Here is a 72,089-nt window from a genome sequence, read left to right on the forward strand (position 1 = left end):
AGCCGGCCCTAGGCTAAACATCCCTATGTGTTCAACCCAAATTTGTAGGAGAAGTGGTGATTAGACTTCCAAACCAATTGATCTGAACCAAGAAAAGGGTGAAATGGAGATGTGGCATGGGGAAGAATAATTCCATGTAGTTGTGCTACTTCTATGAACCTATTTCCTAACACTTTCTTTAGGAAGCTAGCCTAATTAGGCCTATTAGGTATGTGAACCAAGTGGGAGTTAGGACATGTTAGAGTAGGTTCAGCCCAAGGTATTTTAGAGTCTTCAAGAACTTGGTAAAGGGTATTTAAAAAGGTAATTTTTTTGATACCTTAGTTTGAAGGTTTGGAAGTTAGCCATAGAAAACTGAAAATTGACCTACTAGGATTTCTAGGCCTAATTTTGGGAATTTGGTCTTTTGGAGGTTTTAGAACCATAAAAGTGCATGAATCTCTATGGTATGAGCCTAGTGATGTTGATTCTAGCCTAAGTTTGGATTTTGGAAACCAGATTTCACATTTTGCATTATTTGGCCTAGTTGAGGGCTAGTGTCCCAAAAACCTATAATTGACCCAAATTTGCTAAGAGCCCTAGAGAAGGGGAAAGACCTTATAAAAGTGGAGTCCACTTGGAGAGATAGTGGTCAGCATTGGGTAAAGGCTGGTAAGCCTGATTGGCATCTTGCAGTGGGTTGGGTGCTACTAGGCACTTAGGAAGCTTTTGGTGAAAGAAGGTTGTAAGCTCTGCATTAGAAACAATATGAAAATGACCATCTACAATACTTCATCTAAATAAATGAAAACTTCAATTTGGACCTAGGTGTGGTAGTATGGGTATTGGATGACATTTACTGTAAACTTGCAAACACAAAGAGTTTTATTGTTGCATTTCACTAATCTTAGTGTGTTCATGGTCATTGTTCTCTTTTCATTCATGTTTGGGGGTATGTTCCTGGTGTAGAGCACCAAGGTACTTGGTTTATATTTTTATTTTCATGTTTTTTTTAATCTACTTAGGCTAGAATAAACAACCCTTGGATGAGAAGTCCATGGTTGTCAAAGAAAGACACCATTTTGTATGCTTAAGGCACTTTCTGCAATTTAGAAGCAAAAGTTGCTCATTAGGAAAATTTAGGATTTTTAATGTTTTTGGTCAAGAAATCCTAGGACTAGGTTCTTTATAGTTGGTTTTAGGTATGTTGGAACCTTTTCCAAGTCCTAGAAGTGGAATCAAGTGAAAAATGTAAAAATTGCAGTTTTTGTGCAAAGTTGCATTGTTGAAAGTTTTAAAAGTTGCTCAAATTTGCATCTTAATGGGAAAAAATGTTATAACTATTAAAATATTGGTTCTAACCATTAAAATATACATAGGAGATATATATACCTCATTTTTGAGGTCTGGAGGGCATTAATATACAGATTGGAAGAAGTTGCAAAGAAAGAAAAATTTAGTTTTCAAGTCATTTTTACTGTTGTTTGCATGATGCACAAAATGTACAAAATTTTAGACAATATGTGATAAATTTTTGAGATAGAGCTCTGAATCAGCTTTCTTTTGCTTCTAGTTTCATCATTCTACCTATTTTCTAACTCAATTTATTGCATTTTTAGTGAAACTAGGTTTTTAGGACAACATTTTGGTGCACACAGCAAAAATGGACTTCTAACTGTAATTTCCTTTGTTGAAATTTCATGGCCATTTGGGGAATGGTACTTAGTAGTGTCCTTTTTAAGATTCCAAGGTTTCAAGAGAGGAGGATATGTTTTTTGATTTTTCCAATCAAGCCCTAGGTCAAGAACCATGAAAGATTTGACCTCTTGTAGCGTGTTGATTTGTGAATGCCAGGATTTTGGGAATTGGTGAAGGGCTGAGCATTTGGAGATAATTTATTTTAGTGTTTTCCACCTTCCTAAGCATTGAATTCATTTCCACGACCCTGTTTCCTACTAGTAGCTTTGTAAACTAGTCATCTACTTGACTAGGACATGTTTGGGAACTAACAATCTCCATTTAAGTTGAAGTCTCCATTTGAAGGTGGCAATGAGCTTTTTATTGTTATATTAAGATCATTAATATATTTTATGAGAAATTTAAGGGATCATGCCCAACTTGAGTATCCTGGCTTCCCAAGTCCTGCAAATGCAAAGTTGGAATATTGCTCAAAGAGTTGCTTAAGCAACTTTTTCAATTTTTGCAAAAGTGTTGCAAATAGAAGTTTGGGAAGTTGTAACTATCCATGCTTAGGTATATGAGCATGAGAAATTTTTTTTTGAATGTTAGAATTTTTCTAATCAAATTTTCATTTTAAAGCAACTTTTACAACTTTGGCAATTTTGCACAAAAAGTGCAACTAATGCAAAGTTCACTAGATTTTACTTCTAGGACTTGGAAAAGGTTCCAAACTATTAAAAAACAACTGAAAACACCTAATCCTAGGCTAACTTGACCAAAAAATCAAAAATACTCAATTTGGCCTAATTAGCAACTTTTTCTCATAGCTTGCACAAAGTGGCCTAGGCATACATATCTTGCTCATATCTATCTCACCATTCATCGTGGGATCAAACTATCTACTCCATTAGCTCTGAGTAGCTGAGTAAACCCTAGCCCCAAGCTCATTGAGTCATGTTGAGTGCTTGAACATTTTTAGGAACGTCAAACCAAAACGTCCCTAAGGGTCACTAAATGCCATAGGGAAGTGATCTTTGATGGGGCATATCTCAGAGCTCGTACTTGGTATGGATGTGATTCTAGGTCCTATAGGACTATGTTGTATAGACCTATAATAACCTCTCTTACTTTTTGGAGATCTTACTCTATTTTGATTTTGTGATGCCATCTTGGGTGATGTTAAAACTCATAGTGTTGGCTAGTACAAAGTTGCTAACTACCAAATCTCCCTCACCATTCATTGTGGGAATAAACTATCTATTATATTAGATTTGGGTGGTTGGATAAACCCTAGCCCCAAGCTCTTCCAATCTTGTTGAGCGCTTGAACATTCTCGGGCATGCTGAACTGAAACATCCCTAAGGGTCACTAAATGCCATAGGGTAGTGATCTTTGATGGGGTATATCTCAGAGCTCATATGAGGTATGGATGCAATCCTAGGTCCTGTAGGACCATGTTGTGGAGACTTACAATAACCTCTCTCACTTTTTGGAGATCTTACACCATTTTGATTTTGTGACACCATCTCAAGTGATGCTAAAACTCATAGTGTTGACTAGTACAAAGTTTCCAACTGTCAAATCTCCCTCACCATTTTTCATGGGATTGAACTTTCTATTCCATTAGCTTCAAGTGGCTAGGTAAACCCTAGCCCCAAGCTCATCTAGTCCCATTGAGAACTTAAACATTCTCAGGCATGCTGAACCGAAACGTCTCTAAGGGTTACTAAATGCCATAGGGATATGATCTTTGACAGGGCATATCTTGGAGCTTGGGCAAGGTATAGATGCGATTCTAGGTCATATAGAACTATGTTGTGGAGAACTACAATAACCTCTCTTTCTCTTTGGAGATCTTACTCTATTTTGATTTTGCGATGCCATCTCGAGTGATGTTGAAACTCGTAGTATCAGCCTTTATAGTGTTGCCAATTGCCAAATCTTCCTCGTCATTCATCATGGGATCAAACTGTCTATTCCATTAGCTTTGGGTGTCCAGTTAAACCCTATCCCTAAGCTTGTCTAGTCCTAATGAGTACTCAAACATTCTTCGGCCATCAAATCAAAATATCCCCAAGGGTCACTAAATGCCATAAGGTGGTGATCTTTGATGGGGCATATCTTGGATCTTGTGCAAGGTATGGATGCAATTCTCGGTCCTATAGGACCATGTTTGTAGAGACCTACAATAAACTCTCTCACTTTTTGGAGATCTTACTCCATTTTTATTTTGGGATGCCATCTCAGGTGATGTTGAAACTCGTAGTGTTGGCCTGCACAAAGTCGCCAACTACCAAATCTCCCTCACCATTCATCATGGGATCAAATTGTCTATTTCATTAGCTCTAGGTGGCTAGGTAAACCTTAGTCCCAAGATCGTCTAGTCCTATTGAGTGCTTGAACATTCTCAAGCATGCTGAACTGAAATGTCCCTAAGGGTCACTAAATGCCATAGGGCAGCGATCTTTGATAGGGCATATCTTAAAGCTTGTGTGAGGTATGGATGTGATTCTAGATTCTATAGGAAAATGTTGTGGAGACCTACAATAACCTCTCTCACTTTTTGGATATCTTACTCTATTTTAATTTTGCGATGCCATCTCGGGTGATGCTAAACCTTGTAATGTTGGCCAGTACAAAGTTGCCAACTACCAAATCTCCTTCACCATTCATCGTGGGATTGAAATGTCTATTTCGTTAGCTCTAGGTGGTCGAGTAAACCTTAGCCCCAAGCTTGTCTATTCCCATTGAGTACTCAAACATTCTCAGGCATGCCAAACTGAAATGTCCCTAAGGGTCACTAAATGCCATAGGGCAGCGATCTTTGATGGGGCATATCTCAAAGTTTGTGCAAGGTATGAATGCAATTCTAAGTCCTATAGGACCATGTTGTAGAGGCCTACAATAATATCTCTTCATTTTTGGAGATCTTACTCCATTTTGATTTTGTGATGCCATCTTGGGTGATGCTGAAACTCGTACGTTGGCCAGTATAAAGTTGCCAACTACCCAATCTCCCTCGCCATTCGTTGCAGGACCAAACTATCTATTCTATTAGCTTTGAGTGGCCAGGTAAACCCTAGCCCTAAGCTTTTCTAGTCCCATTGAGCCCTCTAATGTTCTTGGGAATGTTGAACCAAAACATCCCTAAGGGTCACTAAATACTATAGGGCAGCGATCTTTGACGGGGCATATCTTGGAGCTTGTGTGAGGTATGGTTGTGATTCTAGGTCCTATAGGACCATGTTGTGGAGGCCTAAAATAACCTCTCTCACTTTTTGGAGATCTTACTCTATTTTTATTTTGTGATATCATATTGGGTGATGTTGAAACTTGTAATGTTGACCAGTACAAAGTTCCCAACTGCCAAATCTCCCTCACCGTTCATCGTGGGATCAAACTATCTATTATGTTAACTCTAGGTGGCCAAGTAAACCCTAGCCCCAAGCTTGCCCTATCCCATTGAGAACTCAAACATTCTTGGGCATGCCAAACTGAAATGTCCCTAAGTGTCACTAAATGCCATAGGGCAGAAATCTTTGACAGGGCATATCTTAGAGCTTGTACAAGGTATGAATGCGATTCTAGGTGCTATAGGACCATGTTGCAGAGACCTACAATAAAATCTCTCTCTTTTTGGTGATCTTACTCCATTTTGATTTTTTGGTGCCATCTTGGGTGATGTTGAAACTTGTAATGTTGGCTAGTACAAAGTTGCCAACTACCAAATCTCTCTCACCTTTCATTATGGGATCAAACTATCTATTCTGTTAGCTTTGTGTACTAAAAATTTAAACAATAAAAATAAGATATATATTATGATGTTGGTACCAAATATAGACACAGTTTTTTTTTTTTTTTTAATTATGATTTCAAACCATTTTGAACTAAGGTTCAAAGTATTTTGAAGTGGTTCAAAGAGACATCCTGTAGATTCAGTTCAAGCAAAGTTTAGAATCCACATTTGATTTAACACTAGAATTCAGTGGTTGTCAAGATTGAAGTTCAGCCTCTAGTTTTAGTCTGAATTAAAAAGGCTCAAGAGTCAATGTTCAAAAGATCAAATACACATTTTTTCTCAATTCCATGTGTCATGTCATTGAGGGAGATTCATGCTAAGTGTTAAGAAGAAGAAAGACATTAAATTTTTATATACAAAGCAATGGCAATTACAGATGTCTATCATGAGATGATTAGACATTGATATCTTATAGAGACTAAAAGTAGAAAGTCAATATCTTTTCTTAAGAACTGCCATGATTCAGAAGAAGAGAATAAAGTGCATTGGCTACCATTAATATCATGAGAGGCACCAAAATCATTTATATATTCACTCAACAAGTAGTGCAGTTTTAAATACAAAGTAGATGAATCTAAAAATGTGAGGAATGATGATGTCAGGTTGCAAAAAGAGACACTCATTATTCTGGGATGTATTGATTATTCCCCATTTTGTATTCCCATGGCCAGATACAATCATGCAGATACACTCTTTCTTCATTATAACTTGTTTGTTTGAATATTGGTGGAGATTCAATAGAATGAATAAAGAGACTCGAGTACATTATCTCATGGATGGAATCACTCAAGGGTGATTAGCATCCTGATCTCCACCAAGCCATTCACATGAAAGATGTAGGTTAGTTACCCCACCAAGTATGGGAAGATATAATAGAAAAAAAATCCATTCTACAATGACTAATCAAGACCCCCAATCCCCTCTAAGAGGCACAAATTGGTTTGGTGGTTTTGAACACCCAAATGAAAATCATAGTTTATAATTTAACATTAAAAGGTGAGATTCAATGCCATCATCTCCATGTTCAAAACATGCACAAGTAGAAACATGAGTGTGAAGAATTGTAAATTCATATTCACCATTCGGTTGGCTCATCTTAAGTTGAGAAGTTAGACTTAACATGAAACCTCAGTAAGGAGGAGTCTCATATTTCAATAAAAGAAAGAAGACTGATGTTCATCTTCTACAATGAAGAGGCAAAATTTTCTAGGGAAAATTCAAAAATATCACCATAGAATTGTCCCTCCTTGCTCTACACCAATCTAGTCATGGGTTTAAAAATAAAACCAGTGACCCGAGTGCAAAAATAGATCATTAGATCAAACTTATTATGATGACTCTTCATTCAAATACTGGTAGCATACACTCTCCATTAATGGGATTGGATCAAGCCTTGCATAGACAAATTAAAGTTTAACCTACATCCATCAAGTGTTGGTTAAAACACCTATGCACTTGTGTTGAACATGATCTAACCCTAGGAGAACCCAAAGGAAAAGTAAAAAGAATGTGTGTTGGATTTCATGGAAGTTCTCCAAGCCATAGAAGATAGCCACTATATAATAGACAAAGCACTTTATATCTTGAGGGAGATACGAGTGTACAAGAAATTTTGAACTAGCATCAACTAATGTATTTTCCTTTGTCTCAAGTTGGACCGGTGGTGAAAATGGTTTAGTCATTAATACAGATTTGGGAGGAGGAATGTTTGAGAATAGGCATAGACATGGCTATAGAGAAGGTCAATGATTAGAAGCCATCTTCAAAAAGAATATTAAAAACCTTCACATGGACAAGAATATCATAATTCATTGTCAAAATTTGTTAATATGGATAAGCAGAAAACAAATTATTTGAAATACTCACTCCTTCTGTTACAAGAAAATGACACAAAATACTAAGATGAAGGATGTAGATAAGGAAGTAATTGAGCTACTAAGATGGTTAGCATTGTCCCAAGCCAACACACGAAGACTCAAAGTTGTGGCATTTAGATAGAAGGTGGGAGTTTTTCATGAAAAGTAGAGTTATTAAAGATTTGAAGGAATCACAATTTATGGAGCACCCTCACCAAATTTGAGCCTTGTATTCCTCATCAAAAGATGATTGTCACAAATCAGAAGTTGTGGGAACCTGCAGAATGTGGTGAAAAGAAGATGTGGTGTTGGTAAACAATGACATGTGGAGGTTAATATACAAAGTATAGATATTCCTTTAAATAGCTATCATTACTTATTTCCTAACCAAATATAAATCTAAAGATGCTATCCATTCCATATGAAAGAAGCCAATGTAATGCTAAAAGTGAATCATAATAAAATGTTTAATTATGAATTAAACATTACACACATATAGAAGTATAAGAGAATAGAGGGAGGTGGTTTTATTTCAAGAATTAGTTATTATAACTAATAAGACCTATCAAAAAGATGAAAACTTATATGAAGGGAGAGAGCCCGAGGTAGAGGGTTCCACTTTTCTTTCTTGGAGGTAGACTAGAGTGCTACAACAGGAAAGAGAGACAACAAATTTTGGGACTGTAGGAGAGTTGATCTTTATTGTCTTTTCTAAACTTTGTGTTAGTAAGAATAGGAAATTTTGATTTTAGGTGTAATGAAGGGAGATTTTTTTTTTTTTCCAAATAGTGATTCTAATGCAATATGTGTTAAGGTCTGTGTAAATCTTATACATGTTAGGGAAGGGAGATTTGGAAGAAAATTGTATACAAACACTTTGAGTTTAGGCAGATTTCTTTCCACTAACTGTTATCTTGGTGTAACTTTCAGTTTTCTCTAAACGGATTTAGTATTGCTATTTCCCAAATATATTTTATTTCAAGATACCTTTAAAGTTCTAATTCTTTGCTTTCTTAGGATTTTCATTCATTTTTTAATGCAACATCTAGGCAAATAGACTTTGTGTTATTTCCTATTCTTTTCTTTCAGTCACTTAGTTTCCTCATCTATTTTGTGTTTACGAGTAGATATTTGTAAACCTTTTGTGCTTTCTGGTTAAAACAATCCATATTTAATTCATTGTAAATCATGTACAGGGAGTTGTACTCAATAAAATTCAAAGGAAGTTTATTAATTCAATGATAACCTATCTAACTGTTAGTGCTAATTCAATCTTCCCATTTGGGCATTTAGAGTTAATTTGTATTTATTTCTTTGAAGGATAATTTTTTCACTAACATATGATAACCAATAATTTCATGCATGAACAAACATATAATATACAAGGTTGCACAAGGACAAGGGTACTTGGGGTACTTAGGGTACAGGTACGGGTATAGTTATTTTTTATAATAGGGGATGGGGGTACTTGGGTATGTCAAACTTTATTTTTAATTATACTTTTATATTTATAGAAAACTTGAATTTATGAGTCGTCACAATGATTTTTCAAATCAAGAACAATGATAAAGTTTGCAAATGTAATCTATTATTTTGAATTTTAGATTTGTTATATGTTTGTAATAATTATTTATGATAAATATTTAGATGCATAATATAGAAAGTACACTTTAAACATGAACAAGAAGATCATAAATCATATGAAAATGACATATTGCAAATGATAAATTTCATGCTTTAACACTGACAAAGTTTATTGTTGATCAATATTGTATCAAATTTTCAAACTAATTAGGTATTGAATTAAGCTTGATAAACAAATAACAGAGAAGGAAAAATTTAAACATGAACAAGATCATAAATCATATGACGATGACATATTGGAAATGATAAACTTATGCTTGAACAATGATAAAGTTTATTGTTAATCAATATTCTATCAAAGTTTCGAACTGATTAAGTATTGAATTAAGCTTGATAAACAATGAGCTGATACACAAACAAAAAACCAAAAAGAATAATCAAAAATCTCAATCAAGGTCCTTAGCTATGATGCTCTCCATCGAGTACCTGGTACTTGGGATATGTGTACCTGGTACTTGGGTATGAGGGTATGAGTACTAGGGGTGTGGGTACAAGTACCCATGCAACCTCATAATATATTATGATAACCAATAATGTCATACATGAACAAACATATAATATATTATGATAACCAATAATGTCATACATGAATGAACATATAATATATTATGATAACCAATAATGTCATACATGAACAAACATATAATATATTATGATAACCAATAATGTCATACATGAACAAACATATAATATAAAATGATAACTAGTAATGTCATACATTAACAAACACATAATATATTATGATAACCAATTATGTCATACATGAGCAAACATATCATATATTAACCAATAATGTCATAAGTCTAATAATGTCATGCATCAAATATATGTCATACATCAAATATAAAATGTCATATATACATCAAATATATATCAAATATGTCCACTGACATAAAATCCAACATATATGTGCATTGATACACTTACATATGTTTCTATCAACTATATCTTCTCCTTCCCACAAGGGGAAGGAAACAAATCCCTGGAGGTCTTTGGTTGTCATGTGGATATGAGCTGATACAAACAAAGTAGATATGAATCAATAATTATTATACATTGAAATCAAATATATGTACACACAAAATTAATTATTTTCTTACCGCCATCAAATAATCACTCTGCAAATCCACCTCAAAGGATCGTAGATGATCAGGTGTAACAAGGCCCTACAACAATTCAATTAATATAATCACTTACAAATAACATTAGAAATTTCAATATTAACTATTATAAACAACAACTAAAACCAAGAAAAAAATTTCATACCTCAATCAATGGCTTTGAACTAGCCATCATTGTAGCAACTCCATGATCGATGGACTACTGAAGATGAGGAGTCTCAGATGTCAAGATTTGCATGTCATACAATACATGTTACATGTAACATGAAACATGAAACAAATATAATCAAATGAATTAAATTAACATGAAACAAATGTACCTCTATGAAGCTCATATCACACCTAGGCTCAGAGTCCCTAGTGAATGTCGATGGTCCAGTAGAGAATTGATGCACATGCATAATTTTTTTGTCAATCTTTCATATGATTACTTAATAAATATATCTATTGATTTAAATGATTAAACTGATACATACCTTTGGACTCATCAACAAGATGAAAAATGGGGCTAGGGGATCTCTACTAGTGCCACCAACACTCTAATCCTAAATTTTGAACAATGTCAATACATGTTAATTAATTAATCATTCACTATACATATGAAATGTGATCAAATTAGTTTATTATAATTGTAATTTACCTATGTGTCAATGCCAAATGCCTCATTCAGGAACTGATTAGTGACTAGCCCTCATCCATAAAATTTCTAGCATGACTACCAAATGTGCATAAGGATCCACATGATGTGCACATGTGATTGCGATGCACAGAAGGTTCCTCCTCAAATAATGGATTCATGCAATGAATGAGGGTTTGTGTCAAAGCATTAATAGTCCCTAGAGTGTTGGTCTCTACATGTTCCTTCATGACTAAAGGAATAATCACATGCTCACCATGTGGCTAGACAACAGGTGCCCTAACTACATTAGGGTTATGACATGCCCCCGACCTCTCAAATGATGACCCCCCACCTCTACCCTGAGATTCTAATATATCAAAATAATTTGGGATCTCCCAAAGGACAAATTCACAATAAAATTTCTATAAGAAATACATTGGGAACTCATGATTATTATAGGGAGGGGCATCAAAGACCATCCACCATCTATCCCAAAAATTATTTCTAATACCATTATGTATGTACCAATGGATCGGGAACCGTTTAGTTGTCTCTCTAATAGTGTTTTATTCACCAGGCTTTCTAAACAATGCACAAATGCTACCTTTTGGTTTTTCTTTTTATTTTTACATATTGATATGATAATTTGTTTGCATAATATCTTTTTTGTTCCTTCCTCATAATATTCCAAATATCTAGCTGACCATTAATAGAAACTATATGGGTCATAATGGACTCGAGGGAGGATGCCAATTGTGCTCTCATTGGATTGGTTTGTCCACAAGCTTTCAACCTACCAATGAGTTCTTCTAATTCATTTTTTCCTCTTTCTATTTCTTTTATGATGTTGTCTTGTGTCTTGGGAGGAGGTCTTCCAGTCAATGCAAGTTGCAAAATTTCTTGTTCTTGTTGTGTAGGGTTTTGATTCTCATCTTGTGGAGGGTTTTCATTTGGATCTTGTGGAGGGTTTTGGTTTTGATCTTGTTGGGATTTGCTTGTTCATTATTCACATTTCCTGATAAGAAACCAATTGCAATCTAAATAAATAAAAAAATTTAAAGAAAAATTGAAAAAAACCTACAAAACAATGCACAAACAAGGGTAGAAAATATATGGCGTGATCTTGATCTCAAAATTCGATAACGAGGAGGCATTTTGAGGAGGAAGGTGGTGAAAATTTTCAATTCCTTCAACTTGTGTACATGTTGTGAGGAGGTAATCTTGCAAAATGAAAGTAAAATTAAATGGGTTGCTGGTTTGTAGCCCATTTATAATTTTTTTTATTTACAAAGCGTGTATGTGCTATAACGTGTATGCACTATAGCATGTACACACTTTGTAAAAATAGAAAAAAAAAGGTTTCATCTTTTTGGCACCACAACTTGGTGCACTTTCCCATATAACACTTCTTTGAAGGAAACATAGGAGCTTAGAAGATTGATGCTTAGAGGGAGTTTAGAAATACATGTGTGTGACTACGTGATTTTGATGGGCAGACTCCTATGTATATCATGAGGAAGTAATGACTTACCACTAGAAATTTAGAAGATTGATATAAGAATTAGAGGGAGTTCGAAAGGCATCCTTGGGTGAAGATAGTTTCTATTGGAGTAACTAGAGGACCTCACTTCCCAGGATCATTATTCAAAGGAAGAATTTTGAGGTGCAATCTTTTTTTAGTAATATCTTCTCCATGAGGAGAAGTTATAAGTGAAATTCCTTATAATGCATTTTTTCCATGAGAGGATGAGTTGAAAGCCTTTGTACCACCCTTTGACTGGGTTCATGGTGGTTACTATTTTAGATATGATATGTAATGAAAGGTAACAATATTTCATTGACATATATAAATAGAAGGTAACTATTATAAGATGACAATCTTATAAATGGTAGAATTGTTATCATGGTTCTTTGGGCCGGATTTTGCTGGATACCATTATAATGGATAGTTAGAAGGTAACCATTGTAAGGTGGAAATCTTATAAATAGTAGACCTATTATCATAGTTCTTTGGGCTGGATTTTTCCAGACACCATGATAACAAACTTGTTATGGTTCTTTGGGTTGGATCTTGCTGAACACCATAGTTGCTACTATAGACTACACTTAAGGTGGTGTTTTTAAAAAAAGTAATGGAAATTATTTCAATTGTGTGTTATGAAAGGTGAGAAATTTAGTCTCATAGTGAATTGAATATCATGCTAAGATGATATGGTTAGAGAAATAAAGTATTTTCTTATTAATCAAATCATATTGATTTAATTATTAAAGCAATTATTATCTGTAGTTTACTTAAGCTAAACTTTAGGCATATAATAATTAATTCTTTTATTAATTATTATCATGCAACCTAGGTTAGATTCCTGTTAGGGTTTTGATCTCCTTTTATAACAATTGATCTCTTTGTAATTTATTCATTCACTTTGATAATAGCAATTTCTCTTTTTTCTCATCAAGAATGTCTTATCTATGGATCTAGCAATTCCAACCTCCATAGTTTATTGCTTCTCTCTTTTGTAATAGGTGTTTGCATGCAAGTGATTATTGGGAACTATGGGGTTGATCTTTCATCAACTTCAACATGGTATTAGAGCTTTAGATCTTCATGTTCTTGTTCTATTTATGAGAAAATTAGCTTGGCTTTTAGATCTGTATTTTTTCTTTCAGAGGGTTTCAGTTTTCAGAGTTTTTTTATATTGAATCTGGGGGGTCACCATTTTTCAGTGCACTTTGAGCCTAAATGTACATCACCGTTGAGCTTAGAGCACCCAAAAACCCCTATTTTCATATAAAATTTGTCCAATTTGGACACAATTGGAATTTGAGGCTAAAAATTTTGCTCCTAGATTGGGCACATTTCTCGAGGTGATGATTTTTAGATTTTTTGATACAAATCTAGATTTTTGACATGTTTCCCAAGGAAATAATTTTTTTATTTTTAGTACAAAAAATCAATATTTTTTTGGCACACAAATCGAGATTTTTGGGTATAAAAATCGTGATAGTTTTGGTACGAAACTGGCATGCTTCTTGAGGCAATTTTGTTTACTACTGGGTCCACTTTTCAAGGCATTTTCTCATGGATCTAGAGGTGGGAAAAAATATTTTTTTGGTTTTTCTAGCACTTTTTTGACCTACATGTGGTTTTTTGGCCATAACTTGCTCATTCAGACTCTATTTTTTGATCCAAAAGAAGCGTCAGAAAGTTGATTCTGAGCCCATCTTGATGGTGTAGTTTATTGGAATTTTTTATGCTGTTTGGTGGCCTATTTTGACTATCAAAGTTAGAAGTTCTATTTTTCACTCCAAGACATATATTTTGAGACATTTTATTTTTCAAATTTTTCTCCAGGCACATCCCATTTAGTTTTTTGGTCTTTTGAATAATGATAGATATCTTGGTTGTTTTAGGTGTAGGGATGAATTTTGTTGTTTTGGATGATTTTTCATAGGTTATACTATCTATTTTATCATCCTTATGTCTCTTTTTGATCTTTTTTGACATCCTTTTGTAGTATTTTTACAAATGCACTGAGATAAAGTGCCACTCTATTGCATTTTGGGATCTTGCACATCTCTGTGTTTTTTTTGTACTCGCACTACATTACAAAGTGCCCTATGGGGCTTCATATTGGATATATTCACTATCTTCCTTTTTCAAGTGAGTGTTCCTTCCATGACATTAGCCTCATGATGTGTCAATGACATGTGCCATTATAGGTGTTTGTACTTGTTTTGCACTCTCGATGTTCCTAGTTCTTCTTTCTACAAGAGATATTGCATTGAGTTTCAGTGTTTATGTCATACCTCTCAACATTATAGGGGGTTATGTTGGTTCTATTTGGTTTCTTGGTTTAATAAAGTGAGCTATGTATTCAGTATTTAATCCCATGTACTAGGCAATTTCAGTGGCTGGATACCTATGCATTTCGGTGAGATGGATCATTTACCATATAGACATTATTTCATTCCTATTTTTGGAGGCCATGAAGATACCTTCCATCCTCAATTGATCAACTCTTTAGACTTAGTTTTCTATACCTGGTCATGTTCTATACAATGGATGTTCTTCAGATCAATAGTTTGGCAATGTTTGTAGCTTCATGCTTTAGTGGTGTTCTTCATGATCCTCTTTTTTTCCTATCTTCTAGAACATTCTTTCCATTTCTTTTTGGAGTGGGGTTTTTCCCATGTGGTTTTCTCTATTTCTCCTCTTTGCAGAGATTTGGTTGTGTTTGGGTACCTCATCAGGCCTTGTTGTCATGACCCAAATTTCCTTTCAGCAGTAGTTTCTAGGTTTTTAGCTACTTCCTAAGTTTATCTTCAAGGGGGAGTTAGATTAATAAATTATTTTATTATTGATTAAATCATATTTATTTAATTATTAAGTCACTTATTATCTCTAGTTTACTTAAGCTAAACTTTAGGCATATAATAATTTATTATTATAATGCAACCTAGGTTAGATTCTTTTTAGGGTTTTGATCTCCTTTTATAAGGATTGATCTCTTTGTAATTTATTCATTCACTTTTGATAATAGCAATTTCTCTTTTTTCTCATCAAGAATGTCTCATCTATGGATCTAGCAATTCTAGCCTCCATAGTTTTTTCCTTCTCTCTTCAGTGATAGGTATTTGCATGAAGGTAATTCTTGGGAGCTGTGGGGTTGATCTTTCATCAACTTCAATAGATATCTCTTCTTATTCTTGAGAGCATAATGTGTTCTTTAAATCCTCCCTAGCTAAGAGGGAGTGTTAAGGTTGTAGCTACTATTAGATTGATTTTATCATGAGATACCTTGTTGATGGTAAATCATCTTTAAGATAAATATCTTATATATTATATATATTATATATTATACATTATTAATTATTACATAATAATATTATATTATATTACATATATGATTAATATATTAATATTATATATATGCTTAAAGATGAGTTATACCTATGGTAATTTATTAACTAACAATGATTAACTATAGAGACATGTCTCCTCCTCTCAATATCTACAAGTCTTCAAATCTGCATTTGGAAGACATCAATCATATTGGAAATGTTACTACATTTGCAAAAATTATCCTAGAAAAACAAAAAACTACACCTTCCTAGTCCATCTATATATATGAATTTTCCATATTGTGCTACAATTGGCTTAGATTTTGGCCTAGAAATGTCTCTTCTATCAAATTAAATTGGATTGGCCCCAAGAGAAAATGAGGTGTAGCCATGGATGTCTTTGATGGAGGAGAGATCCCTTGTCCTTGGTGTCTAAGCCAAAGATTATCTTTCATGTAAGGAATTCAATGATACAAAAATAGGGTTTTGTTTTCTACTAATAATTTACCACTTTTTTTAGTTCCTAAATTATTTTCTCATTTAAATACCTCTGATAGACTCCTTGACTACAAAATATTTCTTCTATGAAATTCAATTGTCAATTCAATTGTTATTATTTTTGTTGGACATACTGGACCTAGGATGTATGTGGTATTTCTCCTAAACTTTGATCATTTATATTAAGATCATATCTATGGACAACTACTTTCACTTTATACAATAAGATTGTAAATAAATGGAAAAAGGTAAAGATTTCAACATACATTTTAAAAATTCTTAATATTTTTAGGTTTGGTGGATCTACTTCGAACATTTGTGAATAATCAATCCATTAGAAAAATAGTTACCCATAAGGACCTTGTTGGTGTTTTGTATACTTTACATTGTGAATGATAACATGACAAAATAAATGCCTCTCGCTAGATAAATTTGTCTTAGAAAGGAAACCTTAATGCTCACAATAGGTAATTTACATGTGAACCTTTGGATAGGACCACATTATTTTTCCTAAAGTATGAAATCCATTTGTGTTGAATTTTATTTCTTTAAAAAATAAGTCCTAATTATTTATTATGTGATTAATAATATGTTTCTAGGGATGCCATATAATTCCTCATAAAACAAGTTAGTAAGGTCCTACTTTGCCTAGCCATTAAGTATTTCCATGTGCAATCTTTGCTACCAAAAAATAACTAAAGCCTAAAATTAATAGAGGATACTTAAATATTTTAAGTTTCAACAAACTACATTCATTTTTATATATTCATTCTTGGAATGATTGTGGGAAATCTCAATTGCACCATCTTTTAGGTTCTAAATTATTTATGATTCATTCTTAGGGAATGAAGAGCTATCATAGTTTGTTAAAGTAAGTAGGTGGTTTTTCATAGTGTATAATATTATGTGATGTTCTATTACAATTTACCCTTGTCATTTTTGAGATAAATTATGTTGCTCATATTCCATAAGTAGGAGTTCACAAAAACCCATTTCCTATGAGTGTGAATAATTAACTTAGGACTACTATTGTTCTTTTTTTCTCTGCAACTTTTCTCTCTTTCTTGCTCAATTGGTATTTTGAAATTTGGATGAGTGGGGTTGGCCCCAAGGGGCAAGGCTTGGTCTCAGATCCCTGCCTAGACCTACAATTGGTCTTGACTGTGACTAGGGCAACCTAGGGAAGTGTTGATGTTGTTCACCCTATTGGGGGGATATCAATGGAGTCAATGACTTTGATGGTGGGCTAGGAAATTTACTCAAGTCATACAATAGCTCTTGGTTGGAAGGAAGTGGTCCTTGGAGAGAACGCGACTCATATCTCATTGGAAGCTCCTAGAGTGATTAGCAGAGATGAGGGGGTGGAAATAGTTGTTTTGGATAGCTTGGTTGATAGTGTGTCTCCCAACTTGAAGCTCTACCTTATTGGTAGGTTTGTCTCCTTTCATCCATTGATTAAGATGGTCAAGAAGTGGGTAAGTCAAAGATGGAAGTTGAAGGGGTCTTTTTTGGTGTCAGCCATGTCCGGGGGTATGTTCTTCTTCAAATTCAAAGTAGTTGAAGATATGAATATGGTGATGGTAGGGTCTTGGTCATATGGAAAGCATAGTCTTGTAGTGATTAAGCAACACCCAACATTAGATTTGGTGAAAGAACTAAATAGGCTAGCTCCTATCTGGGTTAGGCTACCGGGACTTTCACTTGAGTTTTGGGATGAGAGCATCCTGAAATCCATTGGTAACACCTTTGGGCACTTTGTTGCTATAGATATGGTTACTTTACAGAGGTCCAGGTTGGTCTTTGCAAGGTTTAGTGTGAATGTGGTTGTGGGTACTTCCTTACCTGAGTCTATTACTCTAAGCTCGAAGTGGGATAAAAGAGTTCAACCCATCATTTATGAAAATGTAGGGTTGTTTTGAAAGAAATGCTCATCATTTGGAAATTTCATTTTAGATTGTAAGAAGTTGAATAAGATGGTTGAGGTGGAGATAGTGGGGAATAAGGAAGTAGGGGCTTCTCCTCTAGACTCAGGGGAGGAGGGAGCTGGATCTTTTGTCAAAGGGGATGGAGAACTTGATGGTAAGGAGGTGATCCCCTTACCTATGAAGAAGCTAGTAGATAAGAATGTTAACTCTCAAGCTGAGAGGGTGAAGGGGGTGGCATCCCACCCATAAAGGAGCAAGAAGAAAAGCTTGTTTCCCCTTGAGTTGAGGCAAGAAGGGTTAGGATGAAAGAGTTGGAGTCCTACTAGATTATGGGGAGGTCTTACTCAAAACGAGAACCTAAGAAGCATTGTGTGCTAGAAGGGGAGTTTGGGGGAGTGGTGGAAGGGGAAATTTCTTTAGTTGATGATTCCCTACCCTTTTTGCATGGTATTGAGGAGCTCCTTAGTACCCCTTCAAGGAACTTGGTGTTAGAGGAAGTTTTTAGAGAAGGCATTGATAAGGCCTTGGAGGAAGGGGAAGCAAAAGACTTGGTGGAGGGGGAGGTTGCTAGAGTTCTTTGCTAGAATGATGAGGAACCGTCAACTAATTTGGTGGATCCCCTAGCCCAGATGGAGGATAAGGAAGGGAAGTGTAAAAATCAAAGAAGATAGACAAGGGTATCGAGGAAATTTGAGATGGTTGTGGAATTAAAGATGGGTGTAGGGAAGTCAAGAAAGTAGAGTAGAAGAACAAAGTAGATGGCAAGGGAGTGGAAAGTGGCAAGCAGCCCACTTTGAAGTCCATGACAAAGCATAGAAAATGATTATTCTATCATGGAACTTGAGAGGGTTGAATAGCTCTCATAAGTAGTTTGCACTTAAACAATAGTTGTCTAACTAGAAAATTGATATCCTTCTCATCAAGGAGGTTAAAATGACTATGTTTAATTTGAAGAGTATAGCAAGTTATGTATGACCAGGGGCTAATTTTTGTTATAATGAAGCGAAGGGAGCTTTAGGAGGATTGGCTACCTTCTAGAACCCAAATGCTAGTAAAAGAAGCTTAATTCATAGCTCTAAAAACTATCTTATTACTGAACATGTGAAGAGTGATAAGATATGGAATATTGTTAATGTGTATGCTCTTAATATTAGACAAGGTAGACATAGTTTATGGGAAGAGCTTTATGTTTTCCTCTCATGAAATAGAAACACCTTTTGTATGGGAGATTTTAACTCACCTTTGTACCCTTCGGAGAAGGTTAGAGGAATGATTAATTTTAATGATAGTATGAAGGATTTGGCTAATTTTATCAATAACAATGATTTAATGGATATGGAGATTCATGATGTGAAGTTCACATGGTCAAAAAATAGGAAGGGTGTTGACCTTATCCAAGTCAAACTAGATAGACTTTTGGTCCCAGCTAGTTGGGATGGTTTAACCTCCTCCTCTCTTACAGGATTACCTAGGACAGTCTCAGATCATGCTCCCATCTTTTTTAATTTGAAAGAACATTCTCAAGGGGGCCCAAGACCTTTTAGATATGAAATTATGTGGCAATCCCATCCTGAATTTAGAACTAAGGTGGCAAAGTGGTGGGGGATTAGGGTAGAAGGGACCACTATGTATAGACTCTTTGTAAAACTAGACAATGTTAGAAGAAATGTGTTGCCCTGGAAAAAAATACATTTTGGTGATATCTTCAAGACTAAGGCAGAGGTGGAAGGTAAGTTAGAAGAACTTTAGAAAGTTATGGGGGAAGGCCTCACTACATATAATATTACCTAGGAGGAGGATAAATGTAGAAAGGTCTAAAAGGAAATGATGATTAGAGAGGAGACCTACTAGAAGCAGAGATCCAAGGTGTTATGGATCAAGGTGGGTGATAGGAACACTGTGTTTTTCTATAGATCAGCCTCAATTCATAAACAAAGAAATATTATTGATAATATCAAAGATGATAATGATGTGAAGCATACTAAACCTAAAGAAATAAGGAGTTGGGCGATGGCTTATTTTAAGAACTCTTATTTGGAGGAGCAAAGAAACTTTAGGGAGGAGGATAGAAAATGATTGATTAATTCCATGCTCATAGTGATCTCGGCTATGGAGAATGAGGAGCTAGCTCAAATGGTGACAAAGGAGGAAGTCCATAGAGCTATGTTCTCGATGAAAGCTTATAAATCCCCAAGACCTGATGGTTTCCCCTCAGAGTTCTTCCAACACTTCTGGGATGTTATCAAGTTGGATCTCCTTCGAGTGGCCTATGACTTTTTTAGAACTGGAAAACTTCTTAAACAACTTAACAAAACCTTTATTGCCTTAGTCCCAAAGGTGAAAGACCTGGAGATCCTCTCTGACTTTAGGCTGATCAGTCTATGTAACACTACTTACAAGATTTTCTCAAAAATTCTAGTTAATAGAGTTAAACCATTACTAAATAAATTCATTGGAAAAACCCAAAGTGGGTTTGTTCCAGGATGTCAAATTTTGGATGTTGCCATAACAATGCATGAGGTTTTGCACTCAATAGAGAAGAGTGGCAATTCAGGTATGGCCTTGAGACTCAACATCTCTAAAGCTTATGATAGAATTAATTGGGTTTTCTTGTATAAAGTTATGGATAAAATTGGCTTTAGTCAAAAAATTATTAGGATGGTACAATCAATGGTGGAAACTGTTAGCTATTCAGTGATGATGAATGAGTCATCTTGGGGGAATTTTGGTGGGGAGAGGGGGCTTAGGCAGGGTGACCATATCTTTCCGTACTTGTTTATCATGTTTGCTGAAGTCCTAGGGAGGGTGTTCTTGAGAAAATTGGAAGGGGAGTAATTAAAGGAATTTAACCTGCTTCGACACTTCCCCTTGAAGTGATACAATAGTTTGTGGATGACACTTTCCTAAGCAAGGAGTCCATGGTGGGAGAAGCCAAAGCTTGGAAGTCAATGTTGGAGATATATGCAGAGAATGCAAGACAAAAGATTAATTTTGATAAAAGTAAAGTTTTCTTCTTTAACACACCCCCTGATTTACAACAAAGGATTGTAAATATTTTAGGCTATAATATAGTTGAGTTACTTGATACTTATTTGGGCCTCCCCTTAACTATGAAAGATGTAAGTAACAACTTCTTGAATGACATTCTAGAGAGGATGGATAAAAAACTTATTGGGTGGAAAGGTAAAACTCTGAGCAGTGGAAAATTGCAACTTCTGATGTCCTCCCTTTAGGGATTACTAGTGTACTTCATGTTGCTATTCAAAATTACTTAGTGTATGGCTAATAAATTGGAGAAAATACAACGTAAATTCCTTTGGTCTGGGGGAAGCGAGAAGATCAGGCTATGTTTGGTTAGCTGGGAAACAGTTTGTAAACCCAAAAATAGAGGAGGATTGGGTGTAGTGCCTACCCCTAGTTTACATTTCTATTATCATTGCCAAACTCTTTTAGGCCAGTTTTATGTTTGATGACTAGTAGAATTATTTTAAGTTTATCAGATATTGTTACATATTTAGTTAATTTTATGATGAGATTAGTTGGTACTCTATACTTCATGTATGCATGACGATTATTATAGTGTTTTCAGTTATTGATGATGTCTAGTTAGATGGATTATCATATGTGTTTTCTTACTTACCCCATACTGCATGTGTATATTGTGCATGTATGTTTTCTTTATGTGGCATTTCTAATGTGGTTAAGGAAGGGAGTCATAGTCACCTGCTAGTCGGGATCTACATGATGCACCACTTCCTACCATTGTATGTTTGTACATTCATGGATCTTATGCAGGTTCTAGGTATCAAGTATCAACTTCCCTGAATTGCCAATATGAGCATACCCTATCACATTATCTCAATGGTAAGAGAGGGGAGATAAATTCTTAAGTCCAAGTCCTAAACTTTTAAGCCATTTGTCCTAGAAAATTAGGACAAGTATCTGAGTTGACTACCCTCTAAATGCGTCGAATGATGTTAATTCATGATTATAACCCTTTAGTTTGATTTTATATGTGTTTTGCTATGATGGGTTTTCGTATTTTGTTTTATGAGTCTTTGGTGATTTTTCTATTAATTAAGTCAAATTAAATAATTAAATTAATGGTTTAATTTAATGGAAAATTATTATGATATTTTAATATTTAATTATATTTACTTAATTGGAAAATTAATTAAGTAAAAAGAATTAAATTTGAAGATAAAAGTTATAAGTTTAATTTTAAAACATGATAATATTTATTTGATTTAATAATAATATATTTAGAGTTCATTTTTAAATAAATGTCAAATACTAGTATTATTTAAGTTAATAAATAATTTATCAATTAAATGTTCAAAAATAAGTTATGAAGTGGAAAAAAAGAGATTAATTTATTAAAAGTTTTTAGATTGCATGATGTATGCATGAGATGAAAATATAAGAAATTAACTAAAAAGATAAAACAAGTAAAATTAATAAAGATATTTTAATTGCATAATGCATACATGAGATTAAATTTAAAAGAGAAGTCAAGTGAAAAATAAATAAAGTTATTTTATAATTTAGTAAACATGCATGGAAAAGATAAAGAAAGATTAAGAAAAGTTAATAAAGAGTTGAAGTCCAATGAGCAGGGGGTTCTCTTCGGTGAACATACAATTAGTGCCTCGATTTTAGGAGAGAACTCCTTATCACCAATTGAGGGTTCATTTTCAAAGACCACAAATTTGTGAAGGGAAAAAGAATTTTGGAAAAGAGAAGGCTTGGAGAAGAGGGATTTCTCTACAATTGTCTTGAGCATAGGGATTAGCATCAGAGTCTAGGTAGATGGTCGTGACTTTTTGCATAGTTGATTATGCTCTTACTTTCTTATCTTCATCATGTCTATTGTATGGCTATCTGGATATTTCTTGTGATGGTTGCTTTCAATTCTGTGAATTTTCAATATGCATGTTAATTCCTCTATATACGTAGAGGTTGAAAATTCTTAGAAAACTTCATCCATTAATTTTGCAAATTAGATATTAAAAAGAAATGGGGAGGGTTTGAGATTCAAAAGAAAAATTAATTTAGAAATTCAAATGTTAATTGAATCTTCCTATCAGATAATTTGGGAAAGATTTGAATTTGAAGATTGGAAATTCTAGATTAGAAATTTGAATGGTTGTTTGTAATTTTTCTTGTCAAATTAATATGGCAATTGTTTATAAAAATATATATATTAAAAATATATATATAAAAGAAATATATACTTATATATATTTAAATTATATATGAAGGAGGGAATATTTTTTATACTAAATTTTATATAAAACAAAGTTTTATAATATATATATTTATATTAATAAAATTAATTATTTTTTTATTTTTTTAAATAACATTGTGCCCACCTTACCTGACTATCATATGTGTGCAGGCTAACTATTGCAGGTGGCAGTAGTTAATATATAGCTATCAGCGATAGCTATCGGCGATAGCAACCTAGTAGTTTAATTTTTATTTTAAAAGTTATATGTGATATGTAATATTAATTTTAAATATTATTTATTGAATTAAATTTTATTAACTATTTTAATAATTAATTAAAATATATTTGTTTTATATATGTATAATTATTAATTAGTTAAAGTAAGTAAAATTTCATTTATTTACTAATAATGGAAATTAGTTAATAGAGTTATAGAATTATTTAATTAGTAATGATTCTGAATTTAATGAAATTGATAATTATTTTATTTGAAATCAACAAGGATTATTTTAAATAAACGAATGTCCTTAGATTATTTTTAGGAAATTGAATTTAATAATGGGGGTAATTTTATATATTTGAGTTGAATAAATGAATGGGTTAATTGGTGGGAAAACTCTAAATCTTATCTACTTGAAAACTTACATTGAAAATGAAGACTAAAACCTTACTTTTAACTCAACCATGTGTTTTCAAATCAAACCAAAATTTTGATACCTACACTCTGTTTTATGTGTGTTGTTTGTGTTTTGGGTTTGGGTTGACCAGAGTGTTGACTAGTCTTACGATGTTACCAGAGGCTTGGGGGTTATGTGATTGTCATGTTATGATGTTTGATCTCGATCTTTTTTAAACCCAACCATGGTAATGTGTCTAGTATGCTCTATGATGTGTGATGATCTATTGATTGTTATTGCTTTCCAGTATTCTAGTGTGGCATTGAGGGAACGTATGACCTACTTGACTTAACCATTTTTTAGTTCTCGATTAGTTATATTTGAATTGTTTTCCAGTCGCTTTGATAGGACTGAGGTGTTTGTTTGCTTTGTTCTTGATGATGTCATGTTGTGACATGTTTGACTTAACCATTATGAGTCTTCGATCAGTATTATTTTTGGGATGCTTTCCAGTTGCTCATAGAGAATTGATGTGTTATTATGATTTATCTTTTGATGCTTTCATGTCACTTGTATAGGACTAAGATGATTTTACTATGATCCTTTGATTTTTGATTTTATGAGCCTAGGGTAGGTTATCTACTTGTAATGTCAAGAAGTGGCTTGCAATGGGGGTTGGGGCCCTAAGTTGTTCCCAGGGTAACCCATTGTAAGTTTTTTAATAAGTGAAAACATTACACTAAATGGGATTAAAATGAACCTAATAAGAGTCTTTGTATGTTCTCACCCATGCTTGGAGTGCTAATACAAACTAGGATGGGAGTAGAGAGAACACTTGGTTGCGACCTTGCATCCATAGTATGCCTTGTGAGTATGAGAGGATACTAGTGGCCACATAGGGATCACTAGGGGGTCGGGGTCCTGAGAGATTTTTAGGGTAACTCTAGCATGATTCATGCAATGACACTTGCCCACTTACATTGTAGGTTTCCTACATGTTTTTGTGTGCCTCTAGGAATTAGATGTCGACTTATCTTGGAACCTTTGAGTTAGATTGCTTTTAGGGATTTCTTGGACTTAGAGAGTACTTTTTATATTTGGATTGATATCCTATTTGGGACTTGAGACTATCTCCTTAGCACAGTGGGAGTGGGCCATTTAGGTTCCAAGCAGTCAGGTGGTAGTGCTTTTTATTCTTACCATTGAGATATGTTTATAGTCACTGTGGTTGGAGTTTCTTTGTCTACATATGCCTTCATTCTATCTACATATCATTATGATGGATGGTTATATTTTATGATGGATGTTTATACCTTTTTATGATGGATTGTTTCATTTATTTTATTGTACTTTGTATCATGGATCCAAGGAGGATGATGTATTTCTATATCTACATATGTATATTCTTTTAGCCTTTCATACACTATGACATGTACATTGGATGATTGAGTATTCCGAATTTAATTTGCCAAGTGGCATTCAGAACAAATGTATATTATTTAAAAGGACATTGGACTTTTCAATTATTCTTTCATATGGATATGATAGTTATTAGACTTAGTATTAATTAAATCAAATGTGACTCAACATCTTAGGATCCTTAAGGAATGTAACCTGTTATATATGCTTATAGATGATTGTATGTTATTGCTTCAACTACTATGTGTTTGATGTGTATGTTTTATCTTTCTTGTTTTAAAAAAAAATTGTTGGCAAACTTAGTAAAACTTTAGGTTAATTCTTTTGGATCCCTTGGCGGGGCATTACATTAGGAGTAAGGAAGATAATGGATTTGAACAATGTACTTCTTACCAAGATAGGGTGGAATCTGATGAAGGATGAATCTAATCGGTGTAACATCATGAAAACTAAGTACCTTGGAAATATGAAGTTCTCACCTTGCACTTGGAGAAATGATCTCCCTATGGGATCTAAGATTTGTGGAAATATTTTGAAGTATAGAACCCTTTTGAAGGAGCGTATAAGGTGGTTGGTGGGGAATGGTAATCAGATTAACTTTTGGGAGGATCCATGACTTATGGATAAACCATTAATAAAATTGAAGTTTGGGTCTCTTTGGCATCACCTTTAGGACCAAGGGGGAGGAATGGTTGTTGATTTTATGAGCCTACGGAGGAAGTAGAAAAAGGAAAAGCTACATCATAATGCATTGTTTGGTGGAGGGTTGATAGAAGAGATAAATTCTATGATGGAAGAGTAAGAATCCAAGGAAGGGACCAAAATGATGAGATCATATGGAAGGTAATTCTGTAAAGGGAGTTCTCGATTAAATCTTCCTATAAATTATTGTTTGGTAAAACCTTAGAACCTAATGACTGGGGGAATATATGGTTTAACTATTTAGTCTCGAACCTCAATGTTTTCTAGTGGACCACCATCCATGGGAAAATTCTCACTATAGATAACCTTATGAAGTGGGGGTTTTAATTACCCAATAGATGCTACATGTGTAAGATGGAGGAAGAGAGCATTACCCACTTATTCCTACATTGTAGTTATGCTTCTAATGTTTGGGGGAGACTTCTTCAAAACCTGGACATGAACTAGGTGTTCAATATGGACCTGGGGAAATTCATAGTGAATTGGCAAGGCCCCTTTACCAACCCCTCCTTATCTATTTGTGGAAGGTCATCCCCCTTCCCCCCCCACCCCCCCCCCCCCCCCCCCCCCCCCCCCATGTTTGTTGGGTTACCTAGAAGGAGAGAAACAATAGGGTGTTTAGGAATGAAGAGAGAGAAGAGAAAGTTGTGGTGAAAATGATCTACAAATTGTTGGTCAAGAACATTAGTTGCAGCAAGTGGAGAAAACTAGTGTTCCCCCCTTCTATGCTAGAGGTTAGAGTGGAAAAGAGTTTGAATTTGGTGGAAGAGCTAATAGAGATTGATAATTTGAATCTCTTGGCTAGGAAAAGAACTCGATGGGAACCCCCGCCTACTAATTGGGTTAAGCTCAATTTTGATGGTGCTACCAAAAAGGAGGGCTCAGTGGATGAAGGAATTGTCAAGGATAGCAAGCGTAGGATTGTGTTGGCTTATTTTGGACAGCTAGGAAAAGTGTCAAATAATACTATAGAGGTGATGGCTCTATAGTGGGGTTTAAAATTGGTCATCAGTGTGGGTTGGAGGGATGTGGGAATTGAAGGCAATTCCAAAATCATCATAGAAAATCTTAAAAGTAATATGAGGGAGAGATGGGCCATCAAACGTGTGATAGAAGACATTAGGTACCTATTAACTATTTTTAATAGGTTTGATTTGAATCATATATTTTGGGAGGGAAATAGTGTGGCAGATTTGTTGGCATTGAGTTATGTTTGTCATTACTAACAACACTTACTCATAATTTTGTATGGTTACTGAGTTCATCACTCAGTTTCCAATGTTTACCGAGCATTTAGTGGTTTCCAAGTGAGTTCAGTAGTTAAGCAGTTCACACCAAGCATTCTAGAAGCTACTAAGTCTAAATAGATAGTGTGTAGTCCAACAGTTATCACCGAGTAGTTAATGGTTACTGAGCTTTGCAATATCTACTAAGTGATGGGATGAGTAGTGTTTACCAAGTGCAAGCAAGGTAAACATAGTGTTCAGTTCTTACCAAGTTACACTATATCCACCGAGTCTCCAATGTTCACCAGGTTCATAGCTACGTTGAGTGATTAGTATGGACTAAGCCTCTACTTCTACCAAATGCTTGATAATGCTAAGTAATACAGTGGACGTCGAGTATCAAAAGGTCACCAAGTCAACTATTCAAAACCTGAGTTTCCATATTTGAGCTGACTCAGTAATATTTGTGTCAACTTGTGTTTTGGCCGACCTTATTAATATGAGAATTGGAATGGTATATATGTAATGTATTATATCATACCCAATGCATGCATGTAATGAGAAGTAATGTTTTGAGAAGAGTGAATGTGAATCAACAGCAGAGCAGAGTATTTAGCAAGGTCTATAAGAAGTAGTCAAGTTACATCTATCACAAGAGTTGATCAACATTTCAAGGATCTAATCAGCAATCAATTTGTAAGTCAAATCTACTATTTCATCCTAATAGGTGAATCAGATTCAAATCCTTTAATAAAGTAGACTTAATAATCTTTTCTCTAAATCTCCTAATAGAGTGCATAATTCATTGTATGTTTGTAAAACATCTAACAAGGTGGACCTAGCAGTCCCAATTGCTCCTAATAGGGTGATCATCAGAAGTGATCATTGTAAGCCTTAACAAGCCAACTTTATACTGCAGTATTGAAGTTTTGTGGGTATCATCCCCACCCTAGTTTTACCTTCTATTTGGAAAGTTTCTAGGTCACCAAATATTGTGTTCATATGCTATGAATGTTTATCTTTCAGTTTCTCATGCATGTAGTAGATTAGATGATTTAATGGTGAATGGATTATGTTGATTAAGTGTTGAATCTGTTGAAAGTTTTTGAGGTTACTAATTCACCCCTCCCCTCTCAGTAACCTAGCTAGTCTTGATTATTTCCAACAATTGACCTATCAGAGCTTTTTGGTTCTTAGGATAAAGTTTGATAGCATGAGCAAAGATCAAGGACAATGGAGATATTCAGGCTTGACAAAGCTATTGACAATTAGCAGCTAGATCTGGAGATGGCTATAACTCAACTCAAGGAAGTAAAAGAGCATCTTTCACAATCCCTAAAAAGAAGGAAGGAACTTGCAAAACAAATGAATGATCACTAGTATGTTGAAGAAAATATTGAAAACTTTTTCCCTTCAAGTAGTTTAGATGAAGCAAATGAGGCAATCAAAGAACTCCTAGAAAATAATGGCTCCCTGCAAGAAGAGGTAAGAAAATTGAAAAGAGAACAAGAAATTTAGTCAATAAGATTGTGTGAAATATTGGAATAAAGGAATAACGAAAATGAAGACTTGGAGGCAAGAAACAATGAAACTCAAAATCAATCCCTTGAGCACGAAAGTCTTATCAATCAACTCTCTAATGCAAATGAGGAAATCATGAGTCTAAGATCTAAAAATGAAAGGTTAAGAAATGATTTAATCACTACAAGACAAATCAATGAAAGATTGAAAGCTTATCTAAATTCTGAGAAGCAACTTAATGAAAGAATAATGAAATTTCAAGCAGGCATGGATCAATTGCATCAGCAAAGTGAGCAAAATCTTTATAGGTAAAAGGGAAAAGCAAGACTTGGATACAAAGAAGAAGGTGAATCCTCCAAAAAATGTGCTCAAAGGAATCAAAGACCTACTTGCAGTCACTATGGTAAGATAGGTCATACATCAAACAAATGTTGGAGCAATGGAAAGGAAAAATTTACTAGAAAATGTTATAATTGCAGTTAGCATGGTCATAAAGCTAATGAATGCAAGGAGAAACCAGGATTTGAAGGTAAATGTTACAAATGTAATAAACAAGGACACAAGGCATCTGAATGTAGATCTAAACCATTCAATCTAGCTAAAAAAATTGTAAAGGCAATATTTGGTTGGGACTACAACACTTCATGTAGATGTCATTATTGTGGTGAATATGGACACATTGGCATAAACTATGCAAGGCATCACTTGAGAAAGAAGGATACTACAGTATGATGTTATGCATGCACTGAACTTGGTCATATAACTAAGAATTGCATGAATATAGGTAGAGTTGAAGATGATAAGAAAGCCAAAGCTGACAATATCAGGAAGCAGATGAGATAGTAGTAGATTCCCAAATCTACCAAGCAATTCAGTTCAAATGATGGCCATGTCACTCAAGAAGTAGGTGACTCCACCATTTCCAATTAGGTTCCTAAGGAAGAACTAGAACTATATCTTCAAGCCACATCTTAAGCAGTTCAAATAAAAGAAAGGAAAGCTCCAAATAAGTATTGCAGATATAGAGGGATCACAGAAGTTTAAAATCAAATTTCACCAAGCGAGGCTAGATCATACCAAGTGAGGTTGGGAGTAAAAATTTTTGTTTGGTCGCCGAGTTATAAGGTTCTACCAAGTTATCTGGATAGATACTGGATGATAGCCTATCAAATACTATGTCATTATGGCTCTCTTCATATCCAACATTAATCGAAGGTCTTCATCAAAAAGGTAGAACTTTGACTTTATTTTCACTGTAAATTCAGTATATCTAGTGCAGAGCTATTTGCAGAGCATCTAAGGAATCGTGAGCATAGTTTGCAATGAAATCTTCAAAGAAAATTTTATCAGTCTACTGAGAAATCATGGCATCCACCAGTAGCAGCAGCAAGGCAAAGAAAGGTTCGAAGATGTTAATGTGTGGTGTTGAATGGAAGGCTCAAAACTTCAAGTTAGTGCCAACAATTACAGAATCACTCGACCATAATGGAGCTCAGTCTCAAATTCTAGCAAAGGTACTTCTTATAAATGATATTCGTACTCATTTTAAGTGTTTTGTGCAAGAAATTGGAACCCTAGAAATGGATAGTTCCCTAGTTGAATTATGTGTGAATGGAACCCTAAAACCCGAGCATAAACATTTAGAGGAGAAAGGCTTGACCCAAATTCTGCACCTGCCAAGGAACTTCAAAATTAAGTCGATTAGGTATATTTTGAGCCGAGTGCACAATGGTTAGTTGTGGTTAGAGAAGCCTGTCTTGATAACAAAGAAGATGATTCACAAAATCATGGGTCTCCCCATGCTCAACAAGGTTAAGGTTACTAAAACCCTAGGTCGGGATGAGCTATAGAAGAAAACCCTAGTTGAGTGGGATGGTAGAGGATTGAAGATCAGTAGTGTATTTGATGTGGAACTTAGGTTTGGTATTCATGTCATTGCCCATAAGATATATAGGTCTAGCAAATTGAATAGTTTATTGTGTGAAGCTATGGACTTAGCATACAAAGTTGTAAAGAATAATTTGGAGTATAATTTGGTAGATTTGATGTTGAAACAACTTAACAAGAACATGGAAAGCATACAGACATCAAAGAATAATCCATGCAAATTTGGTTCTCTATTAACTTGTCTATTCTTTTATGTACAAAATTTTTTCCCATCCAAAGGATCCGTGGTATGGAGAAAGGATACTCTAGTTTTGTATCAAATCAATGAGTTTATTGTAGAAATGGGTGAGAATTTTAACAATATTATGGATAACTATTTTGAAGTGTTCAAGGAGAAAATGAATAATAGATTCTAGATTCCACCAAAACTAGTTGAAGACTACAAGGACGATGTTTGTTTCATGGTTGACTATGACAGGGTATATATTTAGGCAGTTAGGCCCAAAATTGTATGGGTGAAACCTCTTCCCTATTAGGTCAATATTGATGAAACCAAGGATATAATTGAAGCCTTCATAAATGATCCAATAGATCCAAAGTTACCTATCTTTGGAACATATGATAATGCAAAGGCCAGAGTAGAGCTTGAGATCAAGCTACCTTAGGCGGTAAGCAAAGGTAAGAGGAAGATAGTAAAGCTAAAAACTACAAGTGCTCCTCTTATGCTTACCGAGGGCAAAGGGGAGGATAAAGAAGAATCTAAGGATGAAGAGCAAGAATCTAAAAAGGAGGAAGAGCCTATAAGAAAGAGAGGCAAGGTGATTATCACCAAGCCACCTAAGGCCTCCATAGTTGTGTTCATAAGAAGATCCAAGAAGAAAGAAGATAGTGAAGTTGTGCTTATTAATCCTCCTCCCACTTTTCAAGAAAGACTAAATCAGTTAAGAGCAGGTGCTAGAATCAATAACTTCAAAGCACTTAAATATGAAACTAGGACTCCAGCAGAACAAAAAGAGATTGAAGATCCAATCATGGACAAGTTAGGAAGATGGAAATTCTCTCCTAATCAGTTTTCTTCACAAATCCCTACAGTCTTGTTAGACAAACTCAAGGTTAGATGGGAAGCAACTATGCAGACAACCAAAGATATATTTGAGAAGACTTTAAGAAAGTTGCTACTGAATCTTACTAATGCTGAGGTTTATGAAGCAATGAATAAAAATGAAGAGAAGATGATGATGAGATTTCATACTTGTTTAATTTTGGTGAAGGAAATTGAGCATGTAGTCAAGGATGCTACATCTATGTGGGAAAATGTTGATCATTTGCATAAACCTAGTGAGGATCCAATTGAAATAAATGATGATGATGATGATAGTGATAATGAAGAAGATAATACACCATGTGTCACTTTTGATGTTGAGGATTATCAGGCATTGAAGGATGGTGAAGAAGATAAAGAGGAAGAAGATGATGAGGAAGATAAGGAATGAGATGAAGAGAATGATCCAGTGAGGATAGTTGCACAAGTTATAGCCTCCCTTCCTCACTCTCCACCAAAGATTGCTACATCATCTGGCATGGAGACAAATTCAGCAAGTGTGATTGCAACCACCACAAATACATCATCTACTCAATCACTATTTTCTCTCTCTCAGCTCTAGGCATCACTAATGGAAGTGTCTACCACTTCATCCACTGAGCTGCAGACCTCCTCTTCTTTAGCTCCTGAGTCAGGAACATCAGCATTGAGTACAACATCAAGTTCTACAATTTTGTCAACTTCAATTTTGCATGCTCCTATAAGTACTTCATCTATAAATACTTCTACTAGTGCTCCTATTGTATGTACTTCAGTCAGTGTTCCACCTGTTATTTCATCAATTTTGGGTAGCACTTCAATTTTGGATTATATTAGCACTCTTGTTAGTATTCCTCCCGTAAGACCTATTCTAATTTTCACAGCAAGCCCTACTATTTCTACAATTGTTTCTATTTCTAAGTCCAAGCTAGTAATGTCAAAAGTAGAACCAAGGACACCCCTTAAACTTCTGATTACTTGAAAAGAAATTGATGAATATATAGACTTGGACAAAGAGATTGTAATTCTTAAGTTGGTTATTGATAATGCCACTGTGGAAAAAATGAGATTGGTTAGCCAACTTTTAGAACATAAATCTAGGCAGAAGCAGCTCGGAGAGGAAAGGGATAAAGAGTTCAGAATCATTGAGAGTGCAAAGAATATTTTGACAGAGGCTATAGGAGTAGATGTTGATTCATCTCAGCATATTTTATTACAGTTGGAGGAAGCAGTGAATAAGTTCAATGAGGACTCTACCGATCAAGAAAATTTGATTGAAAAAGTTGAGAAAAAGTTTGAAAATAAGGTGCTTGAGCACATTGCTATTCATCAGGTAGAGCTTTCCTCAATTTTAAGTAATCTTGAAATTTCTTTTACCAATGTAACATCTCTTTTTGCCAAATTTTGTGATGTTATCAAGTACACCAAGGAAATAAAGGTAAAACTAAATAAAATTGATGAGGATTTGAAGGCCAGTGCCGAAAGGTTGCAGCCTGACACCAATTCAAGCTCTGCACATCACATAAAGGTTAGATTTTTGTTAGATATGCAGGCTAAAATGTTGAGAGAAGAAGAAAGGATCATGTCCACATTAATAGACATCCAAAACATGATCCTGGCAATCATGGACACAATGTAGAAACATATTAAATATTCAAAAACATTGATCCATGATAACAATTTTTCAATGCAGACAATATGATTGAACTTTCAGTAGAGGTTCAAGTGGCACTTCATACCTAAAAAATTTTGCAAGAGAACTGGGATAAGACATTAGCTCTTATTCTCAAGGTACCCTCTGAGTTTCTCTCACATTTTAGTGTCTCTGTATAAGTATGGTGTGAATAAATGTTTGCCATTATTGTCAAAAAGGGGGAGAGAGAGATATCTATGGAGAAACATATGTACAGTAAATAATAATAAAGAGAGACTTGTATATACAATATGATACTATTCCTTATATAATATGTACACTATATGGGGGAGATGTGTGCAAATGTATATACAACAGGTTTACAAAAACAAATTTTGAAAAATCAAAAAAATCAGCATATCACTGTACATAAATTTTGGCTAATAACAGTTTTTGTCACTAATGCCAAAGGGGGAGATTGTTAACATTAAGTTATGTTTGTCATTAGTGACAACACTTATTCATAATTCTATATGGTTATTGAGTTCATCACTCAGTTTCTAGTGTTTACTGAGCATTTAGTGGTTGTCAAGTGAGTTCAGTAGTTAAGCAGTTCACACCGAGCATTCCAGAAGCTATCGAGTGTAAACAGAAGGTGTACAATCCAGTAGTTATCACCAAGCAATTAATGGTTACCAAGCTCCATAGTATCTACTAAGTGATGGGATGAGCAATTTTTACCAAGTGCAAGCAAGGTAAACATAGTGTTCAGTTCTTACCGAGTTACACTATATCCATCGAGTCTCTAATGTTCACCGAGTTCGTAGCTATGTTGAGTGACTAGTATGGACCAAGCCTCTACTTCTACAAAATGCGTGAGGATGCCAAGTAATGCAATGGACACTGAGTATCAAAAGGTCACCAAGTTAGCTACTCAGAACCTAAGTTTTCACATTTGGGCCAACTCAATAATATTTGTATTAACTTGTGTTTTGGCTGACCTTGTTAATATGAGAATTGGAATGGTATATATGTAATGTATTATATCATACCCAATGCATGAATGTAATGAGAAGTAATGTTTTGAGAAGAGTGAATGCCAAATACTCAGCAGAGTAGAGTATTCAGCAAGGTCTATAAGAAGTAGTCAAGTTACATCTATCACAAGAGGTGATCAACATTTCAAGGATCTAATCAGCAATCAAGTTATAAGTCAGATCTACTATTTCATCCTAATAGGTGAATTAGATTCAAATATTTTAACAGGGTAGAATTAACAATCTTTTCTCTAAATCTCCTAATAGAGTGCATACTTCATTGTATGTTTGTAAAACCTCTAACAAGGTGGACCTAGTAGTCCCAATTTCTCCTAATAGGGTAAATCATTAGAAGTGATCATTGTAAGCCTTAACAAACCAACTTTATACTGTAGTATTGAAGTTTTGTAGGTATCATCCCCACCCTAGTTTTACTTTCTATTTGGAAGGTTTCTGGGTCACCAAATATTGTGTTCATGTGCTATGAATGTTTATCTTTCAGTTTCTCATGCATGCAATAGATTAGATGATTTAATGGTGAATGGATTATGTTGATTAAGTGTTGAATCTATTAAAAAAATTTGAGGTTACTGATTCACCCCTCCCCTCTCAGTAACCTAGCTAGTCTTGATTATTTCCAACAAGATGGTATGGTAGCATTAGGTTTAAAAGTGAAGGGACTAAGATGTTGGAGGGATTTGAATGCATTGCCAAAGTTGGTAAGGGAGCTAGTGAGTCAAGAAGAGAAGAATGATGAATCCTAGCTAGAATTTTTGCATTATATTGTTGAACTGATGAAGCAGACAAGCCCTTGATGTATAGATGGCAAGGAGTGATGGTATGGGTACAGGAAATAATAAATTTTCATGGCCCAAGAATTTGAAGTTTGAGGTTGGTTTTTTAATGATTTCCTTATACGTGTTGTCGTATGCCAGTCAATGAAAAGGTTTAACTTTTAAATGCTTATTGTTCATTAGGAATGATGGAAATGAGCGAGTGAAAGATAATGAAGGCCAACATGTGGCTTCTATTGCTAATAAGGACACCCCTATTATTACTATAATTGTGATTATTATCTTCGCCCTTGGGTCTTTCAACTTAAGTGTGAAGTCTTTTTTAGAAACTGTGTCTGGGTTCCAAAGAAGAAGAGAGGAGAGGGAAAAATTGCAGAGATGGGTGGTGATATGATGTGCATTATGCCAACCATGATTGAGGAAAATGTGAGAAATTCCTTGTTGTGGTATTTGCTAAAGGAAGGTGGTTTTTTTTCATTTATGGGGGCACTTAATGGCCACAATGAAAATTATTCCATGCAATTTGTCAATTCCTAGGTGGAGTGCAAAGTAACAATAAATGGTATCTCATTCCATATCTCTAAGGATGTGATTGCTCTAGTGACGGATTTGGACATGAAGGGTAGGAAGTGGCAGAAGGTGACTAGGGTGGCTGATGATGTGAGCCTACAATGCTTCTTTGTGGATGGTGAGGAAGCTATTCGACACAGAGGTGGTTTCATGCAAGAGAAGCCCCCTAAGCCACAAAACAAGGTCTGTTTGGTTTTGATGAAGTACTTGACCCTAAAAGGAAGGTATGGGGTCTATTACTACTACCACTTTCCTCTCCTTAATTACTTTTGCCACCAAGATTTTATTTCTATATTTCCTTCTTTCTATTGCATGAGTTAAAGGATATTGTCATTGATGTGAAGGAAAAAATGGGAAAGGGGGCAAATTTTACCATTTTACAACAAGGATTAATATTTAGGCTAGATCAATTTCACCTCACCGTGGTCCCCCCTAGGATTGTGGAAATTGACATGCCTTCCCACTCGAACCCCTGGCCCCAAATGGTTCCCCTTAGGATCATGAGTCCTAGAGCCCCTACCCCACAACCTTCACCTAGTGGATCCCCTGTGAAGTCCACCTCCATGGGGAAGAAATGGAAACATGATAAAGGGAAAGAGAAAAAGCTTGAGGAGTCAAAGGAGGAGGGGAGAGGGGGTAGGAGGAAGTCAAGGAGGTTAGAAAAATATAATGCTAAGAGGAAATTGAAGGATGGGGCTTTGTAGGAGGAGGAGATAGATTTAGACCACCCCAAGCAAAGAATGAAAGAAAAGGTGGAAAATTTTGGGGTTGCAAGAAGAGGAGGAAGAGGAGATTTTAGACTCTTCCAGGTTAGTTTCAGGTGTGGGGAGAAAGGAGAAAAAGGATGTGTTACATGTTTTAGGCACCATTAGTATAGGGTGTGTGGACTTAACAAGGGACTAGATCCCTGATACACTGGATAGGGTGCCTTCCCCCATTACCATCTCCTCCCCTACCAAGGCTTTTTCCAATGTTGTTACTAACCCCCTGATTGTGCAGGAAGCTCCTAAGACACAAACTAAAGGTGGCCCTAGTGAGATACAAAAGGCTAGTAGTGAGGTGTGGGGGAGAATCCATGTGTTGGAAGAGAGAATGCACCTACTCACAAAGTTCACGTTCAAAGTGACACATGAGGCTACCACCACTTTGAACCTACTCAAAGACATAAAGGGAGACCTACCTAAAGAGGACTCAAAGATGTTGTATGACTTCCTAGTAGAAGGTTGGGCTAACTATAGAAGTTGATGAAAGCCAACTTCACAGCTTGCCATGATCACCTACATGCAAACAACCTATCGAAGGAAAACCAAAGAATGAAGAGGTGGAGCATGGAAAAACTAAACAGACTGAGAGAGAAGATATTTCAAACAAAGAAATATGTATTGCTATACAATATGCCTTAAAAATGAGTTATGAGTTGTGAAATACAATGAGAGAGCTCGAATATAAAGGCCTTAAAGAAGCTTGTAGAACAAGCTAGAAAGTGCTAGAAGATAAGGTTGACAACTAAGCATACGTCCACAAAAGGTGGAATATCTTTGATCAAGGTGAGGAGATAAGTATGACTTAGATAGGAACAAACTCTTATGTTGTCAACAACTCATCAACTACAACTAATAAATAAATGCATTAACCTAAGTAAACTTAAGTAAAAAAATAAATAATTATTTACTCTAACACCCCCCCTTAAGTGCAACTTAGGGGAATGCCTTAAGCTCACAACAACTAAGATGAAATGTAGAATGGGTCCTGACAACAAGGTCATGTTAGGTACCCATGTACAATTCAAAGAAATTCAACCTCTTAAAATGGGGAAAGAGAGAAAACCACATGGGAAAAACCCTCCCCCAAAAAGAGGTAACTGAAAATCCAGTGAAGGACTAAAGATGCCTCCAACTAGAGGAATGTCCCATAAAACAAGAACAAGAGAAGATCGTGAAGAGCATCAGTGAAGCATGAAGAAGCCGCAAATTCTGTCATTAGAAATAAATTATTGATCTGAAGAACCTCCATGGAAGAAGAAGGCACAGACTGAGTGTGTCTATATGGTAGATGATCCATCTCACTAAAATACATAGGTAGCCAGCCACTGCAATCGCCTAGTATATAGGATCAACTACTGAATACATAGTTCACACTATCAAACTATCAAACTAAGGAATCATTAAAACAAAAAAATAACCCCCCCCCCCCCCCCCCCCCCGCCCCCCCTTAATGCAGATGGGGTGAGATGATAGGCAACTAAAAAGGTGGGCCAAAATCCTCTATAAAAAGAACCAAGAACAACGAGAGAGTTGAAGAGGTACAAACACCTATAAAGACACAGTCACCGACACTACATGGGGCAAAAAGGGAAGAGACCACAAAAGCAGAAAACAACTATCACCCCCATAGTGCTTTATAAAATAGTGCAAGCACAACTATCTCAAAACAATGTTCATGAACCCAAAATTCAAGAGTAGCACTTTATCTCAGTGCATTTGCATAAAGATGCTTACAACTGATATCAACAATGATTAGAAAGGGAAAAAAAGTTGATACAAAAGATAGTAGAGCCCAAAACAAAAGATCCCATGCCATGAAAACAATCCTTGGACCTGGAACACCCAAGCTATCTACCATAGAGCAAAAATGCCAAAAACATGATAGAAAGAGTGTGGAGAAGAATCTAAAGGAAATGATAGCATTTCTAAAAAGATAACAAAACCAACTTTCCAAAAATATAACGTTTTCAAAAAATAGAGATGGGACACAAAAGATATGCTTGCCAGAGTGAAAAATAAAAATTCAAAGTTTGACTACAAAAATGGACAACAAAACTACATCAAAACCTAAAAATACCTGCACCAATGTCTTCATCTCAAAACTAGCTTTCCAGTGCTTCTTTTGAATTGAAAAATACCTCTTGATGCTCAAGTTATGGCCAAAAAACTATGAGTAGGTCAAAAAAATTGGAGTACTAGTAGGGGTGTTGATGTAGGGTGAAATCATGTTGATGTCAGCAAACCACTATATTAAAATTGACGACCTCGCAGCCGTCACATCAAAAAAAAGGCCATGTGGCATCCATGTGGTAGGAGGCTGATGTGGCAGGGGCCACATGGTAGCCGAAGAATAGGCCAACTGTCGTTGATGACTCCACATGGGCAAAAGTGGCAGTGAGGCTGCAGGTGGGCGGCAATCACTAGTGGTAGTGGCCGCAATGGTGGCTACTACTGGTGGCGTTTCTTGGAGGGTGGAGGGTCAGTAGCATGATGGTGGTTGTAGGCCAGTGGCATTGCAGTGGCTCCACGGTGCTACTATCGGTGGAGGCGATGACTAGGTAGTGCGTGGGTGGGGCCACGATGGCCGCATGGCGGCCCTATGAAATTTGATTTTTTTTATTTTTATTTTTTTTAAAAATCGTCGATACAGTCCTCCCGGGGGGCTAAAAATTTTGCCAAATGCTACAAAGGCCAAAAATGGAAAATTTTAAATGAATCCTGACTATAACAGGCCTTCTAAACTCAATGGAAGCATCCATTTAGGCCCAAAGTGCTCCAAAAATGCTCTTCCCCTGGATTGAAGAAAAAATCACAAACAAACTAGGGTTTGTGTCTCCAAATCATGGCTTCAAAAATCCTTTAGCTAAGAAGCAAAGGGGAGGCTCTGATACCATGTAGAAGTTGATGAAAACCAACTTCACAACTCACCAAGATCACCTGCATGCAAATAACCTGTCGAAGGGAAACCAAAGAAGGAAGAGGTGGAGCTTGGAAAAACTAAACGGACTGAGAGAGAAGATATTGCAAATAAAGAAAAATGTATTGCTATACAATATGCCTTGAAAATGAGATATGAGTTGTGAAATACAATGAGAGAGCCTGAATATAAAGGCCTTAAGAAAGCTTGTAGGACAAGCTATAAAGTGCTAGAAGATAAGGATGACAACTAAGTATATGTCCACAAAAGGTGGAATATCCTCAATCAAGGTGAGGAGATAAGTATGACCTAGATAGGAACAAACTCCTGTGTTGTCAACAACTCATCAACTACAACTAATAAATAAATGCATTAATCTAAGTAAACTTAATTAAAAGAATAAATAATTATTTACTCTAGCACTAACATCCTCCTACGAAGGAAGGAGGCAAAGAAGTCTTACGGGTTCCCTCCTTTTTTATTTTTATGCTAGTTATCTACTAGTTGATGGACTTGAATAGTTGTAAGGCCGATAAGCCTTTGTTTTTAAATTACTATAGTTTTTATATTTTTAAAATAGGAAATATGTTGGTTAAGCCTACTGATACTTTATTAATTATGGTTTCGAACCTTGTTTTTGTTTTGTAAGTTGTAAGGGGTAATTTTGTTGTATGGTAATCCATTGGTAGTTGACCAATTTGTTTGTTAATGGGCCAGCCCCCTAGTTTTGGCTACTTATAATTCAAAAACTTAGGACTACTTGCATCTAGGTGATGCTCATTGGAGTGAGGTATAAAACCTCTTGGATCAACAACTAGATTTTCTACAGATGCTACTTATTAAATTATGGATACCACTATATTCTATACTTCCTTTATTACTTCTACCTGTCCTAGCTAGGATGGAGCTACTAATAGATCCACTAATAGTTCCACCACTAGATCTACAAGTATTATTTAAGAAACATATACTAACCTCATTCTATCTATATTTTCTCATGTTCTCATTACCATATATTTCTTTATTATACCTATGGTTTCTCTTTTTCTCATACTAGTCATAGTGGAGACCATTCCCTTGACATGTAAGGTATGTTATCGCTTCTTGCTCGCATTCAAGGAGATCCAAATATTTAGAGAGTACATCTTGCTAGTTAAGTAAGGAAATTGGATTTATAAATTTTTTTTAGTTCAAAGTTTTGTCACTTTTCTTTTGTATACATTCTACCCATTATATTAGATATATCATGTTTGATTGAGCTCCTATTAGTGGTATTCGAGCCTATCTTGATTAGGTCAAAAAAAACCTAGTAATTGTACATGTTTTAAGACATATGTCTAATAAGTGAAGTTCTTATTCCATGTATGAGGCTCAATAAGTTGTAATTTTCCTCACACAAATTCTTACAATTTATCTTGTAGCTAAAAATAATGTTACTAGCCATTGCAATGATGGTTTCTTTCATCATAGTAGTTGGAGTTACCATTTATCTTGCACACATACGTCAAACAATTACTTTTGTAGTTTAGATGTATATCCAATGCTCTTATCCATTGCACTGACTATCACTTTTTTCATAGTGGTTGCAATTACTATTAATGGGTTGTGCACACATATAGTAGACAATTAGTCACTTTTTTACTTTAGATGTATATGCAAGATGTATTGTTAATTCCAAAAGAAAAAGGAACATACAAGCAATGCTATTACCTTTTTGAGGAAGATTCGCTAGAACTAAATTTTACTTTGATGAGATCATATCAATTGTAACTAGTATGTGTTGCCTAACCTGTGATGTATATGACTGCATAATGTAACCTTGGGATCTATATACCAAACCTCTAATCTTTGTCAATCTAAACCATAGAACATTTTTTCTCCTTATTCCACCTGATAGGGACCCTAATTGCATGCAACTCTTGTTTATAACTTAGTGTCATGACTCTATTGCAACTATCTACTTTTTAAATTGAAATAACTAATATTGCTACTAAATAAGTACATTGTAATCATTTAAGTGTAATTTAAGTGAAGTGTCTTGTAACTCCCTCATTTAGTCATTTATTATAGATGGTCAATACCAACTACTTTTATTAATGTAGACTTTGTTGTTTGCTTAAATTTAATTAATCTATGAAATGAATTATTTTCTCTTTCAAAATGATATTAAATAAATATAACATTAAACTATAAGAACATCAACTTCAGTTTTTTCTAATAATACTAAATCCAAACCAAATAAACAACTAAATTAATAATTATATAAGACAAATACAAACTTCGGCACACATTATACTTTCAGCAAGTTTGAAGACAAACACCATACCTTACAATCACCAAAACAATTTATTAGATAATACCAAACTTTAAAAGGTGAAACCATTCATTTTTATTGACTGTTAGTAGTTAGAAGAAAAAGATAATAGTAAACTCTAAGGTGGGTTGGTGCAAATATGTGAGATGAATTGGTGCACCATATAGGCAACGGCTACCCAGCTAGTTATTTCGACTGGCTGGGTATGTCGTCCGTCTTCTTTCCGTCTACCCCTTCTGCCTCCGTATTGACAATACTCCGTGCGGGCCCTGAAAGTACGTTAGGTTTTGGGGATTATATATTTTTAATTGAAATTTGGATTAGGTCAAAATGATGATTTCAAAAATGTTTATTTGGTGTTGAACTTTTATGATATCGTTAAGGATGCTTGTATTGTATTGTGTCAAAATACACATCAACAAAAAAAATCAATAATATTATGTCAAAGTTGTTTGAATATCTTAACATTTAAATAATAATATATTTAATTTATAATCATACAAATCAATGTCAAAGTAATCAAAATTGAAAACGGTTAATAAATGAAAATTTAAAAAATATAATTTAGTTAACTCATAATTGTAACTATTTTTTGGTAAATATATGAACTACTATTTGTAATTACCTCTTTCTTTCTTAAAAAAATCAATTATTAAAACTTCATTCTTTTTAATAATTGATTTTTTTACAACAATATTTGAACATTTTTTTTGTTTTTAAAGTTTTAATTTTATAATAATAAGTACAAATATGTAAGTTGATAATTTTAAAAATATATTATATACATTGATTTTAATTTAAAATTTATATATGCTTATACAATATAAAATTATTTTAAAACTAAATATTCATTTAGTTATGTTTTATGTAGTAATTTTTAACATTATAATATCTTTTTAACACATTTAAATAGAATAGTTTGAGTTAAAATCATTTTTTTCAAAATTGAGAAAATAATATTTGTGGTTATAATAATTATAAGTGTAACCTAATAATATCAAATTTAAATATTAAATCAAATGAATATTTTTAATATCAAGTTAATACATATTATAAATTTGATTGAAAGATATAATTTTAAATAATATTACTATTAAAATATAATAATTATTTCTATATTAAATTATTTCACAAATTACAAACAATAAATAAGTTTATATCAAATTAGAGAATTTCTTTAATTTATGTTTTCATTTTAGAACATTTATCACAATGTTTGTAAATTTATTATATACGAAATTAGAAATACATATCAAATTAAAACTTGATGAAAATTATAATTAGTTATTAAACACAAAAAATGAAATCTTTATTTTTAGAAAATTTCAAATAATTGGTAGTGATTTTGTTAACATCAAATGGTAATTTGTTTGTCCAGTATTACGCATTGTTAGCCACCATGCAAATATAGGATAGATGAGGCTAATATTAAGATATTAATGAACGATGATTGAATCAATTAGGTTGTTTTTGTGTAGAAAGAAAGAGGTAATTACAAATAGTAGTTCATATATTTACCAAAAAATAGTTTCAAATATGAGTTAACTAAATTATATTTTTTAAACTTTCATTTATTAACCGTGTTCAATTTTGATTAAACTCTAACATTGATTTGTATGATTATAAATTAAATATATTATTATTTAAATGTTAAGATATTCAAACAACTTTGACATAATATTATTGATTTTTTTTGTTGATGTGTATTTTGACACAATAAGTTGTATAATAGACAATTTTTATATTAAAGAAAAATTTGGTGATAAATTTGACATAATAATATCCCTATAGAATACATAACTAACTCATGTTGATTTTTTCAAATTATAACATTTCTAATCTATTGCATCAAATAAAATTAAAGTTGCTTTAAAATTTTCAATATTTTGCACTAATGTCTAATTTAATTATAAAATAGACAATAAGAATAATTTTTAATATTTTGCACTTCTACCCCTTTTCCCTTATAATAAACACATCCACTTAGATACGATCCAAATTCATGGCGCACGTAAAAATAATAAAGAACTCACCATAAACATTATCCACACTATAATATGTATCTTCTAAGTATGATTTATATATATATATATATATATATATATATATATAGTGTCCACAGAAACATTAATACCTTAATTACAATATATTACAAACTTAAAATAAAATAATACTTGAAAACTCCATTTAATTATAATTATACGGAAATCAAAATTTAAAAAAAAAATCTATGTACTCTAACCTTAACTTCACCTCCCAACATTCGGCGCACCTTCATAAAATACAAGCATCCTTAACGATATCATAAAAGTTCAACACCAAATAAACATTCTCGAAATCATCATTTTAACCTAATCCAAATTTCAATTAAAAAAATATAATCCCCAAAACCTAACGTACTGTCAGGGCCCGCACGGAGTATTGTCAATACGGAAGCAGAAGCGGCAGACGGAAAGAAGACGGACGGCATACCCAGCCAGTCGAAATAACTGGCTGGGTAGCCGTTGCCCACCATATATACTTTTCAAGCTCCTCGTAATGATCTTTACTCGTGGGAAGATTTGACATGTACCATCCACTCTATAAGCTTTTAGTTGTTATCAAACTTAATAATAAATAAATATTCTGACCAAAATTTCCCTTTCAAATCACATCCACCCACACAATCATTTAAACGAAGGCCAAAAGGCATCCAATTGCATTGGACGTTTACTCGAGACAAGACTCGCCACCACAAGAATTTGAGGATTACAAGGCAGAAGAAGCTGAGAATTACAGAGGTAGCAGAAAACGTTAAAAAGTAAGAATCTCAATCTTTTTTAAAAAAAGTTGCATACGAATCTCAAAGCTGAAAAGAATGGCCATGATCACGTTTGAGTGGAAGCTGAATGAAATGGAATCCAATGAAGAAAATTTGTGTTTTGTCAACTGCCCACTCAAAGAATGTGGATTGTGAAACACCCATTAGAACTGGTTTTTATTGGATCCATCTCTACTGTAATCTCCATTGTTTTTCTGATTTGAAATGCATGAAAAGTAATGGCTGATTTCTTGAGAGTCAACATTATGTCGGCTTAATTCCTTGCATGGGAAATAAGATGATAGAATAATAGGACAACGGGCATCAATCCGCATGCTTTCATGTCGGAGGAGAGGTAGCAGAGCGAAGTGGAGGTATGGATATCGATCCGGTACGGAGGACTCCTCTTGCCTTACGGTCATATTGATGTGCCCCGCACCAGGGAAAGGACTTTTGCCCTTCATAATATCGTGGGAAAGGTATGACATCAACTTCACTGCATTTTTACCCTTAGGTCTCTTTAAAAAGTTAGATTTATGAAAAAACTTGGGTATTGGGTTTTCTCCATTGTTGCTTGTTAGGGGAAAGTGTCTAGTATTAGTACAGTTTTTAGGAAAATTTACAGCTTCTTTGAAAACTTACAGCTGATTAATTGATATAAGGGAAAGGAGCCGTCCATGTATGCAATACAGTCACATTTAACCTTCCAATTATCACTTATAAAAAAGTTCAAAAAATGATCGCATATGTACTAATAGGCAATAACACATATACTAATAGTTGATCATGTTTTAGTTTCTTGGTTGCTGATTGGTCCATTTGTGCAAAAAGAACATTTTTTGAGGTGAGTAACTATTGGGGGGTTTTAGTGGCAGCTTTTGGGCGCACATTTTAAAAGACACTTTTAGACCACCTCACACTCTACGAGTTATACAAAGAGCTATGTAAATGCGGGAAAACCGAAAGCTTAACTTTAAGTTCTTCACTCACCTACGAAGGTTCATCAAAAAAAATGGCAAATTGTGACATACATATTAGGAACTGTAGGTGCACGAAGTTAGCATGGGCGGCTACTAGGTTGGTTCCCCTATTGTGGAAAACTTGTGTATTTAAAGTATCTACTATCTTCATAACTTAACTTCAGGTAACTGTAGATTGTAAACGATATTGTTGGATTTCAACGATTTTATCTTGTTAAACATATATGTAAGTTAATTGCTTAAAACATACAAGTTAATTGCTTAAAGCTTATGGATATTCACAGACCTCTCTATATAGATTCAAACACTAAAAGGTAAAAAAGTATTCATTTCAAAAGCATCGCTTGATACCCACTATGTTATTGCACCAATAGTGGTTTACTAAAAAATGCCACCAGTTTGTTAATCTCAAATTGGTTTTGACAAGGTAGTGACAAAACACTTAGACATTATTCTATCAGTATTACAGTGCACGTCGAGTAATCAGAGCAAGTTGAGCAATCAATGCGAGCCGAGTGATCAAAGCATTCCGAGCATAAGTTTCTAAACAATACGTGTCGAGTAATATACATAGTTAGTGTCGAGCACTAGTATGTGTCGAGCAGATAGTTAGTATCGGGTCACTCATGAGCCAAGTAAACAGAGTGTGCCGAGTCAATCAGAAGACGCATTACAACATTGAAGATATAGTGGATGCCAAGCATCAGAGACTTCAATTGCTAAGTGAATAGCTTTGGACATAGTTGTTTGTAATGGTACAAATGTCTATGTAAACTATTTTTTGGCCGATTGAATGATTGTTTTACGATTCTAGAAGATGTATACAGGGGTATATTATGAATCCCTATGCAGTACATGCAACCAATCAAATTGAGGGATGTTCTAAGAAGCAAAATGGATCAACCTCAACCATTGATTCTAACCTAACCCTAGCCAACTTGTGTTTACTTAAGAAGACAAACCCAAAATAATTTGTATGTGTGAAGGAAGAGAATGAGACACAAGAAAGATGAATACTAAGTGCAAAGAGCATTCATAATGGCTATGGACATTGTGATAATGTTATGAATTGTAGAATTGGTTAGAGAGAATAAAGAAAAGCAGAGAAAGGATAGAGGAGACATATATGATCAGAAGGATCAAGTACACACCAGGGAAGAGAAGATTTGACATCTAGCAACAAAATGCTAACCGAAGGATCATGGTGTTGAATCATTCTAACAAGTGATGTAGAGAAAATCTCCTAACAGAGTAGTCTTAACAAGCTTGTGTAAATTTCTTAACCAAGTGTTTCTTTTATTGCAAGTTTAAGTCCTTTAACAAGACACAATTTTAGTAGGGTGTTTAAATCCTTTAACAAGGTGAGACTTAACAGTCTTTATAAGCCTTTAACAAGGCAAATCTTTCATAGGGTAGATCATAGTTTATGATCAAACTTCTTGTAACCTTAATTGGCCACACTTTATAGTTGCAGTAGTGAAGATTTGTGGGTGTCATCCCCACCCCATTTTTACTTTCTCATTGGAGGGTTTCTAGGTAAAAAAATTATTGTATTATGTGTTATTTGTTTAATGCTATGGATGAACATGTGTAGTTAGTTATTTTAGTTTACACGCAAATTGTGAGATGGATGTGTGGTGAATGTTTTATGATTAAAGTTTTGAAGTACTAATTCACAACCCGCCCCCCCCCCCCCCCTCAAAGTTTACTTTCCCATTTTTATTTCCAACAATTGGTATTAGAACTTTGTTCTTTGGAAAGGAAAGCTTTACAATTTTGAGGAAAGATCTTGAAGATGGAAGTCTACAAGTTGGGAAAGACTATTGAGAACCAACAGATTAAAATTCAGCTTTCCCTACACCAACTCATTGAAGCAGGAGATGAACTACAACATTCATGAGGAGAAGGAAAGAGATAGCTATTGAGCAAAATGACACTCATTACCAAGAGGAAGACACTACTGGATTGTTTGAGAATGGAAACTCAAGCAAGTTTGATGCAACAGTTGCAGATCTGATGGAAAAGAATGGTGCCCTAATTGTAAGAGGTTAGAATTCTTAAGATACAACAAGAAGTCCAATTAGTATTGCTATGTGAGGTTACCAAGCAGAAAAATAAAGTTGAGGAAGACAAAGTCATGATTGAAGATGACAAAAGAATACTAACCAACAAACTGGAAGAGAAGACATCAGAGGTACAAAGGATTGCTCAAATGCAACTAGATACAATGAATCAATTAATGATTACCAATCATGAATTGAATGGAAAGTACATTGAAATCACAACCCTGAAGTTACAAAATGAACAACTGAGGAATGAACTAAGAAAAGAAAAGGAATTTGATAAAAGTTTCAACAAACCTAGTGAAGCCATCAAATACTTTGAGAGACTAATGAGATCTCCTAGATCCAATAATGATACTATTGGATTAGAATACACATGTATTGAGGAAGGAGATTCATCTAAAAGTGGTGAACAAAAAAAAAACAAAGGTAAGAACTACAAACCCATTTGTCATAATTGTGGAAAGTTAGGTCGTATAGAAAATGTTTGTAGGAGCAACAATGCAAATTAGATCCCTAAGAAAAAATTCCAGGGTTACTATCAAAAGTGAAACAAGCAAGAACACCAAGCACATGAATGCAGGATTTGATGGTTTGATTTTGCACAATGCAAAAAAATTCCCACAAAATAGGTTTGCAAAATCAGATAGACCTGTATAAATCTTGCAAGTTAGGGTTTGACCTTTTACAAAGTTTACTGGCCCTAGGTAGAAGCCTATTAAAATAAAAAATTTCACCCTAAGTAGACTTGTTAGGTCATGTGCTTTTATTTTGAAATTTTTAGCAGGCGAATCATTTTTGAAAATGGTATATTCTTTTAGGAGACCATTTAAGTTCTTCCTTTTCAGTTTCATTTTCTTGAAATTGCTTCTACCATCGGATCTCTCTTTAGATCTATGGTGGTTGTCTTGTCGCTATCACAAACTGCAACAATGTTATCCTATGCCACATGGCGACCATCATGAAATAGAAAGACAGTGAGGTGAAGTTCTGAAAGACGAGCGTCAGGTTTTTAATTATTTTTGAAATTTTTGGCAGTGTGGTTGGATGTCAAAGATGTCAGATATCGAAAAAGGGGACTAGTTGGAATATGCTCCATTTTCTATTACCAATTTTTGTGAAATCACGAAGGTCACTATGATGCGACTGAAAAATGCAAAAATCCCATCATTAGCGACATAGCGCCTTCTCGAGAAAGTGAAAAAGGTAAAATCAACAAAAGGGAATCATGTCATCAAATGTTTATGTTATTAATATGGTTGTGCGATTATGATGCATTGTCAGAAGCATTAAATACAGTGACAAAGGCAGAAACGTGTGGTATTTCTTGGCGTCAAAATTTCTTAAATTTTAAGGTGGTCGCTATGTTGCAACCAAAATATGAAGGAATTCTGCCAGTAGTGAAATAACACCTTACTGGGAAAAGTGGAACATGGCAATGGTTTATATTGAAAAGTGGGTGCCAAAAAGTTCTCTCGTCAGCAATAAGCCATGTAATCATCTTGACACATTTGCAGCAATTAATATGGTACCAATATTAAGAACATGTACATTTTGTGTGCCAAATTCTTTAAAAGAATGCAGTAGTCACTTTGTCGTGACCAAAAAACCCATGTTTTATGCCAGTAGCGACATAGCACCTTCTTGGAAAAGACAAGACACGATGAAACTTGATTTTAATGTGTATTGCAAAAGGGGTAAATATTATATATAATTTTCCAACGTGTCAAAACAATGTTGTGTCATATGTTACATGGAATTGCATTAAAAATGATGACACGTGTAAATGGAAACCGCCAGATAAAAACACATCTACGGTAGGCGTTGAGTCGCTATAAGAAATTGTTCAATCTTTAATGGTAGCGACATGATGACCAAAGTAAAACAAGAAGGGCCCACCATAGTCACATTAAAACACTTGTGAAATACACATCGTTAGATTAGGAAAGAATCAGCGATAGTCATTATATCGAATCAAGAAGTTTCTCGTGGATTATGCATGGCAACATAGCGACAAGGCAACACATGTTCATGAGCGCTGGTGGGTCCAAAATGAATTGCCAATAGTAGAGAGAAATGGGTACATGGAGGATTTTTATTGGATTGACTGCCAACTTGGCAAGTGGAAGCTGAGTCATTCATAATTTTGCGCATTGATCGTCAAATTTTTTCAGAATCAACGATGTGTTTTGAAAATAGAAGGTGATGCCACCCAATTCTCCTTATAGTTCATTTATGAAGATTGAAAGCCCCCATGCGAACTAGAAACAGAGTATATTACAAAGATTTTTCCATTTCTTTCATACATGAACAATTTTTTAGATTTTCAAAGAGCTCAAAGCTATTGAGGAATTGTGCTTTGTGTGATCAAAAGGTGAAAGAATTTCTAGTGATCTTAGTGTGTTGCAGGATTGCAGTAATAAAATAACAAAGAGCCAAGTAAGTTTCTCAAATCACTATGTATCACAAGTATTCTAGTATTTTGTGATTTGTGTCCATCATACCTCCAAAGAAAGCATTCTCAGGTTAGGTAGATTATGCTAGTAGAAATATACATGATGACCTTCTTGAATTATTACTTGAGTCTATAAATGAGTCAGCCCAAGTGAAAAAGTTGATTTCTTTAAACCCTAGGCTCAAGATAGTAGATGGTTTATATGATAAAGGAAATTCGCTTAGGGATGCAATTACTACTGAATCAGGGTTTTTCCTTTTTTAAAAGTGGTTTTCAAAAAGAAATTTGTTCGCCTCCCATGCAAACATTTGGGATTTTGATTTAGGGAAACTAGAGATCACTAGTGTATTTGTGGATGTTGAGTTACTCATGGCCCTTGCCCAAAATTATGACTCTGTGGCCAGAATTATAAGAAGATCGTATGAGGAGTGTTTATTGAGTATTAATGTTGAGGAAATTAGAGAAGTTTTTGGTCTAGAACCATTTTTAAATTATCATATACCCATTGACTTTCCAGGACTAGAAAAGGAATGCTTATCTAAGAGGAATAAGATCGGGCAAGGTGCACTGAGGGCACACATAGGCTCTATTGGAAACCTGTCAATGGTCACAAAATCTACTAGGGAACCTTTTAAAAAGGAAGTTTTCACTTCCTGGGCTATAGAGATATACATGACTTTATGTAGGGTTTTTGGCGAGGATGAGTAGAATTTTATGCCAATTAGCTTCATGTATATGATGGCTCAGATTTCTTCTTTTCCTGTGGATATTGTTTTTGTTTTTGCATCTTATACAGCAGAAGAAATCCATATAGGGCTCGTTGGAATTGTCAAGAGCAAAGTGGAAAAGACTTTTGGTCATTACTCATTATTGATGCATATGTTCTTGTTTAAAGGTGCAACATATTTTGGGAAGGAGATGGTTTTAAATAGAGAAAAAGAAGGGGAAGCTATGCTAGTCCATTTGTGGATTATTGATATGACTAGGGATGCTAAAAATGCCAATTTTGTTAGATTTGATCAATATTTTGCCTCCAAATTGAGAAGCCTCTTATTAAGGAACAATCCCAGAATCCCTAGGGCATTATTGAATTTTGTCAGACCAATGGATAATCCCTCAAATTTAAAAGTGTCACATAATTGGGTTGATATTATACCATACCATGTTTCAACAATTTTTAGGGTTTATGGTTTCCAAGGGACTCCTCATGTACTGCCCTACCAGGTGCCTTTAAAAGTAGGAATAGCTAAAATATTGTGGCAGCTAGGAGGATTGGAGGAAGCATATTTGTCAAGAAGAAGTAGAGGCTCAATTTTTCCTACTTGTACTGTAGTTCACCAATTTGTGATCACAAAAGATGGATGGTTGTTCTTGTATAAATTCTTAGATCAGTACAAAATGGCTGTGTCTCATCCTCATTTTTGTGATTCTGAGGGATTTTACAATAATCTTTCTAAATTAAGGGCTAAAGTTGGTACCATCAAGTATGAACCTTATTTCCCTGAAGATATAATACGGAATAAGTTCTCTTTGCAAGACCAGGAGATTAAGAAGGAAAAATGGAGAGTTTTCTCAAGAGTTCTGGAATTTATTCATTGTTTTGATAAAGATTACAAGCCTCTAGGTAATGCAAAAACTGAGGCAAACAAAATAAATAAACTCATGGCTAATTTTTCTGCAATGATGGAGGTAATGAATGAGAAGAAACATTTTTTTTCAATTATTTTCCAGACAGAGCTAGAGAGGTCATGAGGAGATTGGTATTCACTCTTGCAGTTGGAATAGGGCAGTTGATTGTGTGAAAAAGACCTGGCTATAATGTGATTCAGAATAAGGCAGCCAGTGTGGAATAAGGGAAACAAATAGTAGGGTCAACTAGTGTTGTCTTGGAAGAGAGACCTGATGAACCCTCTCCCAAGAGGCAAAGAATAATAAAAGAATAGACTCCTCACATTAAGGAATATTCACCTACTCAATCCCCATTGCAGATTGGAGATGAGAAGCTCACCAGGGAGCAGATGGAGCAATTAGGATCCAAAGGGGTAGTAGTATTCATCACCTAAGGAAAGTTAGATGAGGGAAATCCTTAGGAGCCTCCAATGCCAAGCCTCGAATTGACTGTGGCAAATTATAGAGTAAGGGAATAGGACCTTGTAATGGAGGAAGCCTGCCATGAATTCATATCAAATGATGATTTTGTTAAATATAGAGCCTTCCATTAGTTTGTTTGGAGAAAAAATAGGGAAATGTTCGAAGAAAGATGTAGTAAATTAAGAGCAGAGTATCCAGAGATGGAAGAGGCAAATGCATGGAGTCAGATCAAAGAAGAAATGACACAAGAATTCAAGAACATGACCTATGAGGAGGGGAGACAAATGATAAAAGCATCTGGTGTTTTGCCGCTATCAAATTGGGATATAGCAGATGCCTTAGTTTTTAATTTTGTTTCCAAAAAATTAAATGTAAAGGATTAGGGGAATAAAAGAAATAAATGTGCCGAATTCAATGAGGACTAGGTTGCATTAGTCATTTGGTCAGTAAGGAAAGGATCTAATATTGGCTCCTCCCAGCTTGATAATATTATATTAATAGGCAACCTAATTCTAAAAGGGGTGGAAGATACTACTAATGTAGAAGCTGCACATTTGGGTATGGGAGTATCTGGTTTGAATTTAGCCATAATTGAAAGAGAAGAAAAGGCAATGTTTGAATTGTAAAATAAATATGAAAAGGTTCTAGAAGCCTACAATAAAGAAGTTCAAAGGAGAATTAAACTTGAGAATAAGGTAATGGGGTGGTCTACTAGGCCAAGGATCACATACCCTCACCCACCAATGGAGCATTTTAAATCCACTCTCCTTATTGAGATTCTTGATACACCGCAGAGGCCATAGTATTATATAGCTGGAGATTTTGATGAGGAGAAGAGCAAACTATGGGCATTACTTGTAGAGTTAAACCTGCAATGTGAGGATAAATTGAGAAAGGATCTCATGTATTTGGTTGATAAGATTGAATGGCCCTTCTTTTATGATCAATTAGCAAAGACATTGAACATATGGGAGGAAATAAAGGCAAGTGATGAAGCTTTGAAGCCAATTGTTAATAAGTGGAATAAGAGGAGAAAAGAGGTCACCTTTTTATGTTTTTCTATCATCAGTTTGTCACATGATTATATAGAAAAAACTTATGATGTTCCTAATAGCCTCTTAGAGTTTGATGATAAGAGAGTTGAGTTACAGAGGAGAATTGTCAGCTACTTGGAAAAATACAAGAGTGTTAATTTTGGCTTATTCCCGCATGGTTAAGATAAGAAGAATAAATTGAAAAGTAGAGAAGAATGGACCAAAGAATTAGATGACTTATTTTTTCTAAATATGAATAGAGTCATAAATGGAAATGGAAATGCATGCTAGTCAGCTACTACTGAGGAAATTGTAAAAGCCCAATTATTCTTTGATTCCTTAAAGCAAGATTTTATTAAAATTGACAAAGTAGATGAATATGTGATTAAGAAACAACATGATATTCTACAGTTTAATTGGCTAGATGACACGCTTTTTGACAAGTGGATGGCAAATATTTCTCCCAGTGAACAATTAGAAGATGTTGAAACTAATGATGAGGAGGAGATGGAACAAGAAAAGACACATATAATTGATGCATCATCCAAATATCAAAAGGAAGAAGAGAATAAAGGTGAGAAAAAAACTACAGTTGTAGGCACAGAGGCCCAAATTGATGACATGGCAACAAAGGAAAAGAAAATAAATGTTATCTTAGTAGTTCATGATGATATTGATGGGAATCCTTGAGTTCAAGTGAGCTTGGTCAAATTAAAGCTAGAAACATCACTGTCAATTCCATCAACCACATCTTCTTAGGGCCCAGAACAATAGTAAAGCAAATCATCAGCTCTTTTCAGGCGAAGAAAGCATATCACTAGGTGGAATAAAAAAGTGGTCCCACAAAAAAATGTTATGATACAAAATCTTTTCTGTTGCAAATTTTTTTTTCCTTTATGACAGTAGCAAAATGTAGAAATCTTTTATCTAAAGGACAATTGTCAATTCTTTATACTTGAAGCTTGTTGGATCTCACCCTATATAAGTGAGATCCCAAGGTAAGAGAAGGGTTTGAAAATTTTGTATAATTTTTTCTTTGTTCAAGAGAAGTACAGTCGATCCAATTGTGTGTAGTTGTTTAGAGTTTACTTTCGAGTTTTTTGTACTCTCTAATGTTTATATATCAATGACATAATCAACAAGATATTCTAAGTTTCATTGAGTTTCTATTGGTTATTGTATCAGTTTATTCAAAGGATAAAACAAAAGGGTACTTACACTACATCTGTGTTATTAATCTCTATCTCCAGTTTATGAGTTTGTTTACTTTGAGATCAATTAAGGTTTAATTGATTGAATGCAATCTGGATAGGTTGTGTACTAATTCTATTGTTGTTTTTTATTTAAGGAATTCAGGAAGTGCTTCAATAAATTAGTAGGGTCTATGAGTTTATAAAAAGGGATATTTCATAAGAATGGGAATTGGTGATTATAGTTGATAAATTCATTTACATGTTATTTGAATTAGATCCCCTGCTAATAGTCGACTCTGTATAACAATGGATAAGGCACTAGTCATATAAATTAGAGATAAATTGAAGTAAATTCTGCTACATCTATCCAATCTATATTCAAATCTAAATTAGTCAAATATTGTATCAAGTGTATAAGGATGGTCATCATCTATTTGTGGAAGTTCATGAGGTATTGTTAGCTACTATAGTTCATGATTGGTTTCATATATATTAGAGAAATTGGACCATATTTGTAATTTTAGGGATTCAGGGTAAGAGTCAAGAAAATATTGGAATCCCTAAGATACTCCCACCTTGGTCTTGTAGAGCCAAAAGTGTAGAAATCCTTTGTGCTTTGTGAAGTTTACCCAAAGATACAGTTTATTATGTTGAATATGAGTATTAGCTATCTCTAGGTGTAATGAATTTTTTTGTCTATTGGTAATAATAATCACTATTAAATCAAGAGCCAATAGGATCAAGACCTCAAGCACATAGAGATTTGAAGGATATTGCCACAATTGTTAGAAGTATGGACATTTAGTATATAAATGAAGATCTAATGCCAAGTGGACATCAAACAAACAGACAAAGGTACAATAAAATGGAAAATTCTACAATTGGAATTACAATAAAAGGTACAGTTGTCACTATTGTCAAGAGTATGAACACAGTTCTAAAAATTGCATTAGAACACATTTCAGAGGCAACTACAATAGATGGTTGAGTGAGACTATATGCTTTAGCTGTTTGAAGACTAGTCATATCAACAGAACTTGTCCAAGGAGATCACCAGCACCAAGTAATGGAAATAATAAAGGCAAAGAAAAGGTCAAAGTGCAGATGAACAAGACGTGGAAGAAGAAGGAAGATTGCAACACATCAAGTTTAGGTGAGGTCACTTCATCCAATGGATCAGGTGATCACATCACCCCCAACTAGGCAATTAAAAGCATGTCTGGGATTGATATTTCATTGATATATTTTACATCAATTCCAAAAATCTAAGTTTTGAAAAGATAATATATGCATGAATTAAGATGTAATGGATTTGTTAGAACCTAGAAGAAATCTATAATTTTTTTAGTTTTCATGTTGTTGTCGAGCATGAAAGGTTTCATAGTTACTACTGAGCACATGAATGGAATTTTAGTTGTTGCCAAGTAATGTAAGGTATGGTACTATTGGTTGAGTTTGCTATGTGAATTGAGCATAGTGGAAATCATGCGTATGCCGAGTGAGTCAAAAACCTTATGTTGACCAAGCTTATAGTTGTGTAAGCATTAAGCATTTATTGTGGAATATTAAGCATTCACCAGCGATCGAAGAGAGCACAAAAAGCATGGAGGTGAATTGCACCAAGAGATTCTTGTCTTTGAAACTAAATTCTATATCACCTAATCTAGTAGTGTAATAAAGGATTACTAACTAATAAAAAAATCATATACAAAACTAAATAGTTAACACTTATGATAGGATGAGATTATCACCAAAAGGAAGGCAAACCAAGAATGGTAAGCTCCTTGGGCATAACCTATGATGATGAAGCTATGTCCCTGATGGATGGGGAGGTATGCTCACATTGTGCTCAAGTTTTCAAATGATGAGGGTTTTTACCAAGTGTGTGTATAGATGAGGGTTTGAACAATACGGGTATGGAGGGATTTCAACATTATGATGGTATTTTGGTAGTTTTTAGGCTCTCAAAATAGCATTATAACTTTGCATGAAAAGTGGATGATATTGGTGAAGGGAGAGGGTTTCATTTATAGGCTAAGGGGTAGAGGGATGAATGGCCAAGATGCAAGGATTGGGAAAAGCTTATGGAGGGCTAGGATGTCCTAAAAGGAAGCACATGGATTATGCAAGTTTGGAGCCAATTAGGAGGTGACACATGTCATAGGGTGATTGGATGGAGGGAAGGGCAAGATGAATGGTCAACAAAGGAGGCTTAAGAGATAAGGGCTTCATAAATGTTCATAAATTCTTTGTACGAGCTTTTAATGCTTGTGTAAGCCATAAATGCTTGAGGGTGAGGGTGAGAATGAGATTGTTGACTTTGGCTTGGGTTAGCAAGTATTAACCCTTGCTTAAAGTTGTGCACATGTTTAGGAGGGGGATTAGGATTAGCTTAGAAATGGGGTTAGGGGGCAAGTATTTTAGCTTTGATGGGATGGGTTAGTTAGGAGGCTAAGTATGGGTGAATGGGTCGGATTAGGGGTAAAGGATAGGTCTTAGGATGTTTTAGGGGTTTGGATATTTTCTTAAATGATTTATTTAATAAAATGGGGGATATGGGATTATTTTAAATAGATTTGAGAATTTATTTTTATTTTTTTTAAAAGGGGTAAACACTTGGACCTGGAGCTATGAACCAGTGAGGCCACAAATGGGGGACCTCATCCCCATTAGATTCGAACCTTGATGGAAAGGTTAACAATGCAACAACTTAACCATCACAACATACCACTATTGGAAGATTTGAGGATTTATTTAATTTAATAGAGGAATAGGGATTTAATTGATAAATTGATTTTGGGTTATCTTTTGATTTTATCAATTGGACTATAGTTAATTAAATTAATTAATTAACTAGGGGATGATGATAAATTAATTGAATAATGAATATTTAATCAATAATGTCTTAGGAGATGACTAAATACAATTACTTAGTGATGTAATCATATTTAGGTGTCTACAAATTCAACTGCAACTCGACATATTCATCAAATTGGAAAGGTATCTTACTGGTGCCAAGTTTTGCTATTTGAATTGTCATGAACCTTAAGTATTAGATATGGTAGCTAGCTCTTCTACAAGTGTTAGGAAGGAAGGACATGAAGTGTTTAATGTGTAATTAATTAGTAATGATGTAAGACAACCACCTTTTCAAGAAATACCTAAAATTACATATAAAGGAGACCCATCTTATGTGCTATCAATGATACCACCAAAAGTCTTAATGATTTAGGATGTTAAGTGTTGTTATACATGCAAAGTTGGAAGTATAGAAGACATGGAGAAAAGGGAATTTTTTAGTCAACTTTGTGATGATGGAGTCTTAAGGGAAGAGAAAAACATTGTAGAGATGAAAGGGTTAGCCCATGCCCTAGATTTCCCTAATGTACTCAAGACTGAATGGATCAAGATTGTGCTCAGTAGAATTCATGATGATTTCATATGGTTGGAAAATGGACAAATTAAGATTGTTAGTCAAATAAAAAGAATTGAAAAATGAGTGTCAACACACTTAACCATTTTCATCATACATGTTGAGTACACAATAAATGTTGAGCCAAAATTTTAAATAGGTGTCGAGTCATAGTTAGTGCCAAGTAGATTATAGTATACTATGTGTCGAGTGATCCAAGAATTGTTCATGTGCTAAGTAATAGAATCATTCAGATGCTAAGCAACTCAGAAAAACATATGTCGAGTGATACAAGATACAATAGATACCGAGCAAACTAGGAAACATAGTAGATGCCAAGCAATCCAAAAATAGTATGTGTCGAGCATCAGTAATACTTCATGTGCTGAGCAACGCAGAATTAGCATAAGAGTTTGTACTTGTACAAACTAAGATGTAAACCATTTTTGGAGTCAACTTAGAGAAATTTTGAAGGAGAAAAAGGATAAGGATGAATCATTTACATTCCCTATGCAATTTGCATGCAATCAATCAAAAAAATGGTGAAGGCATGCAACCAATAAGAAAAATGCAAAGTATGAGTGGGAATTTAAGATTCAATTTGGATCATAGATCCATACCTAATCCTAAGTCTTCGCATTCTTTATAAGGAGAATGGATGTACCATTGTAAGTATGAAAAGAAAAGAAACAAAATGGGAGACTATAGTGGAATTTCAGTGTGAAGAGAAAAGACTTAGTGAAAGGAATAGCATTTATATATCTAGTTAATTAGAATAGAACAAGGTACATATTCAGAGATTAGATCTAGTAGGGATCAAAAGAGAAAGAGCAGATCAAGTGCCTGAATGCAACAATTTGAGATTGCATTTAGTCAAGTCAAATGTTCTAATACTCTTTCACAATTATATTAGAGGATTAAATCCTATGGTGATAGGTTAGCTTAACAACTAGGTAGGAGAGCCTTTGGAGAAGGTCAAGAAAATCATATGTAATTAGGTGGGTTTAACAACCTTTATGTAAATCCTTTAATAGGGTGACACTTCTTGTAAAGTGTTTTTAAATCCTTTCAACAGGTCACTATTAACACAATGTAAAGCCTTTTACAAGGCAAGCCTTTAACAAGGAAAACCATTAGAAGTGGTTGAACTCATTGCTGTAGTAAATTTTTGTGGGTGTCATCCCCACCCTAGTTTTACCTTCTTATCCCTAGAGGGTTTCTGAGTCACCAAAATCTCTTGTGTTATGTGTTGATGCATGCTCTCATTTTATGCTTGTTTACTTGCATGCATGTTTATTTCAGTTGAATTTTGATTTGAAAAGATAAATTGGTTACTTCTACTTCACCCCCCACCCCCCCTCTCAGAAGTACTCTTCCCATTTGAACATTCCAACAATTGGTATTAGAGCTTTGGTTCTCATAAGAAGAAGCCTAATAGGTTGGAGAAAAAGGTCAGAAGATGGAAGTTTTCAAACTAGGGAAGATCATTGACAATCAGGTGATTGATGTGCAACTAGCTCTACACAAAGTAGAGGAAGCTAGCGAGGAATTGAGAAAATCCTTGAAAAGAAGAAAAGAGATAGCCATAGCTGAAAATGACATACATTACAAGGAGATTGATATGACACATGTATTTGGAAAGGGATATTCCAAGGAATTTGATGCAGCAATATCATAATTAATGGAGAAAAATAGAGCACAAGCTGAAGAAATCAGATTACTCAAGCTTGAACAAGAATCACAAGCCACAATGCTTTGTGAAGTAATTGATCCAAAGAAAAGAGCTATTGAAGATAAGGCCATGGTAGAAGATGACAAGAAAAATCTCATCAATAAGCTAGAAGAGAAGACAATTGAATTTGAAAATATTTCAAACCTGCAGTTAGACATCTTAAGCCAAATGATGAACACTCGTCATGAGCTAAATATGAAGGACATTGAGATCTCTAACTTGAAGATGCATAATGATCAATTTCAAAATGAATTGAAGAGAGAAAATCAAATAGCAGAAAGCTACAACAAACCTAATGAGGCCATCAATTATTTTGAGCAATTGCTGAAATCAGCAAGGCCAAGCAATGATACTACAAGACTTGGCTACATTAGCACTAAACAAGGAGAATCATCCAAGGCTGCAAAAGAAAGGAGCAACAAAGGTAAGAACACTAAACCTACTTGTCATTTTTGTGGTAAAAAGGGACATACCTCTAATGTATGCAGGAGTAAGAATAGTCATCAGCATGACAAGCCCACAAATGCAAGTTTTTGTCAAAAGTGCAAAAAACAAGGACATTTAGCACAAGACTGCAAAACCAAGACCATAAGAACACCAAGATTTGAGGGTCACTGCTAAAACTGCAAAAAATATGGACATAGAGCATCTGAATGAAGATCAAAGCCTATGTGGACACTGTTATCATTTTTTACGCCCCGCCAAGATTCAAATTTCAAATGTTTTACCCGCCAATGGCTAGTGTGCAGAGTTAATATTATTTTAAATACCTGATCAAACCTTATAATGTGTTATGTGGCCCACAAGTCTTCCATCGTTAGATCTAAGGAATATCTACGGTTGGCGCTATCTCGCCATCGGAGGTTGCATGGTGGATAGGTTAGCGACATAGCACCCTTCTGCTGCGTGTCCGGTGGATCCCCATTTTCTCAAGTATTTCTCTGGTGCTGGGTTTTGCTAGTTCCACGGTGGGCGCCATGGCGCTATCAAAAAATCTGAGCTTCTCGCCATTAGTGACATAGCGCCCTTCTATTACGTTTCGGTGGGTCCCAAGTATGCAATCCTTCAAAGAGTTTGAGCATCGTAGATGTGAATTTGATCCACAATTGGCATCATGTTGCTATTGAGAGTTGCACGATAGATACCCATAGTGACATAACGCCTCAACGACGCGTGGCATAGATGACATAATGGGCCCACCCTTCTTCAAAGTGATAGTAGATTTCATCCTCAGTGGCAGTTGTTAGACAGGTCAGAATATAGTGGCATTTTTCATTGGTCCATTCAGCCAGCTCGAGATGCAGTTGTACAGTTTTGTGGACCATCGTAGATCTAAGGTAGATCTACGGCAGGCGCTATCTCGCTATGGAGAACTGTGAGAATTTTAACCATAGCTACATAGTGCCCTTTCATCACATGGATTAGGGGGCCAGGTCTCGCCAAGGTATGTGTGCCAAGGATTGCTAGGTGTCATTCGAGTGTGGTGCAGTTGGTGAGGTGGTGCCAGGTAAGATGGGCTTGGGTAGGAACAAGCGCAAAAAATGACGAGTCTCCACGATTGTCAGATTAAGGCAGATCTACGGTAGGTGCTATCTCGCTATGGAGAACTATGAGAATTTTAACCATAGTGACATAGCACCTTGGTGACACGTGTCTCGCGGGCCCGGCCAAGGTTGACAGTTAACGATTGGCAGTTAGTGTAACCGTCGCAGTTGGAATTTGAGGAGTTGGCGTAGTTAGTGATGAAGAGATGGTCAACTATGTAGGACTTCTGCGAGGTGGAAAAATATAAAGAGGCTATTGGTCAACGTGGTCCATCCTACTTATAGAAACAAGTTGACTTGTTGACTTTGCTAATTCACAAACGAAAAAATGAAGGTAATTGGTTTTGTTGCGTGATCTGATCTTCATGATCGATTCCAACTACCATGAAATGAATGCAGAATGAGAAGAACACTCCACCACCCATCTTTTGATCCATATACTAGGTCAGAGCGCAGTTATGGCACTTTTTTTGTCTTCTCAGGGCCCTGTTCCAAATCATTGTGTCTGGATCCGCATCCAGATTAGATTTCCCCTGATTGTTCTCTACAGAACTTAATGGCAGGTAGCTGCGAAGTCACTTCAACTGGAAGAGATCTCAGTTATGCCTGAACTATAAAGGCAACTTTTGTAGATTTTTTTGTGGTCGGACCTTTCTCTGGCTTTTTTTCTGCTGTTGCTCTACAATTCCAGTGTAAATTCCCCTGTGCCTCTGAACTGTATGATTCTCTATTTTATCTCCTTTAGCCATTGGTATGAAAGTGCAAGAACTCTTTGCCTTCGCCATTATTTTGTGAAAGTCTGTAATCTGCATGACTGTATCTCTGTTGGCTTGTGAATGGTATATAAGTGAATCTCTCTTTCCTTGTGACATTAATCTTGATCATCTTGATCTACATGTGGTTATTTGATTAAAGCAAGTCTGAATGTGTATATCCTTAGTTTCATTCTGGTTCAATAGTGCATATATGGGCAGAGATTGGTCTGAACACTCTATTTTGGTGCATCGCCTCTTTAGATTAGGCTAGGTAGATTTGTTTCATGCTCCCCTTCTCCCTTTTCCTTTTCAAGAGTAGTTAGGTGCAACCTAATAGTAAGAGGAAGCCAGCCTTCTCTGGAGACTCAACCTCATAGTTCAAGTCCCACAACTTGGAGGTTGTTTCCATGTTTCACTAGGTTGTCCTCATGCATAGGCTTTGGACAAGGGTGCAAACCTAAGTGACAACAGTTTTTGGCATGCCCAGTGGGACAACATCTCAAAAAGTTTCAAGTCTACTAGTGTCAAAAGGGAAGATTTCAAGATTAATACTGAAGAGATAGCACTGGCTTCGGTGTTTAAGCCTTCAAGAGGCTCATTCTTCAAAGTACTTTGTGACTCTGAGCTTCAAACACATATTTGGTTCTAGACCAAAGTTGCAGTGATTCATGCCCAGAGCTGAGACAAGGATATCTTCTAGAGGTAATTTTCAATACCAAGAGCTTTCACTTTCAAACCCTAGAAGAAGGAAGACTAGAATATCCTTATCACTAGTTAGGAGCGCAGTAGTAACAAATACTCCTGCAAGATCTATCTCTACTCCTCCTCCTATTAGATCTCAGCCTAGACTGCCATCAACACGTATCAATAGATCACTTGTCTATATGGCATTGCCTAGAGCTCATACTTTTGCCACCTTTAATGGTGGGAGCCCTCTCTTGTTAGCCCAAAGACATGACATACCAGTAGCTACACTCAAAAGTATACTAAAATTTACTAGTGAAAATTCTACCTCCCCCTCAGAACACATTCAAGAGGTTGCAAATGTCTGAAATATCCATGGCATTACAGAGGATGATGTTGCAGTTAGGCTCCTAGCCTCATCCTTGAAAGGAAAAGCACTACAATGGTATAGAGGTTTAGCTCATGGTTCTATAACATATTGGGATGGATTAGGAGCAGGATTGTGCAAACATTTTGAGGATAAGAGTGATTATTTGTCACTTTTAGAGTAGTGGACTACTATAAAAAGAGCCCCCCATGAATGTATGACTGATTTTAACTATAGATTCCAAAAGACATGGGATAGAATACCTACTTCAGTGAAGCCTACACCTGGTAATGCCTTCTTGCATTACCTTAGAGTTTTTAATAGCGACATTGCTACTACAATCCAAACTATGGGAGGAGATACCTTCCCTAACACTTATGACATAGCAATAAGGGTGGAAAACATCTTTATACAAGGAGGTAAGTTAGTTCCAAGGCCTCCTATGCCTTTCTCCCCTGATGTTCCAAATCATCAACCAGCAATGGCTCCCCTTCCCACAACTTCTATATCACAATCCCTTACTCCAGTCTCTCAAGCTTCCACATCCTCACATGGGATAGATGAAATCAAGGAGATGATGCAATCTATGATGCAAAACATGGACAAAAGAGACAAGACCCTTGATAAAAGATAGTAGGATCAAGGGAGGAAGTTAGAAGACCAAGGAAGGAGGCTGGAGGATAATTTCTCTATGATGCAGAAAGTGAGCAACGAAGTGGTGACTTTTGATAGCAAGCTCAAGGTAGTAAGCCTCATTAATTGCAATATCAAACTCCAGATAGTGGTAGGCCTCCAAATCCTAATCATTGGAACCATTCTTTTGATCAGAGTAGGCAAGGTGGCTAGGCTTCAACCTCAAATGTAAACCAAAGTAGGGCCATAGTCCATCAAAACAATATGGATCAAGATCAAGATTTTTGTCCCTCCTGTAACTACTCCTATGCCTATTGTATGTGTCAGAAGGTTGAATCTTATTTGGCCTTGACAATCCAAGAACCTGTAGCAAAACAAGCATACAAGGAGGACCAATTTAAGGATGCCTCAGATATGCAAAGACAGGGTGATTGCTCTTTTATGAATCATCAGATGGAGGAGCATTGTAATGTAAACCAGGATTCCATTGCTCATAATACTAGAAGAAAAAGAAGAGCTATGGAAGATGTTGTCCCTCCTCCTCCCAATCAGGCCTCAACTTTGAATACAGTACCTCATGAGCAAGCAACAAATAATCAATCAAGTGCCTTTCAGAACCAAAGGCAAAACCATGGCAGAAATGATACAAGTGATCCTCAGGCCATCCCATCACAACCTCATACAATTGTAGCCCCTAAGGTTTCTACCAAAACATCTGATATGCCATTTAGTGTGGTAGAGAAAATGAAGAAGATAACTGTGAATATCTCCATGTGGGATGTTGTTGATACTATACCAATGCAAAGGAGATTGCTACAGGAAGAGTTAGAAAGAATTGAACCAAAGGATCAGACATCTAGCATGGAAAGTGCCACAAGCCTATTACAACCATCAAGGGAGGAAGAAACAAGTAAAAGGGTTAGACCTCCTCCATTCTATGTTTCCCTAATTATAGGAGGCAAACTAGTCCATAATTGCATGATTGATTCAGGGGCCAATAGTTCAGTGATGCCTAGGTGTGTTGTTGATGCTTTGGGAATGAAATATGAGCCCATTGTTAGGGATGTATTATAGTTGGATGGTAGTACTGTCAAGACTGTAGGGATCCTTAGAAATGTGGAGATGGCCCTACATGCATGCCCTAGTTGTATTGTAACCCAAGATATCTCTATTGCTGAAGTCAAGCCATATTTTTCCATCTGTCTATCAAGAGACTTTACTGCCCAAATAGGTGGTTTCATATCTTTTGATTGGTCATATATGTCTTTTAAAACTAGATATGGAGCCAATGCTTCAATCAGAGCAGAGCCTCAATCCCTCCATCATACTGAATCTTACCCCATCAACATGAATTGCCCTATTCTAGAGATGGATGAGAATGACATAGTGAAGGAGCCCATCACTCCCCTTGCAGAGATACCTAATTTCTTCTTGGATGAGTGGGCTGACGCATATCAATTTGACCCTATGTTAGAGCTCCTCGAGACAGGTCTCAATACATATTGTATATTGGAAAAGGATGCCCTGGTTCCCAATCTTGTGGATGCTAAAGAAGATGAAAGTGGGATATGGAGTATGTACTTCGATGGATCAAGGAATAAAAATGGATTAGGAGTTGGTGTAATGTTAATTTCCCCTACACAAATAAGGTATGACTTCTCCTTTAGGCTCCAATTTAGTTCCACCAATAATGTGGCCGAGTATGAATCCTTGATCCAAGGTCTCTTACTTGCTCAAAAAAGAGGAATTCAAGCATTAAGGGTCTATGGAGACAGTGAGTTGGTGGTTAATCAAGTGAGAAATCAGAATATCGCCAAAAATGGTTTTCTCAATGCGTATAAACATAGATTTTTGGATTTTCTTGAGGGTTTCAATGCATTTAACATCCAAAGCATCCCTAGAAAAGAAAATAGACATGCTGATAGACTTGCAGCAATAGGTGCATCTTATGATATGCTAGGGAATCTTGAGGAGGGGAAGAAGCAAAAAATCAAAGTGGTAGTAAGGCTTGCCATCCCTAACAATAACACCCACTAGCAAGTGTTTGAGTTTGATGAGCAAATTGTCAGCTTCTTGCAGAATGAGGCAAAATTTTTAGAGAGAAATCAGTCAAGACTGCAAGATCAGTATGGTGATCAAATCATTCATCTCAGTTCTAACAAGCTGCCTAAAGGTCTCATTACTTTAGAGAGTGTTTTTAATCCTAATGATCAAGCAAATGGCAGGGCCATGAACCTAGCTACTGATGAGGGTGATCATACTCCAGTCATGGTTGCTGATGGAAAATCCTTAAACATGGGGAAGGTATGTTTTGAAATTGAACAAGAAAATTTTATTCATCTATGTTAGGAATTTAATGATATATTTGCTTGGACATATGATGACTTAAAGGGTTTTGACCCAAAGTTATTTCAGCATACCATAGATTTAGTTGATGATGCAAAACCAGTAAGAGAAAAAAAAAGACCAGTGAATCCCAAGATTGAACCATTAATGAGAAAAGAGCTATCCAAGTTGATTGAGGCCCACATAATTTTTCCTATCAAACACTCATCATGGGTAGCAAACCTTATCCCTGTTAGGAAGAAGAATGGGGAAATTAGGTTATGTGTTGACTTTAGGGACCTTAACCAAGCTTCCCTTAAAGATCACCATCCTCTCCCTTCTATGGAGCAGATTTTGACCAAGGTTAGTGGTTCAAAGAGATTCTCATTTCTTGATGGATTCTCTGGTTACAATCAAGTGCTGGTTAAAGAGTTTGACAGGTACAAGATTGCATTTACCACTAAATGGGGTACCTATGCTTTTTATAAGATGCCATTTGGGCTAACCAATGCAGGTGCTACATTTTAGAAGGCAATGGAGATGGCTTTCAAGAAATTGATTGACAAGTTTGTCTTAGTTTACCTTGACGATATCATTGTGTATTCAAAGGATGTAAATGATCATTTTGATCATCTTAGATAGGTATTCCTAAGATACAGAGAGTTTGGGGTTTCCCTTAACCCAAGCAAGTGTGTCTTCGCTACTAACCAAGGAAAATTATTAGTACACATTGTATCTAAGGATGGCTTAACCATTGATCTAGAGAGAACAAAAGCAATACTTGCCCTTCCTCTTCCTAAACAAAAGAAAGGGATGCAAAGTTTCCTAGGCAAGATAAATTTTGTGAGAAGATTTATCCCAAATCTTTCTACCATGGTGAAACCTCTTACAACTATGCTTAGGAAAGGTATGGTCTTTGCATGGACCAAGGAAGAGAAGGAAAGTTTTGAAGAGATCAAGACAGCCATAGCCTCAGCCCCTACTCTCATAAACCCAAAATTTGAGAAGGATTTCATTCTTTATGCCTTAGGTGGTGAGTCAAGCATTTTTGCTATCTTGACTCAAACAAATGACAAAAATGAAGAACAGCCCATAGCTTTCTTTAGTGAATGGCTTAAGGAGTATGAAGATAGGTACAATTATGTAGAGAAGCAAGCCCTTGCAGTCATCAGAGCTTTAAGGAAATTTAGACGCCTCCTGTCCCATAACAAGATTCATTTGTTAGTACCCCATGCCAGTGTGAAAGGTTTCCTTTTGAGCAAAGATATTAGTGAGAAAAGAGTTGGTTGGATTACAAGAGTGATGGAGTATGATGTTGATATCTAGGTCACTAAGCTGGTAAAAGGTAAAGGATTGTGTAAGCAGATGTTATCATCTCAAGAGCCTGATGAAGAAGTTGTCATGATATTAACAAAAGAATAAGAAGCAAGAAATGATGGCCCAAGGAATTGGATGGATGACATGAAGAATTTCTTATTAGGGAATGGATACCCTCAAGGATGAGACAAAGCTAAAAGGAGACAATATAGGCTACAATCAATTCCTTATGTCATAGTTGATGATATCCTTTTTAGAAGAGATTTTAATGGAGCCCTATTAAGGTGCCTTGATATAAACCAGGTTGAAAGAATGATCAAGGAACTTCATGATGGTCCTGATGGTGGCCACTTTTCGGCTAGAACAACTGCAATGAAGATCATGAGGGCTGGTTATTACTGGCCATCTCTATTCCATGACTATCATAAGTATGTAAGGAAGTGTGAAAAATGTGCCTTCTTCTCTAGCAAACAAAGACTTGTAACTCTTCCCCTCCATCCTATCCAGGTGGATCAACCTTTTGCTCAGTGGGGGTTGGATTTCATAGGCCCTATCAATCCTCCTTCCAGTTTTGGTCACAAATGGATTTTAGCTGCTACATATTACTTTACCAAGTGGACAAAGGTAGTGGCATTGAAGGATGCCACTGAATCTTTAGTTGTTGAGTTCCTTGATGGAATTGTGACCAAGTTTGGTGCCCCTTCAACCATTATTTCAGATAATGCCAAGTCTTTTGTTGGAGCTCAGATTTGTGCATGGGTAGTGGATCATAATATCTATATGAGCACATCCTCAAATTACTATCCTCGGGGTAATGGTTTGGCCGAGTCATCCAACAAGAACCTAATCAGGATAATGAAAAGGATAATAGAGGATAATCAGAGGTGTTGGCACAAGAGGTTGAAGACTGCAATATGGGCTGATAGGATAACACCTAAAAGATCAATAGGGAATTCACCATTTGTGTTGATATATGGTAGAGAAGCAAGGCTTCCAATTTCATTGGAATTCCCAACCCTAGAACTAGCTCATCAGCTAGAGTTGATTGAGAATGATGCCATGATAGTGAGAATGGCAAAACTAATGGAGCTAGAAGAAAAGAGAAATCAGGCCATGCAGACCCTAGAGGCACACCAACAGCAGGTGAAGAGGAGTTTTGACAAGAAGGCTAGGGTCAGGATCTTCAAGGAGGGAGATTTGGTTCTAAAGTGGGATACAGATAGGGCAAAAAAAGGAAGACACTCAAAGTTTGATGCATTGTGGAGTGGTCCTTATCTAATTATTAGTTGTAAGTAGGCCAATGCTTTCCAGTTAAGTAGGCTTGATGTTGAGATTCTGCCCATCCCAGTCGGGATTTATCTTAAGCCATGTTTTTGACAGGGTTTGGGGTTCCATATATATAGTTAGTTTAGTTCTATTCTTTTTTGTTCCCTATTTTCCAAGAAGTGCACGAGCACAGGGTTGTCTCTCTGTGAAATAGCAGGTTTTCAAAATTTTGAAGATTGCAGGGAGTTTTGGTCTTTGGTTCCAGTTGTAGAGACAAAGATTTTTGGGTTTTTTCTCAGAAGTAGGGTTAGGGTTTCACAATGCACAGGATCTACATCTTTTTGACTCTGTAGCCCAATGGACACTTTAGGCCACTTGTCTTATGCATAGCAGGCTCGGATTCCCTGTGAGTCACCAGAAATGTTATCATTTTTTACGCCCCGCCAAGATTCAAATTTCAAATGTTTTACCCACCAACGGCTAGTATGCAGAGTTAATATTATTTTAAATACCCGATCAAACCTTATAATGTGTTCTGTAGCCTGCAAGCCTTCCATCATTAGATCTAAAGAATATCTACGATTGGCGCTATCTCACCATTAGAGGTTGCACGGTGGATACGTTAGCGATATAGCGCCCTTCTTCTGTGTGTCCGATGGGTCCCCTTTTTCTCAAGTGTTTCTCTAGTGCCAAGTTTTGCCAGTTCCACAGTGGGTGCCATGGCGCTATCAAAAAATTTGAGCATCTCGTTGTTAGCAACATAGCGCCCTTCTGCCGCATGTCGGTGGGTCCCAGGTATGCAATCCTGCAAAGAGTTTGAGTGTCGTAGATGTGAATTTGATCCATAGTTGGCATCATGTCGCTATTGAGAGTTGCACGATCGATACCCATAGCGACATAACGCCTCGACGATGTGTGGCATAGATGATGTAATGGGCCTGGCCTTCTTCAAAGTGATAGTACATCTCATCCTCAGTGGCAGTTGTCAGACGGGTCAGAATACAGTGTCATTTTTTCATTGGTCCATTCAACCATCTCAAGATGCAGTTGTACAATTTTGTGGACCACCATAGATCTAAGGTAGATCTACGGCAGGCACTATCTCACTATGGAGAACTATGAGAATTTTAACCATAGCGACATAGCGCCCTTTTGCCATGTGGATCAGAGGGCCAGGTCTCGCCAAGGTATGTGTGCCAAGGATTTCCAGGTCTCATTCGAGTGTGGTGTAGTTTCCAAGATGGTGCCAGGTATGATGGGCTTGGGTAGGAACAAGCACGAAACACGACGAGTCTCCACGATCGTCAGATTAAGGCAGATCTACGGCAGGCGCTATCTCACTATGGAGAACTGTGAGAATTTTAACCATAGTGACATAGCACCTTGGTGACACGTGTCTCACGATCCCAGCCAAGGTTGACAGTTAACGGCTGGCAGTTAGTGTAACCGTCGCAGCTGGAATTTGAGGAGTTGGCATGGTTAGTGATGAAGAGATGGTCAACTATGTAGGAATTCCGCGAGGTGGAAAAATAAAAAGAGGCTATTGGTCCACATGGTCCATCCTGCTTACAGAAACAAGTTGACTCGCTGACTCTGCTGATTCACAAACCAAAAAATGAAGGTAATAAATTTTGTTGCATGATCTGATCTTCATGATCGATTCCAACTACCATGAAATGAATGCAGAATGAGAAGAACACTCCACCACCCATCTTTTGATCCATCTACCGGGTCAGAGTGCAGTTATGACACCGTGTCTGTCTTCTTAGGGCCTTGTTCCAAATCATTGTGTCTGGATCTGCATCCATATCAGATTTCCCCTTGATTGTTCTCTGCAGAACTTAATGGAAGGTAGCTGCGAAGTCACTTCAACTGGAAGAGATCTCAGTTATGCTTGAACTATAAAGGCAACTTTTGTAGATTTTGTTGCGGTCAGACCTTTCTCTGGCTTTTTTTCTATTGTTGCTCTGCAATTCCAGTGTAAATTCCCCTATGCCTCTGAACTATATGATTCTCTATTTTATCTCCTTCAGCCATTGGTATGAAAGTGCAAGAACTCTTTGCCTACGAAATTGTTTTGTGAAAGTCTGCAATCTGCATGATTGTATCTCTATTGGCTTGTGAATGGTATATAAGTGAATCTCTCTTTCCTTATGACATTAATCTTGATCATCTTGATCTGCATGTGGTTATTTGATTAAAGCAAGTCTGAATGTGTATATCCTTAGTTTCATTCTGGTTCAATAGTGCATATATGGGCAAAGATTGGTCTGAACACTCTATTTTGGTGCATCACCTCTTTAGATTAGGTTAGGTAGATTTGTTTCATACTCCCCTTCTCCCTTTTCCTTTCTAGGAGTAGTTAGGTGCAGCCTGATAGTAAGAGGAAGCCGGTCTTCTCCAGAGACTCAACCTCACAATTCAAGTCCCACAGCTTGGAGGTTGTTTCCATGTTTCACTAGGTTGTCCTCATGCATAGGCTTTGGACAAGGGTGCAAATCTAAGTGACAATAAACACCTAATCAGCCTACAAGGAAAAAAAAACTATGCACCTCACTACAATTGGGACTATAATACAAGGAAAATTTGTCACTACTGTCAAGAATATGGTCATGTACCTTAGAATTGCATAAGAACACACTTCAAGGGAAACTATCACGAATGGTTGAGTCAAATTACTTGTTTTAGCTACTTAAAGACTGGACATGTTAGCAAGAACTATCCAACAAAGGCTAAGGCAACCAAGACTAAGGTTAACAAGGGAAAAGAAAAAGTTGATGTGGAACACATCAGGAAAGATATGAAGAAGACATGGCTGAAGAAAGGTGAATGCAGCACATAAAATCGAGAGATCACTTCACCCAAGAGGTTAAGTGATCACACCTCAACAAACTAAGCACTAGAAAGACATATGGGGCTGATACATATAAAGATGTATCATAAATCAGCCCAAAAAGAACATAGGAACACTGCAAAGAAAAAATTTGCACAAGTAAAGATGTTAGGATAAAAGTTGAAAGATGATATCGAGTTGCCTTCGGTTGCCTAGTAAAACTATAGTACATGCCGAGCTTAATAGTCTAGTAGTTGCCGAGTAAGACTTGCTAGTGGTTGTCGAGTGATTAATAAGATCAGTAGATGCAAGTGAAACGAGATAGTAGCTATCGAATGAATGAAATATAGTTGATGCTGAGTTGAAAAATCCATTGGAGGCCGAGTGACAACTGTAAGCATGAAAGCAATAAATGCTAGGTTTTAAGCCTAATAAAAGGTAAAAATCATTTATTTTTTATCATACAAACAAAGAGCAAAGACGAGTAGAGTGATTAAGAAATTTCCCGTGATCAAAAGGCGATTTACAAAAATTCAAAAACAACCCAACTTTGTTTCATCGATTTACTAGGTATTTCATTCAAGAGCCGAGTTACGCAATTTGAAAAGTCAGTTTAAATAGTAAACACTAGTTTGGTTAAAGATGGCATCTGGTTCTAAATCTGCAAAGGAAAAGGAAGGATTGGAAATCCAACTGGTTAGTAATAAAGTTAAACAACCAGAGTTCAAACCCATCCCTAAAGTTGCCTACGAAAATGATCCTACTAGTGCCCTATCTGTGATTCCTGAGAAAGTGGTAATGGTTCAAGATTTACACAAATTCTATAACTATAAGATAGGTGCAATAGGAGATTTGGAGATTTTCAATGCATTTGATAAACTCTGTGAAAATGGGATACTTAAAGACGAATTCTCCATAGTTGAGAAGAAG

Source organism: Cupressus sempervirens, chromosome 2 (assembly GCF_028749045.1).
Source record: "Cupressus sempervirens isolate cs-2001-9-10 chromosome 2, ASM2874904v1, whole genome shotgun sequence".
Taxonomy (NCBI): domain Eukaryota; kingdom Viridiplantae; phylum Streptophyta; class Pinopsida; order Cupressales; family Cupressaceae; genus Cupressus; species Cupressus sempervirens.